This window comes from Lissotriton helveticus, chromosome 12 (assembly GCF_964261635.1).
Source record: "Lissotriton helveticus chromosome 12, aLisHel1.1, whole genome shotgun sequence".
Taxonomy (NCBI): domain Eukaryota; kingdom Metazoa; phylum Chordata; class Amphibia; order Caudata; family Salamandridae; genus Lissotriton; species Lissotriton helveticus.
In genome coordinates this window covers 748,470,933-748,543,021 of record NC_136073.1, presented here as the reverse complement: position 1 = coordinate 748,543,021, position 72,089 = coordinate 748,470,933, and positions in this window count along the sequence as shown.

Below are 72,089 nucleotides of genomic sequence, written 5' to 3'. Positions count from 1 at the left end.
AATATCCACAAGTGAATGTGTTCCTGGGTTTTTCCCAAACATTCATGATAAACAATGCGTCATCCCATCTCTTATGTGGGATATGATCTGACTGTATATTACATTGTTGTGGTGTAATATTATGCATGAGTAAAATGACTTCTGATTGCAATATCATTCATTCATGATTTCCTTGCTGTTGAAATGCAAACAATTTGAGATTGTAAGTTTCTCTTATCGTAGCGTTAGTTGTTAACTAGTCCTATGTCATTTGGCCCACCTTTAACATGCCTGTATTTTTCTGGTAAAACTACTATGCATAATGGAACTAGTACATCCATAGTTAAAATATACATATTTATTCAGGTGGTTTTTGAAAATCCCTGCTTGTTATGTTACACCCGCATCACGGCATCGAATGTACAGAAAATAAGAACATTTGCTGAGCTCAGGGTCATTCCTACAGCTGAATAACTGAGCTGTCCTGCTTTCAGATGTGTCCAGACCACAGATATTTTAATTCTGTTCTCTGGTCTGGCACAATTGTGGTCTAGACTCATAGCAATCGACCATGGAGGATCATTGTTGGATCATGTGAGACATGGTCCATCAGAGATTCCCAGAGGGTTGAATACTGAGAATGACAGTTGTTGATACCCAAAAACACCGGTGGAGCTGAGGTTGAACATGAAATAGTGTGTCTTAACCTTTATACTAAACTAAATCATGAGTCATTGGAGAACTTTCACATGGTCATATTTCTGCAGGATCAAATTTCAGATAATTTCAAATCAGAGTTTGCTGGGCTTGGCAAAGTATTAACCCATCAGCGTGTAGCGAAAGGGGTGGTAGGTTTCAGACCCTCTTCAAAATCAGTACTCTGAGCACTCCAGTCATTTCCAAATCTGGTGAGCACTGGGCTTTACCAGGAACCTGGTGGACACTTCCTGTTGAGATTAACAGCATCTGTGGCTAAAGGGTGCTGAACACAAATTCTGCATCTACAGTCTTCCAGACTTCCCGAATGTCGGTGCCCTTTGGGCTGATAGGATTGGCAACTCCCGTGCAAGGCCTGACCAAAGACCTGGTGCTCCACCCTGTGCCTGCTAAACATGGCTGAAGGTTATGGCCCTTGGTATTTGCAAGTAGGGGTGCAAAGTTTATTATCCAGGACATCGCTAAATTCCACACCATGATCTAACTGGACAAAGTAGGCACTTTCCTTTGCACCCAAACCTGATGCTCACCATGAGGATTCCCATGGAGTAGGAACCCCCTACTCTTTCCACGTATCCCACCTTCTTATCTCCAACAGCGTGAACTTGTGTGGGCTTCATACCACCATCTGTTTTCCTGTTATTGACCACCACTTAGTGGGGATCGGCCGATCATCCAAGGAAGTAATTGAAAGCCGTCAAGAAAATTTCCGTTGAAGCCAGTGGACCCACTAGCACGCCAGCTGAGCTTTAAACGGGACACTGAACTTGTTTAGTTCCCATGAAAGATGGCTTCAAATGCCACCGTGCTTCAAAGGAAAGTCAAATCTGTTGGTCATTTCCAAAAGCCCAATGGGATTTTGAAAAGACATGGGGAGTCAAATATGATCACTGGTTGGAAGCTGTATATTGTCTATTTTTTCTTCCCATTGAGAAGTATGCTGCTACTCATTGTGGTCATCGCTCCCTGCATGCCGCTTTCTGTCACTGTGAAGATATTTTCTTCCCCTGCTCAAACTCATCAACATTCTCGGGAAGATCCATTACTCAAAGCCAACCTTGCACTGTTATAGACCAGAGAGCTGTGGGGCTGGAAAAGCTCCAAACATTCACAGTCCTCGTGCTTTATTCATGAGGATTGAAAACTACATTGGTTTAAAGATTACCCAATAAGATTTGATCTTTAAATCTAATCAATTGAGGATTTTTTGAAAAAATTACTGATTGGTTGAGTCTCATTCTTCTCAGTTACCGAGAAGGAATGCAGATTGTCCAATTACAATAGTTACAGATTTCAACAAGCACTGGTGAAGCCAATAGGTCTCGCCTTTGAGACCTTATGGATTTGCCATTGGTGTTTAGCCCTACTCCAAAGCATCCCAGATGCTGTGCAGCATGGCTAAAAAAAAGCCTTTAAAGAGGCCGCCCGATGTTCGTGCCTACAAGATGGCACACATGCTTTTTTCTGTTTAGTTACCAATCCAAGCTGGTGTGACAAGAACAAAGCTCCATTAGAGGGATCAAGATTGACAAGCCAGGGAATGAAAAAGAAGCAGGAAAACGAGAATGACATGAAAGCCAACCAATGGTAAGGAGTGGGCCGCCTCTGTATGTTCTTGGTGAGCCCCCAATATATCATGAACAGGCAATGCACACACAGTCTTGTAGACGAGAGCTTCAAAGTTGCACCTTTTAAATTATGTTCATTGTATCTTGTAGGTCGCACTGTCACAATTTTTATGGTCTCTACTAGTATCGTTTTGGGAGAAATTAATTCAACTTATCTCACCTAGACTAATTTCTTTCTAAAACCCTGAACACGAATATGATGGATCGGTTACCTCAGGGGATGGTGTGGGCAGATATCACTTCGGTCACAGTTGGCGGGTGTACCCGCGCCAACATTTTCTGAGAATGTGAAAACCTGACCCACCTCTACTGGCCAGAAAATATGGTTAGAAAATATCCTGGAATAAGCAGAAAGAGCGGCAGGAAGAATAGTAGCCCTGTCCTACTAAACCACTGCAATGGCAGAGGGGAAGCATGGGTGGATCTCCTTGCGGGCTCAACGCTCCAAGCCTACTGGCGTCCTCTTCAACACGTGTATACAGTATTCAAGAGCACCCATAATTCAAAAGTCCAGTAATATGTTTATCCACAATACAACATATTTGTTATTTTCTTTTTTCTTATTTGTATTCGATTCCAAGTAATTCTTCACATATAAGTATGTTCTTAGATGTAGCCTTCACACATAGATGTACACTCAGATGTATCCAACACGTGTTTCTTCGATGTGGCTGATTTTGCCACCGACTTCCTCAATGCTCACTCACCGTCTAGTGGTCCTAGTCTCTCTCCCAATTTGACAAGTAGGTAGATCCAGTACTTTCTGGCCGTATTCACGGTGTCCACAGAGTGATGAAATGAAAGGAAGTAAACCGTACAAGTCACCTTCAGGCGCAAGGGAGAGTACAACAACGCCTCCAGCCCCGGACAGCGTCCGCGGCAGGGTATCTCTTCAATGCCTGACCTGCACCACTACCCCGCTCTGCTTTAACACATGTTCAAAGCTGCTGCTAAATAAGCACGTTCGTCCACTTGGACTTGGGCATTCTGTGCTTAATTTGACTATGGGAAAAAAGTGTTTGCATGGTTATTCCTCATTCCATGGAGATTAACTCATAACTGAATGGCACTAGGAGGGTGTTCCGCTTGGTACTGGTGATTACGGGTGCAAGTTCAAACCTGCCAGTGCTGTGCAATGAGGGCCTTAAAGGTTTCCAATTTAAAACAGGCGCGATTGTGAATTCAAAGGAGTTTAAAAAGGTGCATCTACCAGGATCCTAGCTCAGAGTGTTCATGTATTGAGGGAAAGAACATGTGAAGTGCTGCATTAGGCGTATGAAAAGGATGAGGAGCTCCAAAATGGGTCTGCTCTAAGAGGTGTATCTACGAGGCCTCAGCAGCCATGTGGCTTACGTAACTTATGGTGTAGAAAATAGATCAACAGATAAAATCAATTTTTAACAAGGGCAGACACTTTCGGGTCCTGTGCTCAAATTGGAATTCAATAAAATATAGATGGTCTTGACTTTTTTCAGAAGGAAATCAGGTAAGTTGTTACAAATTTTTTGGGAGATCATGACTGAGTGAGCTTTGGTAATGGATTAGGGAAAAATGTATAATGATCGTGAAGACTTTGAGAAAGGAGTTAGAGCTCTTGCGGATTCGCTCAGCAAGGTAACTACATCTAGTGTGGCATATATGCTGATGATAGTTATCAGGACAGCTTTATATTACCCTCTACCTGACTCAGCCCAAGTGTGTCTCTAGGTATGTGCTATCACTTTACCGTAGTGTTTGAGTACCCTTAAATCATCATTGACCATTTGGCTGATGGACGCTTGTGTAGGCATCGCTGGGTTTCAGGAGGACGAGTGTCTATGGATGCGATTATCCAATTCCTTAAAGAGTCAACTCAAGTACGTTGGTAATATTAGTGGTAAGCAAAGCAAAAGCGTGAATCTTGCTAGCGTAGCTTCCAAAATGAGACAAAAAATGTGTTTGCAAGATCTCAAACTGCTAGCGAACTCAGGTGTAATGATGTGTGTTGGAAGTATTTATTGTTAAAGAAATTTAGAGGTTCAACAGAAAGTGATCATACCAGATGACTGGAGTGGAGTATTGTTCTGAATTTTGGAAAAGATGGGATCTAGGATGTGGCCCACTGAAAGAGTGGAGTCAGAGGCTAAGTTGTAGGAGCTCTAGGTAGAGAGGTCGTCTTAAGAGTGTTCTGATAGCGGATTTTCTGTCCAATCTAAAATTAAAGTCACATAGCACTATGGTTTGGTAATTGAGAGGAAACGCGGTTAGCCGTGCCATGAGTTTTGTTCAAGTTGTTTTTGGGGCTGGAGAGCCTGTATGTAGGGCTCCAGTGATGTCAGCTATATTTATGAGTCCTAGCTTAAAAAATGCGTATTTGATCGAATCGGCGTTATCTGATGCCAAAAGGGACATGGGTTGGTTTTTGCATAGATCATTTTGACTCCACCTCTTATTTGGATTGTAGGGTTATATATGTACAGATCATTGACAGAGTCAGAGATTCACGTGGGCCCACGTCTAAATGATGTTTCTGATTTCTATGCCTATGATTTTGAGTTGCAGGATACTGGTGGGGCACAAATGCCCCACCCGTAATGACTGAAGCAGTGCAGTAAAACCCCACCAATGCCATTCAATTGCAATTTAGGCTGCCGTGGAATTAGGAATAATTGGATGGGAATTAATTACTGCGCTAAATTCCGCATAGTGTTCCCCTATTCAGGTGTTTAAAATTCCCATTTAGCACTGGGTTCTCAGCAAGGTGGGAGTGGAATGGCGGAGAAGGGATGGTGTGGGTGGTAAGGAAGTAACATTGCAGGGATCTCCTTCACCTTAGAAAGCGATCTGTTGAAAATGGGGTATGGGCCGGCCGACTGTTGCAGCCCAAGCCTCAAATGATTTTACTGGCCAGACTTTTAGGAAGGTAAAACTGTGTCCAGCATTACCGCACCAGGGTACACCTGGTGCAGAAGCACTAGTCTGGTTGTGATTGGTCTGAGTGGAACTCCACGCAGGAATTCAGGTCTGTGCGACTCGTCATCAGAGCAAATGCAACTGAAATTGGTCATTGGTCCATACAGGAGACACATGATTCATTCAGTTGCACATTCACTCAGTCATCTTCTAGCAGTCAACAGTTTATTGACATTGGAAAAGCCCCTCTAACTCCAGCTCCTTCATCACACATCCTCAAAAACGTATATGATGCATGCCTGAATTCCCATTAGAACGCCAAGATTTCATCACCTCAACATCTCTGTGCAAGTCAGTTGTTTCTCACACGCAGGAAATGTCCCAGAATTTGAATAAAAATAAAAATGCAACAAGGTGTAGGACAAGGGACTCTTTGATCGATATAAGAAACAGACACGGTCATCAGATCCAGCAGTCAAGCCTTCTCCTACATCACTCCTCAAGCGTGGACCGGCCTGCCGCTACACATAAGAGCCTCCTCGCTTCTTGAATTATGCAAGAAACTGAACACCTGGTTTTTCAAGTAGTCCCACTAGACCCTAGTTTTGGCTAGACTCACACCTGCTCAGTGCCAGGATACCCTTAGGGTCACAATGTGCTCTACAAATCTGTATAATATAGCATTTTAGCTCCATCTGTTAGCTGCATTACTTGCTTGGCAGCAGCCAGAAGTAAAGGCATTTTGAAGATCAGCTGTACCTCACTGAGGAGCCGGTGCTCAAAACGCCGAGTCGTTGATTTTCAGTGCTATGATTTTTGCCTCCAGTGTTGACCTTGCTTATTCCAATACTCTAACGGCCAGATGTATCAAGCGTTTTCCCGTTCGCAAATGGGCCGATTCACAGAATCAGTCCTTTTGCGAACTGTTAAATAACCTTTTGGGATGTATCATCCCAAAAGGCAATAGCAAAATAGGAAATTGCAATTTTTGCGATTACCTATTTTGCGAATGCATTTAGAGAATCGCAATTGCGATTCTCTAAATGCAATGCAGGAAGCACTTTTTAAATTGCGACCCTGCTTTAAGGAATCACAATTTACCACCAAATTCAAGTTGGTGGTAAATTGCATATCCTTAGAAAAATGCACTTATTTGCATTTTTCTAGGTGCCCTGTGGTGTACATACATGCCCTTAGTGCATACATGGGCGCCACATGTGAACACATGCATATTTCAGGAGTGCAACAGGATTTCCATTTGGCCCCCTTGCTCCCTTGAAATTGCATGTGCCATTTGCGAGGTACCTATTGGGTACTCGCAAATGGCGCATGCAATTCCCAGGCCCATAGAAATGAATAGGAAGGCATAAATTGCCTCTTAAACTCGAAGCAATGTCCCCCTGTGAAATCCGTTATCCCTCCCCCCCTCTATGTGGTGCCTGTAGACCAGTCCAGTACTGTGCATCCCCCTGAAATAAACTGAAGCCAGGACGGTAGGAGTCGCACTTGTCTGGGCCTACCGGAAAAGGCGCAGGGCCACAGGTTCGCGCCAGCACGAGCGCCCTGTCCGTCAAAATGGTTTATAGATTTTTTAGTTATGTTGGGACGCATATTTTGTCTCCCCTGCCAGGTAGTATGAACATAAATCACAAAAATGTAATCGGTCCGGTATGCGCGCCGTTCATTTATGATGTATCGCCTCAGCAGGACGGGAACGGCAGCATTCCTCCCAAGGGGGGGCGGGGGCGTCAGAGAAGGCCCTCCCTCGACCGGTGGGCCCAGCAGCAGCTGCCTGGTGAAGCAGGTGAGACCGTGTGAGTGTGGGGCCGAGGAGTGACTTACGAGAAAAGCTCAGGGGGCTCCCCTGGAAGAGGCGGCAGAACATTCCAGGCCGGGTCTGCAGAACATTCCAGGCCGGGGCCTGCAGATTTATGGGTCGGATTGTATTCATTGGTAGGTTCCTGAAGGTGCAACCTGCACACAGTGTCTCCAGGAACCGAGGCTGCAGCTCCAGGACTGGGGGAGGGGGCTCCTTTCCATTCAGGGAAGTATCTACCAGAGCCGAGCATATTTTCAGATCCCTTGGGTTCCTATTTAGGGCTATGCAGGCCATATGCTGGATTAAAATTCCTAAATAGAAGAAGTAATGTGAGAGGTTTCTTCCAAATGATGTTCTTGGAGGCAGGAGACAAGATAATAGGGGCTTAGTTATCAATAGTGCAGCAGGTACAGCGACACCGGAGCTTAGGCGTTTGAGGGGCTCTCCATTTATTGTATTATATTGTATTGTAATTGCATTTATATAGCGCTAACTACCCCCGAGGAGGCGTCACGCGCTTTTTTCGGCGAGTAGCACGCTACTCCGGAACCCATAAAGGATTCATGTTGGGTTAGTATAGTGAAATATGAAAGTAATTTGAGTGGTGGATAGGACTATTTATGACTTTTTAATACCAAACCTTGATGCTGGCGGGGACATTTTTGTTTCGTGCAATAGGACCAATGGCCCTACTGCTACACCACTGGAACATGGGTTGCTATGAGTATCCTTCTGAGACACTGCTGAGAGAGATTAGCGCGTGCCAAGACATGCAGACACACTGTGTTGTGCATCACAATATTGGTCATCGGGTGGCCATTTTTAAGCACTCAAACACTGAACTCTTCCGATCCCCAAGTAGTTAAAAAAGTGTCTAGTCTAGTGTAAAGAGCATAATTACCTAAGGTACAAATATTCAGCAACATACAAAGAATTTTGCACAAAATATTTTGATTACACTAATTTCCCCCGGAGACATAAATATTTTTTTTTTCCTTTTATCCAAATATTGTTAACAGGTATTTATGAATTTTTCTGTTTTTTATCTTTAATGCCAATTGGATTTCTGTAGTAATAATAATCCCTAAATAGTAGAGATGTTTTGTTTGCCAAAAAAGTTTACAAGTATTCACTTTTATTCACCATTTTAGAGATGAGTATGATATCAATCAATCAAATCCTTTATTCGATCTTACACATAAGATCATAAAAACGTCAGACAAATAGTACATTATCACATTTTAGTAAAAAAGACATTATAAAAATTGCTTAAAACCCAAGTCTTAAAATTGTGCTACCATACAGTTTATATAAAATTTCATTTCATCTATATACATAATGCCGTAAAAATTATGAAAGTCATTTTTAAGTTGCCTTATGAGCCAACCTGCTTCCTCTTTTTAATGCATGCCCATAAGAATGACGCTAGCGAGAAGCACACAAAAGAATTTAGCAAAGATTTGATAAAAACAGTGCTACACAACAATATTTAACATTTTAGCGCTTGCAAATTGGTACAATAAAATTGTGCCTTTCCTGATGGTAGAAACCACAAAAAAATAAAACATGAAGATCATCCTATGTAGATAAGTTGTCACACGGACATAGGGAAAGTTCTGAATGTTTATATTTCTTCCCTGGATATCCCACCATCATAGGAATCAGATTTAAACTAAATCTAAGCAGGATATATTTGTACTATGGGAAAGTAACATTGGCCAGATAATAATAGCTATTCTCCTCCACTGCTGTGGTTAGAATAGATCATACAGTCGTGCCGACTAAGTATGGAAGTTTTTTTCCCTTATTAAATATTGGACTCTCTTGATAAAAGTCTCAGATACTTTCTGCTTGGATAGGGATTTACTGGTAGAAGGATCATTGAAAAGGCGACTTAAACCAAGTGCAGATAGTTCTGACTCCACATATTTTATCCACCTAATCCTACTGTGGTTATCTGACTTTAGGATAGTTGTTATTAGATTTTGCGTAAGGGGGACTGTGTCTCTCCTCCATATCGAATGCCACAGTAGGAGTGGTGCCATTTAACAGTCCATGATATAGGTAAGGCCAGTACCATATGAAGCACATAATTCGAACATGACTGAGGTAGCGAGGTAAAAGCTTAAAAAATGTATTCTTTATTACTTGTAAAGAGTTGCAGGAGTCTGTTCCCCAAACTTCTGCCCTGTACACCGCTGCTGCCTTGGTTTTAGCATGATAGATTTTTTTCAAAGGAATTTGCGTTTTGGCTCCCAGCTTTTTAGAGAATGAGTTCAGCACAGCTAGGGTTCTCTGCATGCCCATTACTCTGCGCTATAACAGTTTGGACCAGGATTGTTTATTATCAAATAGGACCCCGAAATAGGGGAACAAATGTACCACCTCAATTTTAACAGAATCCATAGTAAAACAGGGTGTTCTCTCGCATCTCCCAGCCCCTGCTATAATTATGAAGGATTAAGATTGATTGACCCTTAAGTCCAATGAATTCATAAAAACCGCATAGGCCGCTATAAGGCGCTGAAGCTCCATTGCAGTTCGGGCCATTAGGACAGTGTCATCAGCATATGTCAAAATCTGTAATTGCTGATGGTCAGAGAGCAAGGGGACATCCAAGGCTGCGCCCTCAAGATGTTTTCCCACACCGTTGGTATAGATGGAAAATAAAAACGGTGCCAGGACGCAGCCCTGCCTGACCCCTCTTAAGAACTAAAGGCATTTTGAAGATCAGCTGTACCTCACTGAGGAGCCGGTGCTCAAAACGCCGAGTTGTTGATTTTCAGTGCTATGATTTTTGCCACCATTTTGGAACTTGCTTACTCCAACACTCTAACGGCCAGATGTATCAAGCGTTTTCCTGTTCGCAAATGGGCCAATTCACAGAATCAGCCCTTTTGCGAACTGGAAAAAGCCTTTTGCCAAGGGGAAAACCAAGGCTGCGCCCTCAAGATGTTTTCCCACACCGTTGGTATAGATGGAAAACAAAAACGGTGCCAGGACGCAGCCCTGCCTGACCCCTCTTAAGATCTTAAATATTCGGGGACATTCCCCATTCTTCCCATAGCGGACCAATGAAGATGCATCAAAATACAGCTGTCTGATGAAGTCAACCAATTCCTGATAGATTCCCATCTCCTCCATTATCTGCCACAGTCTAGGGTGGGACACACAGTCAAAGGCTGCAGGCAAGTCCTTAAAGGCAAGATAGATCTTCCCACCCTTGGCTCTGACATATCTGTCCATAATAAGTGAGAGGTTTAGGCATTGGTCTACCGTGCCCTTTTGCCTCCTGGAAACCATATTGGGACTCCATTAAAATATTCCTACTCCTCACCCACGCCACCAATCTTGTCAGAAGAAGGAGACCCATAAGTTTGGCCGTCGTATCAATTAACAATATTGTTCGGTAATTTTTTGGATTGCTTTTATCTCCCTTTCTATACATTGGGATGATTATACTAGTTTTCCACGACATGGGGGGACCAGCTATAGCGATTTTGTTAAAAACATTGGTTAAAAGGGGAACCCAAATGTCCGTATACTCAAAGAAGAAGTCCATTGGGACGCCATCAGGGCCCCTGGCTTTCTCAGCACTACAGGCCTTAATTCCATTCCTAACTTCCTCAGTACTGAAAGAAAGAGAGAGCCCAGAGATGGTACAGACCGGGGGTCTCAAATAAGCTGTTGGGGAAAAAATACCTTCAAAATGAGCCACCCACTCCTCCGCCCCTACGTTAAGTTCGAGTGCACTACCATTTGATGTTTTAAAGGCTGGGCCATTTATTACACCCCAGAACTCCTATGAGTTGCCTGAAGCCGCAGCCTGTTCTAATTTAGCCCAAGATTCTTCTTTTAGCGCCTTTTCCCTATTTTTTCACGCCATTTTGTATTTCCTACGCTAAATGGCAATTTCGGAAGGATTCCTAGGGATACAGCTTAGAGCTTTAGTTAGGGCTTTCTTTGTTTTAGTACAGGAAGAATCAAACCATCTCTTGATCTTTTTTTGGTTGTTCATATTTTTCCTAGTGTATGAGTTCCTTATGTGTACTAAAAGTTCTATAAAGGAAGACACCAAAAGTTGGGGTTGCGTCTCAGTTTCCAAACAGTTATTTATATTATTTATGGCATTGCTAATTTTGATAGGTATCACCTCCAATTTGTCAATTTTGGACCACTTCAGTTTGTATTTATTACGCCTAGCAAGTATAGGCAGACCAATTTCTTGCAGTATGATCGGAGCCCTCTGCATAGTTTGAATCTCGCAGCACAAAATCGCATGGTCACTAAAGGAGTTGAATTGGTTGATAAGTTTGCTACACCTGATGTTTAGAGGGTTAGTGACCAATATGAAATCAATTGTTGATTTCCGGCGATCCTGATGGAAAGTTGGGGACAATTTATCACTATCAGTATCTAAGTTATTAACAATAAGCATATTTCTCGACGATATATGATATCAATTTTGACCATTTTGTTTTAGCAGCCAACGATTCACCCAAATAGTTTCACTATCTTAAGTAATACAGGAATAGATGTTTAAGAGAGCACAATGTTGCAACCCATCGTGTTCAAAGAGGAGATATTGAAACTCCTTATTAACAACTGTAATGCCTAATATAATTTTATTTGATCTAATGGAAACTGCCATGGAGTTCACCGCTACACTGAATGAGAAGGGGATAATAGAAATCATTTAATCGTACGTCTATGCAAATTAATAGTTCTACTTATCAGTCCACAGACATTGTACAGCAAGATTTGTTTCATTATGTATTACTTTGCATACATTTGTACCAGAGTTCATATTACAGTATAGCTGAACTGGGAAGAAATTATCTTCTTGACAGAAAGATTCAATTTCTAGACTGAAAAATATTTTTGTTGTGTTAATGATTTATCCTTTGTACTGAATGATTTATCTTTGCATCTAATTAAATCCTCTCCCAGTAGAAGATCTTCTAATCTGAAGGCTCCAACTTTGCACACATTGAATGATGTCTTTGGAATAAACTCTCAAATCTCCTTGAATTAAGAATATATAACGTATTCATCTTATATACAGAATAAAGGTTCATCGCCATACCGGAGGATTCCTTTCCTTTATTAAGGATTGATCACAAACACTGAATTAATAGTTAATTATTCACTCTAAGGCTTTCTCTCCTTCACAAATGGAGCCAGATTCTTTATTGATTATAGATTCCTCCGGGGGGCTTGTGAGCCTCAATGGAATTATGCATGATCAGCGAGGATCCCATAGGTACATAGATAATTCATTACATAGCTATCTTAGTTCTGTGTATCAGTATTCTTTATATGGCAAGAACACAAAGAACTTCATGGCGAACCTGTGCTTTACAAATACTTCTGTTATAATGACAGATTTATTTTTAGGATCAAAGGATGTCCAACTAAAAATAGGTCCCCCTTAAGCACTAACGGATCTATCTGGTTGTATGACTGAGGCACGCATGGCTAAAGCATGAATGCCTCTACCACACAGAATGCGTCTTAACCACGCATTCCTTTATCACGCATGCCTTTACCATGAAATTTCATTGTAAAGGCATGAATGTTAAGGGAGTCTGCATGGTTAAGATTGCCACTACCGCGACCTCCATGCCCTAAGCCTTAATATTGTAACCTCCTACCGCGCACGCCTCACCCTGAGGCCGAAAACCTGCCCTGCTCTTAAAACTACCCTTTCCCTCCCCCTGAGGCCTAAAACACTGCCCATACCATAAACCACCCCAACCCCGCCCCCTGCCTTGAGTCCTAAAACGTACCCCGTGCGGTCCATAAAGCTAACCCAACCCCTTCAACTTCCCTGAGGCGTAAAACCCTGCCCCCTATTAAAAACAATCCCCCAATCCCCCACAACCTGAGCCCTAAAACTGCCCCTACTCCTAAAAACTCCCCCAAACCCAGCCCTTAAAAAAAACCTGAACTCCTCCCCTTGCCCCTTGCCCTAAAAACCTACCCCTTCCCAAAAGCAACCCAACCCCCTGCCTTGAGCCTTAAAAGTGAGCCCCACCTGTTGGGTAATAAATCCATTAAGTTGGGTAATAAATCCTCCAACCCTCCTCAGAGCCACACAAAGCAAACAGACCCCAGCTGCCACAAAACACAGGAAATGTTCTTGCACCTTTGTCTGTTTATTGGCATGCCAAGGAAGAATGCAGACGCAGTGTCATGTCTTGGAACAAGCTTCTTCTGCCCCTCATGGATAGTCGCAGAAGAATATATAGGGCAGAAAGTGCAGTCACCAGTAAAATCATAAGATGTGGCCAAGGCCAAATACGGTTGTACATATACAAATAGAAGTGTCATGCAGGCCCAGGACAGAGAACAATATAAGGGCACAAGGGACCAAAAAGCAAGTTTAAGCCAACCTGCAAGATTCAGAGGCTTTTCACAGCTGTAAACCCATGACGTGTCAAAGAAGGCAATACAGGGCATGGGGTCAAGCTTTAATAGATCTGTAAGGGGAGGGGTGTTCAGGAGCACAGAGCAAGCAGCTTGGTCAGAGCGGTTATCTCAGTAGGTCTGAGATAGTGTGGAGGAGAATATGGGATTAATTCACTTATTTGGCTGATGCAAACATATAGATATATATTTTTCCCCACATCACCCCTAAAAACTACCCCCTCACACCTAGCTCCAGCCCCACTTACCTGTCTGCATCCGAAGCTTCCTGTTCTGGCACTTCCTCCACTTCTCCCCACCCAACCTGAACACTAGAGCGCTATCTGCTTTAACCACGCATATGTGGGGTTAAGGCAGATGTGTTGTTCAGGCAAGTGTGGTTGTGCTTGCGTTGATTGGGCAGTGTTGGGGCTGCCCGCGGTGTTCCTGCCATTCCCCATCCATATCTATGAATATAGAAAATATCTTCTCGAGTGACACTTCCTCTTGAGGACCCAAAGATGTATCTCTAGCACTATAGATTTAGTTCAAGTGCAGAGCTATTTGTCTCTAGAAAGGAAGGAGCCTCTGATCAACACTGCTTCAGGATTATTTTAAACTTAAGGTTCAATTTGTGTGCTGTTGAGTCCTTTTCCGGGGTGACAGTTTCCATACCCTGGTAGAGAATTCATATTCTGCCTGATTATCCCTCTCCAGGGCTTCAGCCTCTGGTTGAAGTTGAATGAACCATCTTCCGGACAAGAGATTCTGTTTAGTACTTTAGGATTCATCTGGCTGTAGGTTTGTTCCCCTTTCATACTGAAGGATTCTCCAAGGTTTAGGGGTTGACAAAAGTGCTAAAGAAATCATCACTTGAGCAAAAGTAATCTTATACAGGACTAAAGGTTCCTCCTTCCATCCACTATGATGAAAAGTCTCTTTCGGGATTTAAAGTTTAACTTTGGTGGACCTAGAAATGAAGTATCTGGATTGTGAGATTTATTTCGCCAATAAAAAGTTTAATCACGATGCCTAAATGATAAATTTAACATGCTTCATCTCCTACACTATAAGAATAGTAATGAGTGTTGGGATCTCAAACAAGGGGATTCATTTCCAAGGTTGAGAGATTCATTTTGTGCAGAATGCAATTGCCAATTACCTGAAATCCATTTCTGATCAGAATCTTTATCCATTTTCTTGTCCATCTATAAGACAATTCATCTTTTTGATTTTATGGTTCCTCTTCTGGCAGGGTCACTTTAAAAGTGACTTTATAACACACAGACACACACACATACCCCTCACGCACACACCCCTCATCTTGATGTGAGAATGAGGTCTTCAACAGGGCATGGAGAGGATTTTCAGAAACACCAGTGGGGCATATTGCTGTGTAGGGCATGCAGGCAATGTTTAAAGGCTTCTTTAGTCACACTGGCCTATTACAGCTATGTGTTTATTAAGCGATTTACGATATCACTGGCCCTCAAGGCATGGACATTGCCACATTCAATCCTCACAAGTTAGTTCTTATTCACTTGACTGGAGCTTGGTCTAATACATTCACTCTGGACAATCATGTTTAATTTAAGAATATTCAATGACATAGTACTCCAGTGACTTCTCGCAGTGTCACAAGTCACGCATTAATCATAACCACATCCCTGGCCTCAGGCGCTTCGGCCATTGTCACACATTCCCTGGTCAGCGGATTCACGCATTCCTAATTTGTTCCAAGCATGAGTGGTCTTAGAATCTGGAAATGGGATTAATCCGTCCTTGAATCACGTCCCTGGAGTCCCATTAATTTCACCCATCCCTGACCACGTGCACTTCTACAGAAGGATGCATATTTATTTGATGTCTATTAGATCTTGTAGAAAGTATTCGTCTCATCAGAAATAGGTTCTAACCAGCCCGCAGATTGGCCTACATGGGTTCACAAATTACATATTTAGTTATCAGCACTTTGTTAATCCTTGATTATAGAGCCATTATTTTTTTTAATATTATGATTACCAGTAGTTATAGCATGTTTTATTATAGTATTTAGATATTGTGATTATATTGACCACTTGCACTTATCTTATTTCAAACATTATTACATTTGTTTTAAAAAAGCAGTCAATGCTAGGAGAGAAACACCTCTGTGTTGGGGCAATAACCTCCACAGGCATCTTCTACTGTTGCCTTCAAGCCAAGGGCAGCCTTCTTTTCGCCTCTGTCAGAAGGAATGAATCAATGAAAACATTCTGCGGCCGAGCAGCCTACTCGCTTGCCCTGCACATTAGTACTAGGTTTCTTGGACAAGAATTTGCATTCGTATGAAAAATGTGCCAAGACCACAGGAGAAACCAGGAAGAGAGTGACCAAGAAATAAAAATGCCAGGAAGGAACGAAATGATTGGAACGGTTATGATATGGCTTCTTACTTTTCCTAGTAGCTAATTGGTAAATTGTACGCCTTAATTCTGAAATTCATCCTTTTCTGAAGGCAGGAGGTCGGTGGTTAGGACATGCCTTGGCACAGCCACGTTTGGAAATGATGTACTTTAGAAGAGCTGTGCGTGCTCTTTTGTTTTAAACAAGTCAATGTTCTTTTAAAGACTGCACATTTTGAAAGGAAGTGTGTGCTATGGTTTTGTTTCAATATCTCAGCTGTTCCAAGATAGGGGGTGCATTTTTTTCTGTTTTGCGATGTTCAAAGTTGTTGCCTTTTTTACAAAGTTTGCTAAGTTCTCGGTTTACCTTCGCAGACCGGCCAATTGGTGAAAACGTTTCAGTATGAGAAGGGGGCGGGGATTTGTGTGTAACACATCCTGGTGCACTTCAACTTACCGCCACGCCCTCTCCCACACCAAAAAACAAATGGGCATATTAGCAAGAACCTCGTTAAAATGATCGCTGTTGTAGCGGCAGGGAACTGCCGCTCAAACGCAGATAATGGGCTTGCTAATATGCGTTACAGAATTCCAGTAGAAGCCCAGGTTAGATGTGCAGGACATCTAACCTGGGCTTCTATTGGAATTCTATAACGCATATTAGCAAGCCCATTGTCGCTGTTTTAGCGGCAGTTTCCTGCCGCTACAACGGCGATAATTTTAACAAGGTTCTTGCTAATATGCCCCAAAGCTTTTAAATCATGGAGAAGTTTTACACCTTGTAATGAACAGCAGCAGCTCAAAGTCTCCAATTAACTGGCACCCTGCTCTTTATATTGGGGCCTCCGCTTAAATGTGTGCACAGGAGTGGATTTGGCCCCTCACTTGGTGACTGTGTGAAGGGAGATGATATTGAGTGTCCCAGGGTGTCACTGTGTGAGTTCAAAAGTTTGACTTCACTCAAATGAAGCATTTTTTCCACTTTGTGAGATAATTTTCTCTGTAATTGATCCCAATGGAAAAAATATATGCATATATTTTACTCTTCAACTACACCTTTTAAAAAGCTTCCCTACCCACAAAACATGCAGATCACAAAGGGAGGGTAATATTGACAGGGCAGCGAGATTACCGTTTTTTGTCAGAGACTGCCTCGGTCGGTTGCAGTAAAGGTTTCAGGTGGGTGCAAACCGATTGACAGGGAGCAAATAACTACGCGCAGACTTCAAAATATAGAGTAGATCATATGTGTTTTCCCCAGGGGTGGCTGGTGACATTTGAAAGTGGTGTAGCGTAAACTGATTTGCATACTGCACCTTAGCGAGCGAGCGCAGCGAGCGAACCCGAAACCCATAAGGGGGTTCGGGGGGGTTGAAAAGATAACAATTTATTTTTGAAACACTAGGGTAATCAAACAAAGACTGGGGGGAAAAAAACATAACACTCCAATTTTTTCCTTGCAGTTTGCATGCAGCTCTTAGATGACCGTTATTAGCTCGCAGTTGTATGTTAGGATTTTTTTATTTTTTTTATTTCAACAATCTTTTATTAGCAAGTTTTATATATATATATAGTACAGACACCCGGCCAGGCAGAGCCATAGAGCCCAAGAGTAGAACACCCTATCAAACCTATGCACAAAGCTCCATCTTAAAGATCCCTGGAGACTACAACACCCAGACGCAAGAGAATACACATTCTACTCGCACCCCCACAATTCATACAGCAGAATAGACTACATATTCATGTCAGCGTCACACACACACCTCATCGACTACACAGAGATAGCGCCCGTAAGTTAGGATTTTAACTTACAAACTGCAAGTAACAAAAGGATCTCTCTGACAAAAGCAGTGACTCACTGACCTATTTACATCATATGCATGTTGTGATCTGCATCAGGTACATGTTCTTTGCAGCAGGCACATTAACCTTCTGCGCTGCCGCCTGCTGCCCTGTTCACTACTGGGACCACAAACATAGGCTAGCTCTGCCAGACTGCCAACGCACCTCCATATATAGGCCGACAACTGATTTTTCTAATTTTTGTTTTATATAGCGAACTAGACCCGAGACATCAGGTATCAGAGCGCTTTACATGAGCACCAGTTTCGTCACATTACCTAAATAAATAAACCTAAATAAACCTCACTTTACATGAATGTGTCTTATAAAGAGTCTTGGATAAATAGGTGAATGAGCACAACACATAAGCGGCAACTTGCTTATTCATCTCAACCCCTTGGAACCCTACATGCCTTGCCATTCCTTCCACCCTGCCGTCCATGCTGCAGCAACAAATGTCATTGAACCACTGCCACATTGTCAACTTTGAATTACAAAATATGTTAGACTTTTTGATGTAACATTCTCAACAAGCAAGGCATTGTAAGCAGCTTGAAAAAAGGGATACTGCAAACAAGCTTTTAGCATTTTGAGCAGAAAAACCAAGGCGAATCAGCGACACATTTGGTTATTAATGACAGCATGAAATTAATATGCACTGCAATTTGGGAACAGTGGGCATTTTTCAAAGATCCTTCAAACGGGGGATGCTTGACAAAGCCGCCAAATAGGATATTATTTGTAATAAGGCTTCAGCAAAACGAGTTGTGTGTAATTGTACTTCAGGGGTGTAAATGCTATCTACGTTCATGCTTTATGTATTTTATAAATGTCTCTGCTTTCAAGCAAAACAGGGAGTTCTTAATTATGAGCGCGATTCTCCCATGCATTCAACGTGCAAATATTCATATTAGCTAAGTAGGATCCCAAAAGCAATGAGCTCGTAAATCACGCTGGAGTTAAAGAATAATATTTGACAGTGTGGGTAAAATAAGATGTATCCACGTCACCTGGTGGAATGGCCATACATAATGCCTGACTGTAGGGTATGCAGATTTCACGAGACATGGGGGAGATGCTCCTGTACTCAAAGCCACAAATGGACCAGGTATTCGGAATTGAATATTCATGTGATATCTTGCGAATAGCATGGATCTAAATTGGATATTTTGCATATTCACTGGTCATCTGTTCTTAGCATGCCTGGAGGGGTGGTACAGCTCCTCGAGTGCCAGCCCTACTAAAACACCTTTTACATTTTAGTAGTTTTCGACTTGGTGCTGGCTCACACTGTGTCACTAGGATTTCATTTGTCAGGGTATTACATGTTTTTTGAGGCACGAAACCGAAACAGAGAGTGCCATGACTATGCAAAGTAGTGAAGGCAAACTAGCCTTCTGCTCTTCAGGTTAAGAAGAAATCAAGTTTCAAGTCAGTGTAAAAGGGTGATTCGAAAGCAGCCGAAGCTGGCCGCTGTCCTCGGCAGTAATGATAATAATTTCGAGCTGCATCTTGAGGAGTGCCAAGAGTGACATATGCAACAGATTGTTTTTGATTGGCTACGACAATCCATTCATTGCATTTTCATTTGTCCTGGTGCTATGTCACACCTGGGGTGGCGAGCAGCCCACGGCGTCTTTTGTTTTGAAACTGCACAGTGTCCTTCTTGTGGTCTCAGCAGGGCCCTTTTTTGCGTGATCAAAGACACCCATGAGCACTGGCTTGTGGGGGGGCTGAAAGAGGCTGTGTCCTGCTCTCCGCTGCTGCATGTACTGCTGTGAGGACAGAATAACAAGTCCAGACTCTTATTCTGTCCTTGATTTGTGGGGCCCACAAGTCGAGGGCCTCTTTGTATATTTAGCAATAAGTACAAATGCAGCAGTGAACTACAAATACGGTTTTCTACAAGGAGTGGGTTAGAAAGGAAACCAGATGGAGGGGCATAGCCTATATATTCCCGTTTCAAGGTCCCCCCCCCTGTAGGTTTAATGTAATGTAATGTAAGTTTTTTTTTATATAGCGCAGACTATCACTCCAAGGAGCATCTTGGCGCTTCGAGATGACTATGCAGGGATGGGGTAGCACTGAGATCAGCTGTATATCAGGTCGAGCAATTTACTTCATGCTAAACTTTTGCATAGTTTATCGGTAGGCTATATATCCAGGTTTTTAGGGTCTTTCTGAAGACTACTTCGGATGTGATTTGCCGAAGAGGCAGGGGCAATTTGTTCCAGGCCTTTGAGCCCAGGACCGCCAATGCCTTTCCTCCCTTAGTCTTTAATCTAAAGGTGGGGATGGTAAGGAGGTTAGCTTCTGAGGATCTCAGATGTTGTGAGGGTTTGTATCGCTCAAACATGTCCTGGATGTAACTGGGCCCTCTTCCGTGGTAGGCCCTGAAAGTGATTAGAAGGATTTTGAAGAGCACCCTCTTGTGTATCGGCATGTGGTACTACCTGTAGTAAGCATCAGAGAATAGGCCGCATTTTAATGACCCCCCCCTGCAGTTGTTACTGTGTTCTCTGACTTGTGCTAGCATTCAGAACGCCTCCTGCTTGTCAAAAAGTGCTGTAAAGACTGGATTTCAGTCACACCAGGCACTAGGATGCCAGTGACCAAACCACAGTGAAAGAAGGCACCCATGATGAAGATCACATCTTTGAGGCTGGCATAGGAAGGCTTTGACAGGAGTGCAAAATGTGATACATTTTATGTACAAGACATTTTTACGTCTGCCAGAACGTTTAGTACAGCCCAACTACCACCACCAACATAAAGAATGTGCTGCCCAAGATCAAACGTTTCAGCAGGGTAGCCCGGAGTTAGGTGTGTTACTGCATGTCTTGTGTCTGGACCCGGTCTGTCAAGAAGCTTTCCCTGTGCTACTTGCCAGACAGCAGGCAGTCGACAAAGAAGTGCTGTCCTGTAAAGCGACGAGTCTGAAATGTCCCCAATCCCGAACGCACAACCATTCAGCCAGCAGACCCCTTCCTCCCAGTCAGAAGGATCCTCGCTCAATTTATAATAATAAACTGCTGGTGGTCAAGAAACAAACATCTCTCTATTGCGTTGTGTCTTGTAGTTGCTGCAAAGATAATTTATTTCTCCTGTCTAATGCTGATAGCCCCCTCGGGCCTTTAGCAACAGGCAAAATTACATAATGATGACAGCAGAGTGCAGAGCTAAAGTTCCAACCATGTTTACATGTTTAATTCCAGCTTAACTTAAAATGGTGTACTTTGCTGTCAAGCAATGAAAGCAATTTTATAAAAAAAAAAAAGAGAACTCTCAGAACCCAGCAGTTACTTTGGCTCTGAAGGCCACCCCTTCGTCGGAGTTTTGTCATATGCACACAACGGGCGTAAATATGACACCAGTGTTTCTAAAATTAAAACGCCCCCTCCCTTTTCCGATGTTTTCCTCCCCTGCCTCCACACATATTTCGAATGGCTTATCAGGCCTTACAAATTTAGCGACGCTTTTGTTTTCCAGAAAATGTCTCTTACCCCAGGTGGTGACAGGGTAGACAAACGACTGGAGTGAAGTGCTGTGTCAGACGCCAACGGACGTCTGCTGCTGCCTGCGCGCACGTGGCGACAACTAGAGCCCCTACACACTAGAAAGTACAAGTACAGTAGAAAACTAACTACTGAAGAACGTCACGGCGTGCGTCCTGAATGGCCAATCACTGCATGGCTTCACCTGCTGAAGTCACACAGTGATTGGCCATGATATGCAGTGCTGAGGCTGAGGCAGTGTGCCACCACCCACGCGCGACATCCAATAATGGATTGCCTGCCCTTCTGCGTGGTGGACCAGCCAATCCTGGCGCTGCATGCAGCGCCAAGATTGGCTAGGGGGGCACACTGACTGCTCGCCCTGGCGCCTTTGAAACCCCAGGGCCCGGCTAAAGCAGCACCTTCGGTCCCTCTCTAATGTGAACTTCACACTGTCAGCCACTAACGCGCATGCTCGGGCTAGATACAGCCCAAAAATCCTCATGCGCAGACAGTACTGTACTGCTGCAGACAGCCAGCCCCACTCCCTGTGCACTCCGCATTTCATCAGGTGTGTCCCGGAATTGAGTGCTGCGCTGCGGTGCTTTATTATTTGTGAATTATAATTGCAGGCAGCAATTATGCTCTTGTCACGGTGCATCCAGGCTTAGTGGGACTACGCCCCTACGCCCCAATGGACACAACCGCGGCTGGTTTTCCCCCTGACTTTCATTATTCTAATGGTCCACACCAGCGTCGGAGTACCACCACCAGAGGATGTGTCCGTCGGCTTAAACGCCCGACGCTGGTCCTGGAAACCAGGGTTCGAGCCTCGAGGTCTCATCCACATCCTGTGATTCTGGGTAAATCACTTAATCTCCCCGTGCCTGAATTGTAATGTAAATAGGGTGCTCATGTAAAGCGCCCCAATACCTTCGGGTCGAGTTCACGCTATATAAAATATGCACAAAAAAAACAAAGGGGAGGGGATCATCTTTGGACACCTTCTAAATTCCCGCTGCAGCACATCCAATTTAATCGCCACGCTTCAGTCCCAAGCATAAATTCATGATTCCTAGCAGCGCAGAAATATGCTGGCGAAACCGGGAAAGATGCTCTCTAAGGCACTAACATCTAGCGTGATGATGTTTTTCATTTCTGGAGAACTGAGGAGCTAAGCCCAAAAAATCTAATAGCAGGCCCTAATTTCGTATTAATCATGTGTCCTGTTGACAGGATGTATGTGGCGTGGACATTACTGCAAGTGCACTCAGAATACACAACCCCTTCGGAGTGGGGAACTAATTAGTAGATGTAAGTCACAAGTACACCACAAGGGCAATGGCACAATGGGTCAGAAAGCGGGGCAAGGTGACAGGAAGCAATACATAATAGGCGCCAATGAGTTCTATACTGGAAATAAAAAAATGACAAAAAGACACTTCCAAGAGTGTTGCAAGGAAAATATTCTAAAAAGAGTGCAGCGCACAGGGGGGCGCTTACGAAGCCTAAGCTAGCAAATTGTGAAGGAGAATGTTTGATAGAGGGCAAGGATTTACAGTAACCCTAATAAGAATATGCAAAGGTTATATACTCAGCCCCTCCCCCCCCCCCCCCGGGCAGGGCCAGCCCGTTACTTCTCCTGCCCACAGAAGGAAATAATGACAGTGCAGTGGGCGGGAGTCAAAGGAAATCAATAAGCAATTACACAAATATCAATTAACAGGAATCTGCCCGCTGTAAGGCAGCTGGGGCCCAGGTAAAGCGACATGACACCTGCGGGTGAAAGGAGCAATCATGTTATAGACAGCAAATAAGGAGTAGAATATGCACTGCCAATGAAGATATAGGTATTCATGAAAAGACGGATTGGAAGGTGCGCAGTGTCCTATATGAAAGTGCCACAACAAAATGCACAGTTAGGTGGCAATATAATTTGACAGTGATAATGTGATACTAATTAGGGTAGAGGTCATGTAAGTAACATATGTTGTATCATGCCTCCACAAGCGGCATCTGACTGTGTCCCAAGGAGGCAGTGCTGTAAGACTCCAAACAGGACACAAGTGTGCCACGCAGAATGACACTGGACCTTATAGGGAGGAGTGCACGCAGTGGTGGGCAGTGACCTCTGACCCTCTGGGCCGGTCACACCACCTCGCACCGCGCACACTCCCTGTGGGTGTGCCCAGGCTGCCCGATCCCGCCGCTGCCCGCAGCTGAGCTCCTGACCTCTGGTGTGCCACGATCCCGCCGCTGCCCGCAGCTGAGCTCCTGACCTCTGGTGTGGTCTCAGACTCCGGAGCGCTGCGCCGCCTCTCCTGCTGACTGCTGTCTCTCCCCTGGTGCCCGCTCCGTGACCTGTCTCCTTGTTTTCTGCTTTGTGTCCCCCTGTTCATCGCTGTATCCTCTGTTGCCCCTCTGTGCCTTCTTGCCCTGTAACTGTTGGCCGCTGTTCTCCCTTGCTGTGACCCCGCCGCGTTTCCCGCCACCTCCCTGCTGTCCCCCTGCGGCCCGCCCCCTTACACCTGAGAGCCTTCCCATTCGCCAGCCCCGCTCCCGCCTCCCAGCGGCTCCTCCCTCGCTCCGCCCCCCCACTCTCCTCATATGGCAGAGTGGCAAACGCGCAGCGTTGACGCGCAGCGTTGACGCGCAGCGGGCGCGCCGATTGTGCGCCGAAGGCGCGCCAAAGGTAAGCCCGTCCGCGCCTGGACCGCGCCCAGTGCCAGGACCCCTGGCCCCCACCGACGGAAGCCGACCCGACGAATCTAAGACGCCACTGAACTCATCGCACTCAACACCGGCAGGACCCCGGGTTGCTACCGAGCCACACCGAGACGCACCCACGGACCCTTCAGCTGCCACTCCTGCAAGTTCTCCTGCAACCGGACCCAAGCCACACCAGCACCCACCAAGCCGAACACCAACAGCACCCACCTGAAGTGCATCCTGCTCAACACCCGCTCCGTCCACAGACACGCCGTAGAACTCTGTAACCTGCTCGACACCACAGCCCTAGACGTCGCCTTCCTCACGGAAACCTGGATGAACGCCTCCTCAGCGCCCGACATCGCCATCGCCATCCCGGTCGGCTACAAGATCATCCGGAGGGACCGCGTCAACCAGACAGGAGGAGGCATCGCCATCATCCACAGGAACAGCATCCGCATCACGACCAACGCCGACGACACCCTCGCACCCGCCGAACACCTGCACTTCCAGATCCACATCAACCCCAAGACAACCCTCAGAGGCACCCTCATCTACTGACCCCCGGGACCACGCACACAATTCAATGAAGACATCGCCGACTTCATCAGCCCGCACGCCCTCCTCTCCGCTGACTACATCCTCCTCGGGGACCTCAACTTCCACCTGGAGAACAACAACGACCGCAACACCACCACCATGCTGGACAACCTCGCCAACCTCGGACTCAAGCAACTGGTGACCTCCCCCACCCACTACGCCGGTCACACACTCGACCCGATCTTCTCCTCCAGCAAGGACATCGCCTTCAGCCACGCCACGGGACTCCACTGGACGGACCACAGCTGCGTCCACTTCAGCTTCAAAAGGACCACGCTCCACCATCACCAGCAACAGGTCCCCCGCAGAAGCTGGAACAAGATCACAGCCGACCAGCTCACGTCTTCCCTGAGCAAGAAGCCTCCCACCAGCACAACGAACCCCAGCCAAGCGGCCACCAACCTCACGAAATGGATCAGCGACTGCGCAGACGACCTCGCCCCTCTGAAGACCCCACCGAGCAGACCCGGCAGCAAGAAAGCCCCATGGTTTAACGACGAACTCAAGAGCTCCAAGAAGAACTGCAGAGCACTCGAGAAAACCTGGCGCAGAGACTCAACACCGGACAACATGACTGCCCTCAAGCTCGCCACCCGAAAACACCACCAACTGATCCACGCCACCAAGAAAACCGCATTCAAGGAACGACTGGACAACAACGCACACAACAGCAAGGAACTCTTCAACATCGTGAAAGAGCTCTCCAACCCCAACGCCGAAAACAACGACATCACCCCTTCGCAAGACCTCTGCAACTCCCTCGCCTCCTACTTCCACAACAAGATCGCGGACATCCACAACAGCTTCAGCACTCAACCGACGCACGCCACGACCGAACCACCGCCCCCCACCACCACCCTCCGCGCCTGGACTCCGATCAGCACCAAAGACACCATCCGCACGATGAACTCCATCCACTCCGGATCTCCGACAGACCCCTGCCCTCACCACGTCTTCAACAAGGCCGACACTGTCATCGCACCCCACCTGCGGGACATCATCAACACCTCCTTCGACACCGCCACCTTCCCGGAGAGCTGGAAGCACGCCGAACTCAGCGCTCTACTCAAGAAACCATCAGCCGACCCCACCGACCTCAAGAACTACCGCCCCATCTCGCTGCTCCCGTTTCCGGCTAAAGTAATCGAGAAGACTGTCAACAAGCAACTGGCCACCTTCCTCGAGACGAACGGCTCCCTCGACCTCTCGCAGTCTGGCTTCCGGGCCAACCACAGCACCGATACCGCCCTGATCGCAGCTACCGATGACATCCGAGCCCTGCTCGACAACGGAGAAACGGCGGCCCTCATCCTCCTGGACCTCTCCGCGGCCTTCTACACCGTCTGCCACCGTACCCTAGTACAGCGCCTCAGCAACGTCGGAATCCAGGAGAAGGCACTGGAGTGGATCATCTCCTTCCTCGCCGGAAGGACACAGAGAGTCCGCCTCCCCCCGTTCAGATCGGAGGCCACCGAAGTCATCTGCGGCGTTCCTCAAGGCTCCTCGCTCAGCCCAACACTCTTCAACGTCTACATGAGCCCCCTCGCAGCCATCGCACGCCAGCACAACCTCAACATCATCTCCTACGCCGACGACACCCAGCTGATCCTCTCCCTCACCAACGACCCCACCACCGCCAGAGCCAACCTGCACGAAGGGATGACAGACGTGGCCAAATGGATGTCGAACAGCCGCCTGAAACTGAACTCAGACAAGACGGAAGTCCGCATCCTAGGATCTTCACCCTCCGCCTGGGACGACTCCTGGTGGCCCCCCGCCCTGGGCAGCGCACCCAAACCAACAGACCACGCACGCAACCTGGGCTTCATCCTGGACTCCTCCCTCTCCATGACCAGACAAGTCAACGCCGTCTCCTCGTCGTGCTTCAACATCCTGCGCATGCTACGCAAGATCTTCCGATGGATCCCCTCCGAGACCAGGAAGACGGTCACCCAGGCCCTCGTCACCAGCCGTCTGGACTACGGCAACTCCCTCTACGCCGGAACTACCGCCAAACTCCAGAAGAGACTCCAGCGGATCCAGAACACCTCAGCACGACTCATCCTGGACATCCCCCGCCGCAGCCACATCTCCGGACACCTGAGAGACCTGCACTGGCTCCCGGTCAACAAGAGAATCACCTTCCGGCTCCTCACCCACGCACACAAAGCCCTACACAACCAAGGCCCAAGATACCTCAACCAGCCGCCTCAACTTCTACGCTCCTAAACTCCAGCTTCGATCGACCAGCCACGCCCTCGCCGCCGTCCCCCGCATCCGAAGAACCACCACAGGAGGAAGGTCCTTTTCCTACCTGGCCGCCAAGACTTGGAACTCCCTTCCGACCCGCCTCCGCCTGACCCAAGACCACCTCTCCTTCAGGAAGCAGCTCAAGACCTGGCTGTTCGAGCAGTAGCGGACCCCCCCCCCCCCAGCGCCTTGAGACCCTCCGGGTGAGTAGCGCGCTATATAAATGCTTTGATTGATTGATTGATTGACAAGGACGGAGCAGAGCACACCATGGCGTTTGTGGGGAAGGTTGCCATCTGAGCTTACCAGACGTCAGCCTCCAGAGATACAGCTAGAGGTGGGTACCCTAGCACTCGAGGGGTACACAGCATGGGCAGTCCCACAGAAAGAGCAACGGAGGCACGAGGAGATGACACATGGTAGGGGGAGCCGCAGGAAGACGGAAGCCTCCGTGGCGGTGTGGCAGAAAAAAAAGGTTATTGGTTTGGTTATGGAGACACACCGACAGGGCGGTGTGGAGAAGGAGGGCCACTCACTCTCGGATGCCTCACGGCTGGGTGAGTACGCCTGACGAAAAAACGGGGTAGCAAACGGAGACGGCACTCGCAGCCCAGCCCCGGCAGACGGCAGGGTGCAGGAGCTGTTATAGTGTATGTCTTCAGAATTGTTCCATGCAGGTTTACCTTTTACACATCTTTTTTATGTACTATGTCAATAGTTTGTTCAAATGTCCACTGTAATTTCAACTTTGCTGAAAGTTGCAGAGCAGAACACTAAGGGCACAGTTCTGTGTAGTGTGTTAGTTATGGGGGAAAACACAGCATTGTTTAAATATTGTGAGCACACGGTATTGGTTAAAACTTTGCACCAGATCTTTACTTATGGCGTACATAATGATGAATAACATGCAAAACTATTTTCCCAGAATTAGTTGCTGAAGTTTAAATTGGCACTATTTATTATTAAGACAGCCTGTCATGATACTGACCTACCCAGAAATCTGGATTTTTGTGTAGTTTTTGTCTGCTCCCTGATCCACTGTGATGCCTTGGGAAGCTCTGCTAGGAGTATTTTTTCTTTCTTAGTACTGTATTTGCCCCAGTGTTTAACTAATGCCCTAAATGGATTTTGAAGCATGTACTCTAAGTTTCAGGCCATGTCACTGTGGCCTGCTTTAGCCAAGGATACATTACCCCAGCCAAGTAACCCTTAAATCTGATACATCCAAACATTTGCCTGGGCTGGCAAATTTGAAGGGGGCAAAAGGTGTGGGTACACTTGTGTATATGAGTCCTTGAGCATACTCCATGTTTGAAAAATGGATGGATTTGGGGGATGATTTATTTAGCATAATTGTTATTGGCGTAGACTTTTCGGGGCTAAATTAACATGACTTTTTCAGCTTCATTAGTGAGCTAATAGATTATTTGCATTTGGAAATGTATCACATATTTTGCTTACTTTGCATTAGCTGAAATGGAATTTTCCATGATCTTGGTGACTGCAGTCTGCTGTAAGGCTGACCTTTCGGCGTGTCATGGTGGCGGAATTCAAGAGATACAAGAACTGTGGCTTTCAGGCGCTTCTTAGTAAAGTAATCAAGCATTATTTCAGTTCTTTGTTGAAAAATGAAGGAACCTACTCAAGGTGCTTCCCACTTGCTCCATAAGGTCCTTACGGTTAATGACGATCCAAAGAATCCGGTAATTGGGATCATCAAGGGGTTGCTGGGAAGAAGCAATCAAAAGGTGCCCCGTTTGAAGTTGTGGTATGCAGGAACGCGAGAAGTTTTAAATGACTCAGTAAGCAGCAGTGGTAGCTGGTTATCTTTGAAAGTAGCTGGGCTTAAAACTTGTTAAGAGTTCACCCCATTTTTTTACCTAAATTTCCCTTGAGATGTTCCCAAATGTCAAGAATTACCTTCATTGTGCAAATTCCAGTATTTTTTATGGGTACCCCCTTATGCCCAGAATTACATACAGTATTCCTGTACCAGATTTTTGCTATTGATGCTGTGGATATTCTTGGAAAGTCGATGAAATTGTGGATTAAATAAAGCGATCTTTATTTAGATTACGGGAAAGGCCCCCGGTCAGCAACTTCTCCCATCAGTCACTGACGCTCACTAATTCTAGAATGCCACACGGGTTCTCGAAGTGGAGGCAAGCAGCGTGTCAGGAGTATAACTTGTGCAGTCAATTAAAAGGTTACAAACACAACATAACAGAAATATCATGGGTGGCCTATGTCAAAAATGACCTCCAGTATTTCAGAACCAGCATTTTACCATGGTTTATTTTCCCTAGGAAGCCACATCAGCACCAGCATTTCGCCATAGGTTTCCCCTTATGAGCAGTATTACTGTAGTATTTCAGGGTATCAGATTTGCCTTGGGTGCCCGCCCATGAATTATGTTCAATGCCTCAGCAGCAGCACTTTGCCACGGGTGCCCCATGCCAAGAATTTCCTCTGGTATGCAAACACCAAAATGTATCTATGTGGGGCCCTTGCCAAGAATTACTCCTAGTATGTAAGGCCTTCATTTTGCCATGGTCCCCTTCCACAGGACAAGAATAATCTCCAGTATGCCAATGGCAGCATGTGGCCTTGGGTACCACAATAAGCCTGAAATTATATAGTAATTAACGTCATACTCACAATCATGAAACACACAACCAAAAACTCTTACTTAGTCACACTCTCTCACTCATACCCACTCCTTCTCACATTCAAATTCGTCGCCAAAGTTACTCTAACACACACTTTCTCCTACTTCTTCTCACTCATACTCCTTTTCACTCTTGCTCACATAGAAACGTATTGCTTCTCACTTGCTTACAAACACACTTACACACACACTCACCCTTACACACTGACTGTGTGCTCTGGTGCACCTACACCTGCTGCACCAGTTGATCATTTTACCTCAGACTCACTTCCACCCCCTCTCACAATCTCTCATCACTAATTTCATCTATTCCACTCACACTGCTTCCTTCTCTCCCTCGCACTCACTCACTTTCTCTTATTCTTACATTAGTGTACTAATTCATACACTCTCTCAGGCATAGATGCTCCCTCATTGTCATTCTCAATGGTGCTCTCAAACACACACACATTCCCTCACTCATTTAATTCACTTCCAATCAGTAACAGACAAACACATATTAACATAAGCACGGAAAAGCAACATACATTCTAGATTACGCAGAAAGAGTAAAACCTTTATACCTTGCTTTATTTCATTTGCTGGCTACTCTGTGGGCCGTAGCAGCAGCAGAGCATAAATCTGGCACTGGACATTGGAACCAGCAAGCCATGATTTCCAACCAGGAGCCAGACAGAGTAACAAGGCCAAGTTTGGAATGTGGGAGGCTCACCTCAGTTCCCCTCCCAGCTTCCTTAAACGACCGGAAGCGCAGCCCTATAATAAGCAAAGAACGAGCTGAGGGTCCGGCCCCTGCTGCTCTTTGTGGCTTCTCATTGACCTCAGAAATGCACTAATGTGGGCCCTGACAGCCACATTTAGTAGATATACTGTGATGCCTGAGGCATGTGTAGTGTCTCGGCTAAATAAAAAGGATTGTACCAGTGTGAGGGGGTCGTGGCTGAACTACGCCCCTCTGACAGGAGCATCTTAAGGATTTTGGGGGCCCTGGCCAAGCATAATTTGGGGCCTCGCTGCTCAGAACAACTCTGAACTTATTATCTATTTCAGGCTCACTCACGCTCTTGATTGCTATGGTTGGATCATTGACAACTCTCTTCCTTGGCCAGCCAACATCTGAGCCCAACCCTGGAGGAAACAGTCTCTGTCAGCACTAGAGAAGCAGAAAGAGTAGCGGCTGAACAAGCCCGCTGCATGTGGGGCAGCGGAGTGGTGTTTCAACGTTTGGGCCTGTGCCCATGAAGGGAGCTTCTATCTTCACTGCACATTAGTTGCTGCTGCTTGTGAAACAGGCACTCAGGTGGCACTAGGCTGTGATCGCACCAGCCCAGCAGCTTCTTCGCATGGACAGTGCAGTCAAGAAGGAAGCAAATAATGCTGTCCTGCACTGCACAGCTGCACGTGGCCTCCCTGCCAGAAAAGCAGAAAGACTTGTGTCCTGACCAAGCCTTCTAACCACAATGTGTGTTGTAGCTGGTCTGTCCTTACTATTTTGAGATATGGTGCTGATAAGTACTTTTGTCTACAGAACTGCTGTTCTGCGTGCTTGGACTCAGGAGGCAGCAGATTGTGATTGCACATGCAGGCAGCAGCTCCACAAGGATGACACACTCACAGAGTGAGCACACAGTGCCTTCCTTTTCTTTACATAAGTGGCACATGCTGAATAAAGGTAAAGTGTGCTGGGCCTATGCACTTTAAAAGGTTAGAGCACTTGTGAATCTAACTTGATTAAACAGGCTATTTTAAAGCCCCAGGCAGTCTGGGACTGTCCCTAAATTTTAAGTGATGGAGTCCCTTGAAGGGAAACATCCATTACAACGCACTACCTTTACAACGCAACTGTTACAAAGCAACTGCCTTTACATTGCATGCTATTACAACGCATGTCATTACAACGCATGTCACTACAACCATGCCATTACAACGCAAACCATTACAAAGCATTCCATTACAACGCATTAAAAGGTAAGTACTGGAGATATTTTAGTTTTAGGGTGGGTATGGGTTTGGGGGTACATGGTAATAGTAATTTTTACCCCTACACTATCCAACACTTTCCCTACTGCTGCACTCACTGGAGTGGGAATTGTAATTTTTACCCCTACACTATCCAACACTTACCCTATGCTTGCGCTAAAAGTATTATGCGTTGTAATGCTAAGCATTGTAATGGAATGCGTCGTAATGGAATGCGTTGTAATGGTAGTTTTAAATAATGCGTTGTAATTGATTGCGTTGTAAAGCCATATACTCCCCCTTGAAAGGTGAAATCTGTGGGCCAGAGCCCACTTTGCCAATGCTTTTAACGTCGCTGCCATCAGACTTGCACAATGCAGACACCCACCTACAGAGAGCTGTATTTTCAAAGAGCACTCTGGCTGAATCTTGCCTCTGCCCCCTTACACCACTCCTCCTGTCATCAGAAGTATGAACAGAGAGGCTGACCTGGGCACTGGCAGTATTCATTCATGAGAACACTAGAGTATTGTTATCGTGAACACTGTTCAGTGAAATATTTAGCAGTTCTAGCAAATGGCATTAAGCGGCTGTGCCCTAAAGCCTGGGATAAGGAGCCGCCACTGGTTTTTAGACTAGTAAGTTAAGGGTTTCAGATCAATTGTGTTTGGGGTGTATTTAGTTTTCACTCCCATCTTATTGTTTACATCAGTGTGATTTTAATGATTATGATGGTTATCCCAGGGGCGGCCTTAGGCATGGGCAAGCTCTGCACCTGCACAGGACCGCCAAACCCCAGGGGCTGCCACCCCAATATATATCCTTAATATAATAATTCTCTGAGGATGGATACATATTTGCGTGGCTGCCCCTGGCAGGGATTTGGCGGCCTCCGGCTCAGTTCCACTTCAACTTTTTATTAAAACACCTTCCTGAGCTCCGGGGGGGCTCTGCCCCGCCCGGACCGCCTCTTCCGGAGCCCCCTACCTACGGTCCCTGCCCAGGGCCGCCATGAGCCTAGAGCCGCCCCTGGTTATCCTCCTTCATATAATTTGCACATAAGTCGCACATAATACATTTGAATGCCCTATTAAATAGCAATGTTTGTTTGTACGCTGATTTGGGGCATTTATGGCGGGGCTTCGTTATATCACCTTCCTGTGCATGAGATTCCTTTATAGGTATGTCTTTTTATGTTTGAAAGCTTTATTGAAATAAAGAATTAGCAATACAATAAGGTGACAACAGCAGAGTCAAACAATAATGGCAAGCATATAAGAATAAAATTAAGTCAGCTGATGGCACCATGAGGGAACAAAGCATTTTAGGATTTTTAAGGGAGGGAAAGGAGGGGAGGGGAAGGGAAAGATTAGAACAATGTATAATACAGTTAAGGTTACAATATAAAAGAAGCAAATAAGAAATGGCCGCTAAAAACAGTAAATGCACAAATAACTAATAAATGTACGAATTCAAGATATCAGTAAGACATGAAAAAAAAAAAAAAGGAAAGGGATCATTTACATTAGTGAAAGACTGAAGTATAAACTTCTAGGCAGAAGTATCAACGCTCAGGGAGGTTTAAAATTGTCAGGGGTCAATGGGGTATATGTTAGTTTGGCAGAATGGTCTAAGTATAAAGTGAGAGGTAACCAGTAAAGTTCAACATTTCGAGGGGGTCTGCAGGATGAGGCAAAGGCAACATCCAATCTATGAGACTGACATAGTAAATTCCACCAGGAGATTACGGAAAGCTTGTTCAAGGATTTCCAATTGGATGCAATATGTTGGAGAGCAAGTGCCAAAAAAAGGTCAAAGAGACCACATGAATGTGGGGGGAGGTCTAAAACCTCTGAAAGGCTACCTAGAAACACCAGAGAGGTAGAGAAGGAGATAGAGAGATGAAAGATACGAGAAATGCGGGACCAGACTTGAGTCCAGAAACAACGGACAGAAGGACAAAGAAAGAAAAGATGATAGAGATCAGCCTCGGGAGCATCACAGGTCCAACAGTTGGATGGAGAAGAAGAGAGAAAACGGGAAAGAGAAAGAGGAGAGAGATAGAGTCTGTGATAGAAGAAAAATATGGATTGAGTAAGAGAGGCAGTGCGAGAGGTCTTCAAGGCTTTAGTCCACAGTTTGTCCCAAAGAGAGATCGACCATGAGCAATTGAAATCTTTTTCCCAAGAAAGTTCCAATTTTGATTTAGGGCGAGCAGGGTCGGGAGCCGAAAAATATCGATAAATAAGGGAGGCTTTAGGGATAGTAGAGAGAATGGTAAGTAAAGAGGAAGGAGAGGTGGGTATGTCATCCGAGGGTAGAGAGTAATAACGATCAAGAACGATGTCCATGAGAATGCAGTATTTCTTTGCAAACGACGCAGGACAACGGAATTGGGCCTGAAATTGGGGAAAGGAACGAGGAGAGGAACCGTCAAAAAGATGATGAACCCATATGATGCCTTTTGATCTCCACGCAGCCCAAGCTATGGGTCTATTCCGTATGAGAATGTATTAATTATACCAAATGGGAGACGCTAAAAAGGAATCACGGGAGACAGAGGGTGCGGAAAGCAAGGGTCGCAAAAGAGAGGAGGTATGTTTGAATAATGGGGGGTTGAGACCAGGGGCCTTGGCAGTAAAGGGTATCGTATCTTGAAAGGAATAGGGAAGCAGCAATTCACGTTCAACCGATAACCATAAAGGGGCAAGAGGGGTCACGTCTTGCGATAACCAACGTGAGGCTTGGCGAAGAGAGAAGGATTTGTGGTAAAGACGGAAATTTGGAAAATTAATCCCGCCATTGGACTTAGGTTTGCGAAGCGCTGAAAGAGATATACGAGCTTTCTTCTGTTTCCAGAGGAATTTGGATAAAAGAGAATCAATACGACGGAAGTAGAGGGCAGGAATATGGACAGGGAGCATGGAAAGCAAATATATCAGAATCGGGGCTACCATCATTTTAATCGAATCGAGACGACCCCACCAGGAGAGGTATAAAGGATTCCAGGAAGAGAGAAGCGAATCAATCCTAGCAATGACTGCAGTCATGTTAAGACGGATAGAAGAAAGAATAGAATTAGAAAAGAGGACGCCAAGGTATTTTATTTTCGTACTGTTCCAGGCAAAACCGGTGGATTCAAAGAAATGTGGAAGGCAGAATTTAGTTATAGGAAGGATCTCCGTTTTATCCGAGTTAATTTTGTACCCTGAGGCCAGGGAAAAGTTCTCAAATTCTTGTAATAGAGCTCGGACAGAGGTATGTGGATCTGAAATAAATAGAAGGATATCATCCGCGTAAGCCGATAACTTAAGTTGATGCTTACCATATGGGAAGCCAGAAATGGAAGGGTTGTGACGAATCGAAGAAATAAAGGGTTCAAGAGCTAAAATAAAAAGAAGAGGGGATAGAGGACAACCCTGACGGACGCCTCGTTTAAGGGTAAAGGGGGAGGTAAGTTGGCCATTAACAAGAACAGATGCTTTGGGCATAGTATATATCAAGGACACGTAGGAAATGAATTTCGGACCAAAGCCATGCCATTTCAAAGAAGCCATCAGAAAGGACCAATCTACTCGGTCGAAGGCTTTTTCTGCATCAACCGAGATAGCCGCGAGGGGGATAGAAAGAGAGGAAGCCTTGTTGAGAACATTGAGGAGAAGCCTAGAATTGTCTGAAGTGAGGCGGCCCTTAACAAAACCACATTGTTCCTTCCCAATAAGGTGAGGCATAAAAAGATCGAGACGAAGGGCCAACAATTTTGCATAGATTTTATAGTCCACATTGACTAGGGATATTGGGCGATAATTCTTACAGAATTTTGGGTCACGGCCTTCTTTAGGGATGAGGCATATGGTAGCATCCTGAAAGGAGCCTTGAGCTAAACCTGTGGAGCAAAAAGATTGAAACAGAGAAAGAAGTTTGGGTAAGAGGAGATCAGAAAAGTGTAAGTAGAATTCAACGGGAAAGCCATCCGGCCCTGGAGTTTTGCCTTTGGTTAGAGAAGAAAGCGCTGTGGACACTTCAGAAAGGGTAAAGTCCGTTTCAATATCCGAAAAATTAAGTACAGAAGTGTCTGATTTAGGCAGGCCATCAAAATATGATTGTAAGAGATCTGGAGTAGGGGGATTCTCAGGAGAATATAAAGATTCATAAAAGGATTGAAACTGTTGTAAAATGTCTTTATCTGTGTGCAAGAGGACATTGGAAGGGGAATAGATAGCGTCTATGAGAGTTCTTTCCTTACGTGATTTCAAATAATTAGCAAGCAATTTGCCTGATTTGTTACGCCCCCCCATAATACTTTGTACTACCACGAAGGAGAAAGGAGGAAGCCGAATCTGTAGTAAGTTTGTTAAATGCAATTTTAGCTTGAAGAAGTTGAGAAGGAATTTGAGTTGGAGAGGAGGTGTAAAATTGATGTTCAAGCGATTTGATATGAGCAAGAGCAACTTTACGCTTTTGGAGAAACTTTTTCTTCTTTTTGGATACGAAATCAATATTAAATCCGCGTGCTGTGGCTTTGTAAGAGTCCCAAAGAACATGAGGAGAGATATCGGGAGCAGAGTTAAGGTGAAAGAATTCAGAGGTGAAAGAGCGAAAAGAGGAAGAAAAAAGAGGGTCTGTAAGTAGGGAAGAGTTAAATCGCCAACAAGAAGATTTAGGAGGTGAAGGAGAGAGATCAAAGTCAGTGACAATAGGGGAATGGTCAGAGATGACAATAGGTTCAATAGAGGAGGATATAAGATTTTGAGATAATGAAGAAGAAAGAAAAATATAGTCTAGACGGGAAAAAGAAGCATGTGGTGGAGAGAAAAAGGAGAAATCTATAGTGTCTGGGTGTGTAAGTCTCCATGAGTCTATAAGGTGAACCTGTGTGATAGTATCGAGAAACTGTTTATGGGGTTTGTGGGGGGTGAATCGTACAGAGGATTTGCGGTCTAAAAAGGGGTCAACAATTTGATTACAATCCCCACCTAAAAGGAAGGAATCATCTTTATGTTGGATACATTTTGCAGTAATTACGGGCCAAAACGAAGAATCAAAACCTGTAGGACCATAAACATTGAATAAAGTAAGAGGAATATTATTAATAAGCAATTTAACAAGAATCCAACGTCCCTCATCATCTTTGTCTTCAAGGAGCACTTTACATTTGTGACGTTTGTGGATTAAAATAGCAACACCATTCTTTTTATGAGAGGCCGGAGAAAATAAAACATTGCCAACCCACAATCTTTTAAGTTTCAAGGATTCAACATCTGAAAGATGGGTTTCTTGAAGGAGAACAATATCGGGATTATAAGAGGAGAGGTGGGAGAGTACTTTCTGTCGCTTAATAGGGTGGTTAAATCCTTTCACATTCCATGAGATAACCTTGAAAATCACAACTTAATAAACTGTTTAAAATTGAAAGGTGCAAAAACATACTGCACAGGCAATAAAGCAAACAGTAACAGAATAAAAAATAAGGTAACCAATAAAACAGTAGAAGGAAGAGTAAAGAGAAGTAGGAGAGAAGGAGGAAGAAGGAAGAGGGATAGGAAAAGAGGGAGAGGAAGTAGCGGAGGAAAAGAGATAGGGACTGAGAAAGGTAGAAAGGAAAAAAGAGATAGAATGCATAGAAGACAGTACAAATCCATACGGATGACTGAAGTTCACATACCTGAAGGGAGGAGTATACGAAAGGAAGTGGGGAGGTGGTGATGCAGAACAAGACGGGGAAACCAGGATGAAGAACACAGCCGCGCCGAAACCTCACAGGAATACAAAGGGTGATACAAGGTGAAGGGGAAACTGAGACACATCTGTATAGGGAAGGAAAGAGAAAAAACAATGAGATCAGGAACGCATTACATATAGTCTAAAAAAGAAGATAGAGAGCTGAGATAAGCAGGTATCCACTATAACGGAGTGAATCAAAAACTGATCAATGTGATTGAAAGAGCCAAACAACAGCAACTAACAACAAATGCACAAGGAACATAAGAGTATCCATCAGCCACTAGTAGAAGGTGAGGATTCCATTCCATCATTGTTGTGCAGAAGAAGGAAGTTACGGAGTTCTCCAGGTTCCTGAAAGGACCAAGACTTATTCTGGTGGGTGACTCTGAAAGTACATGGGTGGAATAGGCCATAACGGGCCCCTAGAGAACGCAGAGATGGTCGGAGAGCCAGGAATTCTTTGCGTCTAGATGCAGTGGCAGTAGAGACATCTTGAGATATGTAGATACGTTGACCTTGCCAGGCTAACTGCCGCTTGGCTCTGGCAGCAGAGAGGATGGATAATAAGTCAGTGAATTTCAAGAATAAGATGATAACACCACGAGGCTTAGTAGAGGTGGATGAACGTGCTCCAAGTCTGTGGGCTCTTTGAATGCTGATGGAAGTGGATGGTGGCATATCCAACAACTTCGGGAGGAAAGAGGTGAAGAAGGTGACTGGATCATCCCCTTCAAGAGTTTCCTGCAAACCATAAAGGCGTAGGTTGTTTCTCCTATTACGATTTTCCAAATCCTCTGTGTGTCTTTGCAAAGAGAGGACAGTCTTCTCCAGGGATTCAATACGTTGCGTGTTGGAGCTGACCGCAGGAAGCTGGTGTTCTATGGAAGAAATCCGAGTGTCCATTACGTCCCACTTGTCCTTCAGAAGTTGCATATCCCTGCTGGTCTCCTCAATGAAGGGACACAACGCACGGATCTCCTCCAAAATCAAGTCCATAGACGATGGAGGAGAAGAGTCAGGTGTAGGAGAGTTCTGCTTCAACCTTTTTATTGACGTGGCGGAGGGTGAAGACTTATTTGACGTAGGATTGCCTGAAGGAGAGCGTTGAGTGGTAGAATTCGACATTCTAACAGAGTGTGAGGAGGCGTCCAAGTTGGAAGAACTCACCAGACTCCGCTCAGAGGAATTAAACACAAACTTGGATTTGCGCAACCTTACCAAAGATGAAGTTGAGGAAATAATAACACGCCTGGCATAGGAATGCAGAAAAACTCCGTACAGTGAACAACTGAGTACCCTATGCCACCTGAATGTCAAGAACAGAAGCGTTAACACATCGAAGCATTGAAATGTACATCCAGAATGAGGCAGACAAAGCCGCAAGCAATTAGCACATAGCAAGTCAATTGAAGATAGCGTTTAGTATTACAGTGTCAAAGGCTCAGGCACATCCATTTGGTATAGGAAACTGATACCCAAGAACAAATGATATACTGCGTAGGACCAGGCGGAATGGCATTTAGCTGTGATTTGTAGACGAGGCAGGTCGAGGTTCAACTGTAAATTATAAATCCATGAAAAGATTGAAGAAGAAGCATGAGTTCCTCAAAGAAAAGAGCGTGCGCATCGCACAGCAGCTAAGAATACATGGATAGTCATGTAACAGCGACCTCAGACCGTTGCGTAGCAGAACATCGTTGTGAAGTAGGAAATAACAGAAATATTAGTAGAGGAGGCGTGTGAGAGGGTGGAGGTAATTCGCCAAAAAGAGAGGAACCGCGACATTTAACTCAGTCACGGTAACCCTAAAATGGCGGCCGCTATACCTCAAGGAGAAAGAAGCGCTCGAACCCAGCAAGGGCGGCGAGAGCCACGAAAGAACCTCCAACGCTCACCTCAAAGGGCTGTCGGTGTAATGCAGGTCCCGAGCTGATGAATGTAGTCTCAGGAGACGGAAGAGCAGAAGTCCGTCAGAGGAACAGCTGACGCTGAGGCAAGTCACAAAATGGCGGCTCTCGGGATCGTATTCCGAATTCCGATCATAAAAACCTCAGGAAAGGTCCGAAAAGGACACCAAAAGGCACAAACTGCTCACGGCATGTTCCGATGGAGAAGTCCGACGGACATTGAGAGAAATATCCCACGTCACCGCCAGGAAGCCAGGAAGAGGTAATACGGCACGGAGGAGCTCCTCACCTAGCCGTCCATCCTGCGCGGCACCCAAGCCATGCCCCCCTTTATAGGTATGTCTGATTCCAAGAAGTCGTACTCCATATGAGCATAACTCAGTGAAAAGGATGGAAAGCATCTGTTTGTGTTCCTTTTTTCTGCGAAGTTCGCCGTCTTCTTTGGGGTTTGAGAAATCTACTGGGTGTCATCTCCATAATTATTGGTGTTCTCAATATAAAATTCACCTTTAATCCAAGCAGCCATGGTAACAGAATATCACCAAGAAAGAGTCTACATTGAGGATTGTCAGACCACAGAACAAAAGGCTCACTTGACCTCACAAAGTGAGTGAATTACAATTGAGCTTCTCACTAGTGCCGGGACACTCCTTGGAGTAGGCGTGCGCTCTATAAATGCTGTTTCATTCATTTATTTATATAAAGTTTAGTGTTCTTACCTCTGCTGCCCAGGCACACAACTGCCTGCCATATTTATAGATTTCTACCTGTCTGGCGGAGATCTCTAGGCCACCAGAGGGGCCACCGCCACTCTAGACCCTCTGAAGGGACTGAAAATTTGCTAAGTGGTCAGATGATGCACAGTAGTGAGGTCAGTGTTCACGCAGCATAATGGAAGGGAACAGAAAGAACAGTGATTTACACTGGGTCGCTCGCGTGAACGGAAGCGGAGAAGAAGGCTATGATAGGAATAAGTAACCTGGATGCAGGACTGAACACATTGGTTTCAAATGTCCCTAGTTGGAAAACTATATGGGAAAATCCTGTGTTCTACATTCAATATAATGAGTTTTTGAGAAATTGTTCCTCTGAAGAACTGCCATTGTGAAGGCAAAATGCATCGGGACCATTGAGGCAATCAGTTGAGCACAAGAGAATCTTTTTTGGTGTGATCATTTTAAAGATCATAGCTACAACGATTTAATGAAAATTAAACAGCAGGACTACAAATTATAGAAATCTTTTTTATTTGAATAAGGGCATTCTCATTTTCAGGGAAATAACTAACTCAGAGTCCAAGTGGGGCGGGAAATATCACCTATTACAAGGAGTATTCTGAGAGTTTACTTATAAATTAGCAATTGTGGGAGGAACTGGAAGGGCTGAAACTGAGTCCACCGGTAACTCCTCATTTTACCCAGACATTTTGGCACAGAATCTTTGGAGTTCCCAATGATCCTGTAATTCCAATGTAATCCCAGTCACTCCTATCACTGGTCCTATCTGAAATACAGGGCCCATCCTCATGATGGCCAATATCTGTGGCTTTCTTCATAGCTTGATTTCTTGTTATCAACTTTTATAAGTTTTGGTCTATCAAAGCTTTGTTTTTCGAAGTCCATTAAATGCAGTCGTTAGGTGTTGATCTCTAGGGCTTATGTTTAGTGGTTTCCGTGGGATTATAAATAAAATAGAGAAGGGGGAGTGTGGCTAGCACAGCCAAAATGGCAGCCACGCTCTAAGTAGCTCCACCAAGAAAACCCCAATTATCTGTCACAATCCTTCTTCCCGCAGCCTCATAACTATTTCATGTGATCTGGCCACTCGCCTGTCTGTGGCCACAAGCCAACTGTGCCAACAGATTGCGAAGAGGCTGCCTGTGGACCCTCCTCGTAGCTGTTGCGCGCCGCTGCTGGCCCGGCACTGACGGAATTGACCTGCCCGTGAATTGTGGCCCAGCGGATGCGGTGCTGGCCCTTATGTGGCGGCTGCGTTTGACGGGTGGATGACGAGAAAGCTGCACTGCAGGTTGGGCATCCACTGGACTGACCGAAGAGTGCCCTGCATGGTGTTAAGGACCCAGCCCGAGCCCTGCTGCTGCCAGCATGATGCCGGCCTGCTGAGATCAAGGGCCTCGCAACTGCCTAGCGGGCCACATTGGCTCAATCACGCCAGAGATCATGCGGGGTGCCCTATGCGGCTGATGCTGCTGCCCAGACACTGACCTGCCTGGGCCGTGGCGGTGACTGTAAATGCTCTGCAGGCCCTGAGGCTGGGAACGGGTCCTGCTCTCGACCGCAACACTGGTGATGCCCCTGCCCCACTATGCCCATCTCATCTGTGGCATTTGCAGGTGTGCCAGCGCAAGGGGGCAATCCACAGCCCTGAAATTCAGCTCTTAAAGACACTGACAGGCCCTATCCCCTAACGCGGCCTTCAGCACACCGGGTCTGCTGCACAGCTGCAATTCTACTGCAGAGGGGGGTGACGGGGAAGCAGGAGGCCTGCTGCTGCAGCCTCACCCAATTGGCATATGGATCTGTAGCTGTACCGCTCATCCAAAGCTAGCACTAGGTGCTGCAGCGCAGCACCCATCGGAACCAGACATCCACCTCCCAGGTGAGCCATTGATGATACTGCACCCACTGGATTGCCCTGCCTCCTGAAGCATGTGTGGCCCTAAACTCGGGAGGCACACTAGCATGGCATCATCACTGGCACTCCTCACCACCTTGGGACCCCTCTTGCTTGAACTGAGCTGGAAACAACTTCCGCACGTTGAGACCGTAACCCCTGAACGCCATTACAGCCATATTATGTGAGGTTCCTGGGGCCATATCCGGGAATTACACACTTCTGCTTTACCATTCATAGGGCCAGAGGCACTGGGGCGGTGAGGCGGTGAGGCGGTGAGCCTGGACTGCCTATAGTCCTCCCACTCTGTGTGTCATCTCAATGTACCATCGTGACCTGGCCCAACCTTGCACCTGCTGCCTGTTCCTCGGGCTGTCAGTGAGGTAGGGGCCATCCACGTGCGGTGAACATGTCTGGTCTGCTCGTGCTGCAGCGCTTGGATTGACCCCCAAGGCACTAGCAAGCGGCCTAATCTGACTGTGCTGGTTCTATTGGGACACTGCCACAGGATAGGCTGCCTCCGGTCGAGCACCTACTCCGTGCCCGCGAAGACATCCAGCAGGGGCATGGCAGTGGCTGGCTACTACGAGACTGTGGGCCCCATGATCACCCTGTCGCTGAAGGACAAGCTGGATGTGGTGCTGGACGCCATGAAGAGGACCCGCACGTCCCTGGAAAACACCTGTGTGTCTTTAAAGAACAAGATTGACAGCATAGCAACAGACCTTAATCTGCTACACGTTGACCATTGTAAACTAGCAGACAAAGTGCACATTGCAGTGCAAACCATAGCCGAATTTAAGCTGACGTCCAAAGAAGTGGTATCCTCTGTTTGGCCACTGATGGATTGTGTCCACACCCTTGAAACCAGGGCGGAAGAGGCAGAGGGCCACTCACTCAGAAACAAAGTGCATGTGGTGGGCCTTCCAGAAGGCGTTGAGGGCATTAACACTAAAGAATAATTGGACAGCTGGCTGTGGGACCTGCTCCTGACTGAGTCCCTATCGCAATTCTTGTTGATAGAGCTGACTCACCACTTCCCAAACCGGAGGCTCCCACCTGGTTACAACCCCAGGCTGATGCTGATTCGTTTACTGCATTACCATGACAGGGACACCATCTTACATGAAACCAGAAAATTGGAAGATATTGTGGTTAAGCACAGGCGCAAAATCTGTTCCGCTCGCGGAATTTGCGAATTTCAGCAATTTCGCGATCCGCAATTCTCGCTAAATTGCCGAAAAATTAGCAAATTCGCTCGGGCGGATTTTTGCACATGCCCTAGTTGAAGCTCAAATAATCAGCCCAAACAACTTGTGAGCACGGTCTAGGCTAGGACGGTGTGCTTCCTCCCTATATCTACCGCCTACAATTAGATGTAATCCTTGATGGAGGTCTTTGCATCCACGAGTTTCTCGAGCGCAATCCCCGTGTACTTACTGTGACCAGGAGGCTGCTTTCTTCTCATCTGCTGCTCTGATTGGTCTCTGACCCTTTATAAACAAGAGGCATGTGAACTCGCATAGAAGCCCCGCCCGTTTGGCCCCGCCACACACACACTAGGGTATGCAACTTCTTCCTGCCCTTTCCTCACTACGATGGACAGCTCACTCGAGGGACCTCGGCGCCTTTCGGCGCGGTGGCAAATTTACAGACTTACGTGTCACATTATTTGTGCAAATGGGAAAAAATCCGCGAACTCGCGGATTTTTTTGCCATTTTGCGTGAATTCGCAGACCACGAATCCGCAAAATTCGCCCATACTTAATTTGTGGTAGACAATGCCTGCATTATGTTCTTTCTGGATTACATAGTAGCAGTATAGCAGCATAGGGCCTCCTTCCTGGCTGTCAAACGCCATCTTTGCGACCTTGAATTTAAATACTCACTGCTTTTCCCAGCGAAACAGCATGTCATGATAGATGGCAAAGCATGCTTCTTTGACTCTTCTGAGGGTGCCTGAGAATGCCTGGAGACATCAGAGCTTGCATCGCCTCGCCAGGCCACGAGGACAGAACCTGCTACTGATGGAGCCACCGGCTTGTGCCGCCATAGGTGCCAACATGCAAAGTGGGGCCCTCCTGGACCTGCGGCGGTACTGGAGCTGGAACAGGTCCTACAAGAAGGAAGCCGGGCCCTCCAGTCTGTGGTGGCAATAAGCAATGCCCGACCTGACACCATCCTTGATAAACAATCTGCACAGTCTTCGTGCGACGATGGCTCCTCCACCGTTTGGCCTACAGACGTAGAAGCCTTGGCCCCACCAGATGTTACTCCGCAAACAGCGGATAATATTATTAGAACTGCTCCTACCCATGCATGTTACTCTCCTTGTTTTCGCTCTTGGCAGATCATTCACTATTATGTATGGTTGTTTTTTCTTTCTGGCATTTAGCTCCTCCACAATTGATCTCCTAATGCATCACCAGCTCCCGCACTATGCACATGGGCAACACATGGCCATCTTGTTCTACATCGAACACCGGCTGGAAGACATACACTTACACTACATGGGGTACTCCACCCTTGGCCGCTGCACCTCCCAAAAGCATGAACCCCCTGTTATAGGTTTTACTGCTCTATCTTGCGTAAGTATTTCAACAGTTTGGGTGGAAAAACCACTGTTCCTATGCCCTATTAACATTTAATGATTGGATCTCATCTGTCCTCCTGGTTTGGCTCTGCCTCTATGCCCTATGAAGCCCCTATCCGGTGATCGCCCCTATGCTTCACTACTGCCGTCACAAGTCTGGTCCCTTGCACCATTCATGACAATTGCCTCCCTCCAAAACACAAACTGCTGACCTGACACATTCTACTTTCTTTACCTGAAATGTGCTGGCATGCATACCCCCTCCGGCGGATGCGCCGTTTATGCCTATTTCAAGCACTACTCCACACAGATGGCCATACTCCAGGAAACACACTTAATATTTCCTGAAGTGAACAAACTCCAGCGTCGATGGCTTGGCTAGGTCTACACTACCAACTTCTCCTCCTTTGCAAGAAGGTATTACTTTGGATTAGGCCTGGGGTCACCGTCTCCACTGAAGAAGCGGTAGCTGACACTGAGGGCCGCTACGTATTTGTCAATGGTCATTTAGATGGCTGACACATCCCTATTGGCAGTATATAATCACCTAACACTAAGCAACCTCTGTTCCTCTGACAGTTACCCGATGGGCTCGCTCGCTGGGGTGGAATTCCAGGGCTACTAGGTGGGGACTTTAATTGTGTTCTAAGCATTGACTTTGACAGATCTTTCCTTCACTGCCTAGCAACCTGGCCACCTCTAACACGTAGGCCTTATGCGACTGGCTTCAGCACTGGCACAAGGTAGACATTTGGTGACAGCGAAATGCTGATACGCCTTCTTTTCCTCACCACACCACCTACACATTAGGCTTGACACACCCATTCTGACCATAACCCACAGAGCCTTCAGCTCGCATGGGACATTGGCCGCCAACCGTCTCCACATGGCGCCTGCAGCCAGCGGCACTTGAGGACCCCCTATTTCGAGTCTCACTACACACAGCCATCGAAGACTATTTCACATATAATCACGGGATGGGAACATCTAGACTGATTGAGTGGGATGCCTTTAAGGTGGCGACCAGGGAGCCACTGCACAGGTATGACTTGGAATATCCACTGACTTCTTGGCATAGAGCGTACAGCCCTGCAACATGAAACTGACACAGCATGGAATCCAGGGGACAATCAGTGCCTACTGGTGGCAAAAATGTCTCCCTCCTGGAATGCCTGCATTTCCTGAACTATGTGGCCCACTTGGCACGTACACATACCACTGCTGACAAATCTATCACACTATTGGCATGGCTAATACAATCGGAGCAGCCCGGCACCCAATCATGGTGCTAAGATCTGCTACTGAAGACCGACTATGCCCTCAACATGAGATACAGCTAGAACTAACCACCACTATGCCTCGCTGTACCAATCTAAGCTCATTGCTCTCCCACCAGGCACTGAAGACGTCTTTTCCACATTTCCATCCCTGCCTCACACCTGACCAAAAAGCGGAGCTACGTGTCCCAATCACACTTTCTGAAATACAGGAAGCGATCTGGGATCTGGCCACAGGCAAATCCTCCAGCCCAGATTGGCTTGCCTGTTGAATTTTATAAGGCATATGCAGTGGCCTGGCGAAAATTTACTGGCAACCTCATGCCTTCCTACCTCCCTACGTGAAGTGCTACTTATATCCCTCCCTATGATGCAGAAATACCCCACTGATCTAGGCTCCTACCAGCCCCTGGCACTGCTCAACACAGACTACAAGGTACTCACAAAGATACTGGCTACTCGGTAGGCACCTATGGTAGCAATGATTGTACATCCTGACCATAATGGATTTGTGCCATCTCGCAGTACATCGTTAAACCTGAGATGCTTTTTCCGTGTCTTGATGTATGTGCTAGAATAGGCTGTCTAGAACTGGATTTTGCCAAGGCTTTTGATTCACTGGAATGGGACTTTCTATTCGAAACCTTAGCGCGCTATGGTATTTGGGCCAGCTATCTGCGGCTGGTCAAGCTTCTCTACACTTGCCCACTGGTCAGGGTCAAAACTGGCCCCCTGGTATCGGGATCATTCTGGATTGACAAGGGTATTCGCCTAGGCTGCCTGCTCTTGCCCCTGCTTTTCTCACTAGCCATAGAACCATTGGTGCTTTACTTCCATGCTGCAGAGTGCAGTGTTCCACTGGGAGATGGCCTGCACTTCGTTGCTCTCTCAGTGGATGATCTACTCATATACTTTAGAGACCTACACTCCACCTCAGATGTGGTCGCCCTAACGCTTGATCAATACGCTCATCTTTCTAGCCTTAAGGTCTACTGGACTAAATCGTTCTTGTTTCCTTTCACCCATTAGCTGGTGGATCCCCACCTCGTACTCAACCAGACGCAAGTGCTCTGGAAGCCCTCCATGTTCCGCCACCTGGGTATCAGGGTGTACCATGCGGCTGAGGACTTATATGATGGCAATTTACAAAGGGCTGTTATCTCATTGAGAGCGCAGATGACTTTCTGCGGATGTATAGTGATTTTTAAGATGGTCGCCCTCTCCGCCTCCTTTATAACTTTCCAATCTCCTCCTCTATATTCCTACTCTTTTCTTTTGCTCCCTGGAAAAAGCAAAGCGGGAATTCATATAGAACAATTCTTGCTGCTGGGTTGCATTATCAAAATGATATCTGCCCACAGACCAGGGTGGCCTTGCTCTGTCTCATTTTGACCTCTTTTATCTTGCATCTCAACTTCAATGGGTGTCCAAATGGATGTCAAGCCTACAACTTGCAGACACAGCAACAGCTGCACCGGTGTGCATTTTGCTGGACGCATGACACACATTTCACCCCTGCACACGTATGCTAATACCTAACTCCTTGTTGTTGGCGGAGACATACCGCTGTTACCACTTAGTTGTTTATCTTACAAGCATGGTGACTCCTTATGCCCTGGCGATACCTCTGCTTGGCACGCCCAGATGGCACACCAATACGTCGTCAGCAGAACTAACTGCCTGGCATACAGCTGACATCGGTTACAACAAGGGGTTCCTGGACTGTTCCTAAACGTGACTGAGGGAAAGACTAGCTGGCGTGACCAAAGGTGTAAATGTGACACCCAAGGGCATCCATTGTGTTGGATGGATTTGCCTCACACACCCCGAAGGATGTCATGCTTCATCATCGGCGGTTGCTCCTCGTCGGGGAGGCGGTGCAATCCCCGACGGGCTCACCTCAAAGAGGGGCTCTTTGGCGGAGATCTTTTTCCAACTGCCTTATGGTGAGGTGTGGGTGTGTGGGCAGGGTGGTAAGTGATAGTGAGAAAGGGATATTAAAATGTAGCTAAGGGTACCGGAATGAACTTTATTCTGGGGGTCCCTAGCTGCAGTTAAAAACAAGGGGCTAGCTCACTAGGAGTCAACGAGTAAGTTCAGGTGAACCTAGATAGGGCTAGTGGTGCAAACGGTCGACATGTTTCTCGCAGTGGGCAATAGTTACCCGCGATTCATCAGGACCTATAAAACGTGATTAACCACATGCTGGTGTCATGTGTGGGTTTGTGTGTGTAGTACCTCTGTGAGAGTTGTCCTATGCCTAAACATGGAAAGGAGATAAAACAACAATGGTTAAAACAATTTGCAAAATGCAAAGTCGGTCACGCCAATGGGGAAGAACTGTGAAAAGCGTGGCATGCTATAGGTGTACTTGTGGTTCAAGTAACAATCAACACATGCCTGAGTGATTAAGTATGCCGAATGTCTGAAGTATGGCATACACAACAATCACTAAGTAGGTGAAGTGGGTAGTTCTGTGAAGTGTAAGGAGGTTTTTAAAAGGTTAAAAAAGGATTAACATGCAGTAGCTAAGCAAGTTCAATTGTGCAACTGGGTTCACCCAAGATTGATCATTTCCAAGAGACTAGGGAATTGAAGTCGTTCTTCAGAAAAGTCAGGTTAAAAGCCTTTTTTGAAGGCAAACCCAGCGAACAGATAGATGACTCTGGACTACATAATCCATCTACGTTCACACCGCACAATGGAATGGTTCCCTCTGAGGTGCTCACATTCGAACAAGCGGTGTTGAAAGACATCTCTAAATTGAACAGACACACACCACACTGCAACATCTCCAGGGATGAGATGACAGTCCTGAGATCACTGGCTGATGATCCTCTGATCACTATAAAACAAGCGGACAAAGGTGGCGCCACTGTTCTCATGAACACCAAAGACTATGAGACAGAATGCAATAGACAACTAGGCAACCAAAAGTACTATACCCCCATCACTAACGATCCAACCCAGCGCTTACTAACTACCATCACGAGCTTAGTCACAAGCGCAGAATGTGACCAATGGATCACGAGAAAGGAGGCAGATTTCCTCATCAAAAAGGACCCGAGGGTCCCCTATTTTTACATCTTACCAAAGATTCATAAAGCAACCAGACCGGTACCAGGGAGACCAATCGTCTCAGGGATAGACTCTGTCCTGGAGCCACTTTCACGATTTTGTGACCACTTTCTGCAACCCCTTGTCAAAGACATCCCCTCCTACATCCAGGACACCACAGACGTGTTACGCATCCTGGACAGTGTCCAGCACGCTGAGGAGATTGATCTATTGATCACCCTGGACGTAGAGGCCCTCTACACAAACATTCCTCAGAGGGCCACTCTGGAGGTAATTGAGGAGAGACTTAGCCAGGTGTATTGGACTTCAGACACTCCGCAATCATTTGTCATGGAATGCGCCACTCTAGCGCTTACAGAAAATTATTTCGAATTTAAGGGCAAATTCTACCACCAGACCCAAGGCACCTCTATGGGCAGTACCTTTGCTCCCTCGGTAGCCTGTCTGTACATGGCCAAGTTCGAAAATACACACATAGACCATGAGTCCAATCCTTTCCGCAATAACATTAAAATGTGGAAACGTTTTATTGACGACATCCTGATCTTGTGGAAAGGGCCTGCAACCTCCCAGGAAGCTTTTCTAGAGTGGGTCAATGCATTAAACCCGCATTTGAAATTCACCATGACCTCATCACCCAAGGAGATCGCTTTCCTGGACCTAACAATCAGACTAGACGAGGGGTCAATAAGCACTACCATGTATCGGAAACCCACCGACCGCAACAGTCTCTTACACTATAAAAGTCACCATCCGAAGGCCTTGCGCACCAATTTGCCCTTTGGGCAATTCTTGCGGATTAGGCGCAATTGCAGTGATGTGCATGATTATAAAAAGGAATCTACAATCTTGTCCAGGAACCTTCTTGACAGGGGTTATCCTAAAAGCGATGTTCTGAGAGCCAAGAAACGGGCAAGGAACAACAATCGCGAGGCACTGCTTGAGCACCGGGAAAAGGTCCTTACTGAGAACTAACCCATCACATGTGTGACAACGTTCACCCCTAGGTCTAACCAAATCAGGAAGACTATCAAACACCATTGGGGAATATTGAGCACGGGTGACATGACCATGGAAGACCCCAGGTTTGCCTTCAAGAGGTCACAGAACCTAAAGGATATTCTAATCAGCACCCGACCTAAGAAGGCGATAAAAGACACCCAACAGACACTGTGGCATCTTCCCCCAGTTACGGGCCACTATCCCTGCGGTATGTGTGGAGTCTGCCGGTACACCATGACAGCTAAAACTATACAGCTCTCTGAGACCTTTACATGGGAGCTTAGGCACCATACCAATTGCAACACCTCACACTGCGTATACCTCCTCACGTGCCCTTGCGGTTTGCAATATGTCGGAATGACAACTCGCCCTATCAAAACTAGGATCATTGAACATCGGAGCAACTTCCGCTGCAAAAGGACACACACAAAGATGTGTAAACATTATGTAGACCAAGGCCATGATGAGGACTCTGTCAAATGGGTAGTAATCGAGTCTAGCCCCAATTGCCCCAAGAATGTCCTTTTTAGGAAGGAACAGAGATGGGTCCACCGTCTATCCTCTGACAGACTGGGGCTCAATGAAGACATCCCGTGGCATTCGCTATGAGCTATTGCAACCCCATCTTTGAATACTGTTGCCAACCATTCCATGCAGCCCCACATCCAGCCTTGGGCTGCTATCTGTAATGATAACCTACCCCCCTTCTTTCCCCCAATGGGTCCATATCGCCTAGTATACTTGAACTAACACTCTAATAAGGGCTTCTACCCCCAACATTGTCCACATCACGAACGAAACTAATGCCACAGCACCACAGGGGCTTGATATTTGGCTGATACATTTTGCATTAACGACCCTGCATATTAACCAACCTAATGTGATAGACCCACTAGCTTAAGATGGCCGCCCCGCCAACAGGCGGAAACCACGTGACTCACTCAGGGGCTTAGGCGCTGTGACACCATTCAATCATGGCCGCCGACACACTTACTTATATCACGAGGTCACCCCTACACATTGTTAACAAATAAGCAAGGTCTAACTTTTTTGTAATCGAGCTCCCACGCGCTCCAACACCAGGAGCAAAGGGCTCCTTACGCACTGTACACAGTTTTAAGGCGCGCGGATACACACCATAGTCCACCAAACGCCATAGACCCACTAGCTTAAGATGGCCGCCCCACAAACGGCGGTAACCACGTGACCCGCAGAGAGGCGGGGACGCTCGCTCCGTGGTGATTCGCTGTCAGTAATGTAAATAACCCTTCCCGCCGAGCTCCCACATCTACTCGAGCTCGGCGGAGAAGGGTAGGTCAAGCAGCCAGGGCGCAAGAGATCAGAGGTGAGTGCTCCAGCGGGACAAGAGGGCTCTAGACTGGGAGCCACTTGAAGTAGTAGATACTGCTATTTCATTAATGTTCGCCTGGTTGTTTTGTTTTGTTTTGTTTAATCCCAACCCCAGTCTTGACTTTATGACTCATCCTTGATGCCTCATCCCGTCGACCCCTCATGTGGCAGTTAGTTCTTGATAAATAGGTGAGTGGATAATGGGAGTTTTGTTAGAACTGAGGCTCCCTGAAGTCAGAGTGTATGTGCAAATTGCTCACGTTATAATCATCATGTTTTAATGGGTGTCTCCCCCTGTTACTTACTGATACCTTCACAGGGTATGAACCCAGTTGCACAATTGAACTTGCTTAGCTACTGCATGTTAATCCTTTTTTAACCTTTTAAAAACCTCCTTACACTTCACAGAACTACCCACTTCACCTACTTAGTGATTGTTGTGTATGCCATACTTCAGACATTCGGCATACTTAATCACTCAGGCATGTGTTGATTGTTACTTGAACCACAAGTACACCTATAGCATGCCACGCTTTTCACAGTTCTTCCCCATTGGCGTGACCGACTTTGCATTTTGCAAATTGTTTTAACCATTGTTGTTTTATCTCCTTTCCATGTTTAGGCATAGGACAACTCTCACAGAGGTAATACACACACAAACCCACACATGACACCAGCATGTGGTTAATCACCTTTTATAGGTCCTGATGAATCGCGGGTAACTATTGCCCACTGCGAGAAACATGTCGACCGTTTGCACCACTAGCCCTATCTAGGTTCACCTGAACTTACTCGTTGACTCCTAGTGAGCTAGCCCCTTGTTTTTAACTGCAGCTAGGGACCCCCAGAATAAAGTTCATTCCGGTACCCTTAGCTACATTTTAATATCCCTTTCTCACTATCACTTACCACCCTGCCCACACACCCACACCTCACCATAAGGCAGTTGGAAAAAGATCTCCGCCAAAGAGCCCCTCTTTGAGGTGAGCCCGTCGGGGATTGCACCGCCTCCCCGACGAGGAGCAACCGCCGATGATGAAGCATGACATCCTTCGGGGTGTGTGAGGCAAATCCATCCAACACAATGGATGCCCTTGGGTGTCACATTTACACCTTTGGTCACGCCAGCTAGTCTTTCCCTCAGTCACGTTTAGGAACAGTCCAGGAACCCCTTGTTGTAACCGTTGATACGGGCACACACTGTGACTGGACCTTCCACTCCCTTGAGTGGTAAACGGTGCCCGGTGATCAAGTGATCTCCTTCCTCCCTTCTTTTGAAAATACAGCTGACATCCACACAATAAGAGACCTTTACCAGGATATTAATCTCCTGACCTACAAATTGCTGATGGAGGAATACGGCCTCCCACCAGGCCACTTCCTCCTATACAATTCACTAGTGACCGCCATGGGAAGTAGATGGGGTGACATGGCACTGGAACTCCAGACACACCTCACTATGCAATACCTGCAGGTAATGGGACCGAGCAGGCATCAGATTTGCTTGTTTGCAGATTTACTGTACTCCCATGTCAAACCACACCTCCCACCCCTCTGGGGAAGGAGGGAGGAAGAACTGGCTAGTCCCTCCACCGACAAGGAATGGGAAACACTTCTGCAAGGTCTGTTGCATATCACTCACAACACCAGATTCTGGCTTATACAATACTATACAATACACAAAAGAGCAGACCAGGTCTGGGGATACTGTGTGGTTATACCAGTCGCTGCGGTGACATAGAGTGCATGTGTGGGTGAAGGTACTGTCAACATATAATTGATAACACATTTAACCTAGATTGGTAAACATAATCCTAAGCAATTCCTATCAGACCACCCTTTATGGTGGAGTTCACGTCATGTGGGGATTGCTAAAACATTCCATCCGACCATATAGTGCCGGTGTTGGAATGGATACCAGTGATGTAGTCATAATAAACATCGTAGTGTGACATTAGTGACAGGGTGCAGTGCTGGGGTGACGGTAATAGGTAAAAAATGGCTACGCAGACTTAGAGGAAGGTTTTAACAAAAGTCCATGTGCCAAGAGTTAAAAATGCGCCACGTAGTAAGGTTGCCTACTGGCACAGTGCAAGGCGGTCGACATGTTTCAGCCATATGGGTGATTACCCCGGCTTTCTTCAGGACCTATAAACATGGAGTGGCTACTGCACTATATTTAACAAAAAAGATGTACTACAACACAATACATTAGTTATTCATCTACCAGGAACTTCAATACTTAAGTGTCCACTGGAGGGAGATCAAAGTGTGTTCTTCCTATCAAGAAATATGAAAGCATACGGTCAGACAACGCTTTACTCCACACAAACAGCTACATATGTCCACAGACACTGAGCAACCACACTTGCAAGAACAATTTGCATTCTGCATTATTTTAAAACAAGCATACTAGCTTCATCACCCTGAGGCATTTCCTCACGATGATACTCACCCAGCTTTGTGTGGGTGAAGACCTCACCTCACCCGGCGACCGCTCGGGAGTATGAGGCCCCGCTCTATAGTGTAGAAAAAAGGGTTACAGTGAGCACACTCCTTCACTCTACCCAGTCCAATGACTCTACACTTATATCCCCACAAACGTGTATATCATGCACAGGACATATCTCACTCCTGCTCCGCCTGCCCTCATTGTTATCTGTAGATGCTGACCTCCTGCCCATCCTTTGGAGATGCTCGTGCCTGCAGCGTCCCTGGTGGGAGTCACCACCCAGCTGTCCACCTGCACTGGACGCTTGGAGCTACACACCTGGGAGGTGTGCATCCTAGGTCACTGTCACAGGACTAAGAAAAAAAGGTTACATCTTGTTTCCTTGACCTAGGGCTTATAAGGGCCAAGCGCTTCATTACTCGGGGATGGAAGGCGCGTGAGCCTCCGGTGCTAGCGGCTTGGATGCAGTCTCTTATGACTTGGGCTCAGGCAGAAAGTGTTGCCATGCATAGGAAAGACAGTTTAGGGCTACGCAAATACCCCATAGCAACCAACTGGGGAGATATCTTGGTTGACCTGCAAGCTGCCATCCAGTCAGCTCCAGGCACTGAGACTAACTCGCTGCCACAACTGACAGAAGACATCAGGGCCGGCTTTAGAGCAAAGCGACTGGTGCTGCCGCATTGGGCGCTGACCTGTGGAGGGGGCGCTGACCTCAAGGGTTGGGGCTGTATTTAGCAATAACTTATGATTGGAGAGATGAGGGGCACTTTAGTCCGTGGTAGTGAGAGAATTTAAGGAGGCAGCCGTAGGGTGTGGAGGAGCACCAAAAATGATTGTCAGTCCGGGCACCACCAGCGCTAAAGCCGGCCCTGGAAGACATAGGGGCATATTATCAAGGGATTTATCTCCGCTTTTTTGGCTTTAAAAGCTAAGAAAGCGGAGATAAAATTATCTCCCTATTACCTAGCTGTCGCTAACACCAGTTAGCGACAGCTAGTAGGAGATAGCGACCATCTTGGGCCCCGCTTTGCATGTCAGAGAAATTTATCACTAATGACATGCAAAGTGGGCGTGCCAAGATGTTAGCGACTGGAAACAGTTGCTAACATCGCTATCTCCTATTACCAACTTTTGGAGATATTCGCGCTAAGCGCGAATATCTCCAAAAGCTAACACCTGCACACAGATTGCCTGGACTAGTAAACTGCCACTTGACATCTTTATAAGCGTTTTTACCTGTACATCTCCTTTGATACAGCTAACAACTGGTTAGTGTAACGCATTGTTCACCATGGGCCTCATTTACTATATTTTGACGCACTGCAGAGCAGCAAGCCTTCCTGCGGTGCTGATGCACGTCAACATAAAAAGGCAAGAATGCGCGGTACCTACATTCCTGTCCTTCCCCCTGCGCACAAAGAGCAGCCGTGTGCCAAGGCAGACATCCTCGCACCATGGTGCAAGGGGGCCTCCGTGGCAGGGAGGATTGTTGTTGTGCAGGAAGGCACACCTTCCTGCACAAAAACACTCATTAATGCGTGAAAGGGGCCCATATTTACAAGGCCATGAAAAGTCACGCATGGTGACTTTACGTGGCCGTGTAAATATGTGCAGGCAAACTGCGCCGCTGGCGTGTTTAAGAAAGTGGTGCACCTGCAGCACAATGGCCTTGTATTTGAGGCCCCATGTGCCTAAGTCTTGTAACGCTGCACTAATGTATACTATCCAGATTGTTATACCAGACGTGCAAACTGCATATAATAATTGTAAAACAAATTCAATAAACAAATTCAAACAAAACAATTATGAATAAAATAATGAATAATAAGATAGGAAATGACCTTCGCTTTTATCCCACACCTATTGTTGGCGCATGCAAAATCTACCACCAGTCTTTGCCCATCTAAGTTTAATGGGGTTTGCTTTTTCAGCATCTTGAATTGAAAGAATCAGGTAGATTTGAAGCACACACTGCAGTCTGTATGAGATGTTTCAGCTCCAATCAAGTCAGCCCCTGCTCACTTGTCCACATCACTCTTGCTGGCTCCAGTAACAGCCTTGGAATCTCCTTGACCCCAGTGTGGCTGTTCAAGGTCGCTACCTACTCAAGCAGTGAATCCCACGGGGAGGACGACGTTTTGCTTTCTCAGCCTCCCATGCCTCCATCCCCCCCAGGATTGTGGAAGAAATGAGAAACTGGACAGGGTCGCACCGCGGTGATGGCCAAGTAGACGTCGACGGAGTGAAACCAGCACAGGTGTAGAATGAGCTCACACCGGCTGCAACAACTCTGAGATTTTGCAGGATCCGCCAGCTTTCGAAGTGGACATTTTTCAGTGCTGAGCCAAAGGTGAGGACACATGCCATGTGGTCCATGTGTGGTGAGCAGAGGCGTGGAGGACGCCAAGAGCCGGTAGATCATCGCTGTGGTCTGAGATGATTCACACCGCCGAGCACGTGTGGGAGAAACATCTGCAGCAGGAGGGTTTGATGACTCCCATGAAAAGTGCCTGACTCTGGGATGGAGGGAAAAACTAGAGGAGAAGGAGGTCAAAGCACCCATCAGCGTCAGTCTATAGAGCACGGGCATGGATTCACCAACACGCCACTGGTCGCTGATCCCACCTTTTGCCCCATGTGGCTTCGGAGAATTTTATTTCATTTGGTATTTAAAGAGTTTTGCATAGCGCACACAAGACCACAGGGGGTATCAGAGCTCTTTACCGATTGGTAGTTATGAAGGTACAAGAAATGTCTACTATAGCACAGACCGGACCTGAAAAGGTCAAAAACGATCTTAACAATCATAACATTTCAATAAAGGCAAGAGTAAGATATTGACCTCGCTTGCCGCCCTTAGACACTCCTAGTTCCTGGTGAGGGGCTGGAGGAAGGGCAAGAGATGGAAGGGAGTGAATGAGGGCATGACCATACTGAGCAGGGTGAGCAAGGACAATGTCTGGTGGTAACTACTCATAAGGGGCATTTTATGGGTTGATTTCAAGGTCTCGGAAATTCCTGATGGTGGCCGGTAAATTTTGGGAATTACATGGTCTGTGGTAATTCCAAGGAGCGATGCCTTTTACCCAGGGACTCCGGCTGCTCAAAGCTGCTGAACTCTCCGGGTGAAACTACACTGGGAAATGAGGAATTACTTGGAGAATCGGGCTTGGGATTACTGATTCCAGTGGTAATTCGTCCTTTCTAGGAGCATGTGTGGATTCCACTTGTAATCCCCATGAGCTCCACCCTCTTAAACCATATGCAAAATCTAAACCATGTGAATTGCGGTGTAGTGCCCCACATTTTTGGCGGCATTGGGAAGGCATGTGAAATATGGGCGGAGAAACTCTTTCCACCATAACCTTTGCTACACGGCACATTACAGACCTACTCTTTACTTGGAGTCTAGATTTAATCTGCTTAACACAGGATTTGCATGAGCTACTTCACACATTGTTCTCATCCACCATTGTGCAAAAAACGATTCTACTAGCAATGTGTTACTTTTAGCAGACACATGGGCCTGGTTCGGGTTTGGCAGTCACGGTACTCAGCCACAACCGTGATTGTGTGTCCTGTTCATCCAACTGACGGCATCTGCTCTTTTTCGAGGAGGAGACCGACATGTTTTCGGATGGTGAGCCCCGCTGGTTCCACCAGCAGAAACCCTACACCCAAGGCCCAGCTGACCCTATACGGAAGGCCTGGGCCGGACTGGCCGTAGCGGGTACTGGGCATTTCCCCAGTGGGCCGCCAGGGTGGGGGGCTGATTTTGGACACCTGGGGGGCGTTTTTAGGTTTTGCCTCGCCAAAAAGATGCGCTCTGCGCATCTTTTTCGCGCAGGCGAAAACCTGATGAGAATTGTAGTGTGCTTTGGGTCGGCCCTCCTCATTCATTGGCTGGCTCCGTAAATGGAGCCTTGCCATTGGACGAGGGGCCTGTCCGTCAATGCCGGACCAGACACGGGGGCGTTCCCGACATTCTTTGGCTTTTGCCGACGTCACGCGACGCCGGGAACGCCCCCGATTCTGTTCCGGCATTGCCGGCACCTCCCTTGCTCCCCCTCCCGCTTGTTTCCTGGTGCCCGCCTTCGTGCTCCGGCCGGCCGTCGTCAGCGTCTCTCCTCCCCCTTTCCCGCCCCCTCCCGCTTGTTTTGGTGCCCGTCTTCTGCTCCGGCCGGCCGTCGTCAGCTCTCTCCTCCCCCTTTCCCGCCCCCTCCCGCTTCTCTCTGATGCCCGCCTTCCGGTGAGACACTGTGATGAATGCCACTGAAAACCCTGGATGGACTGGGCTGGGTCCGGGTCAGTCTGCTCGGTAGTGGGCTGACTAAAGCGTGAACGCTTGAAAACAGCTTGAAACATTGAAAGAACATATTTGAACCAGCCTTTGACAATAAATTATGACGTAATGCAGCTAACACAAATGTAACGTGTGAAACTGCAGACTGTTATGTTCAGCCAGAGTGGAGCTTCAGAGTGGAGCTTCAGAGTGCAGAGTGGAGCTTCAGAGTGCAGAGTGGAGCTTCAGAGTGGAGCTTCAGAGTGCAGAGTGGAGCTTCAGAGTGGAGCTTCAGAGTGGAGCTTCAGAGTGGAGCTTCAGAGTGCAGAGTGGAGCTTCAGAGTGGAGCTTCAGAGTGCAGAGTGGAGCTTCAGAGTGGAGCTTCAGAGTGCAGAGTGGAGCTTCAGAGTGCAGAGTGGAGCTTCAGAGTGCAGAGTGGAGCTTCAGAGTGCAGAGTGGAGCTTCAGAGTGGAGCTTCAGAGTGCAGAGTGGAGCTTCAGAGTGGAGCTTCAGAGTGCAGAGTGGAGCTTCAGAGTGGAGCTTCAGAGTGCAGAGTGGAGCTTCAGAGTGCAGAGTGGAGCTTCAGAGTGCAGCTTCAGAGTGCAGAGTGGAGCTTCAGAGTGGAGCTTCAGAGTGCAGAGTGGAGCTTCAGAGTGGAGCTTCAGAGTGCAGAGTGGAGCTTCAGAGTGGAGCTTCAGAGTGGAGCTTCAGAGTGGAGCTTCAGAGTGCAGAGTGGAGCTTCAGAGTGGAGCTTCAGAGTGCAGAGTGGAGCTTCAGAGTGGAGCTTCAGAGTGCAGAGTGGAGCTTCAGAGTGGAGCTTCAGAGTGCAGAGTGGAGCTTCAGAGTGCAGAGTGGAGCTTCAGAGTGCAGCTTCAGAGTGCAGAGTGGAGCTTCAGAGTGCAGAGTGGAGCTTCAGAGTGGAGCTTCAGAGTGCAGAGTGGAGCTTCAGAGTGGAGCTTCAGAGTGCAGAGTGGAGCTTCAGAGTGGAGCTTCAGAGTGCAGAGTGGAGCTTCAGAGTGGAGCTTCAGAGTGCAGAGTGGAGCTTCAGAGTGGAGCTTCAGAGTGCAGAGTGGAGCTTCAGAGTGCAGAGTGGAGCTTCAGAGTGCAGAGTGGAGCTTCAGAGTGGAGCTTCAGAGTGCAGAGTGGAGCTTCAGAGTGCAGAGTGGAGCTTCAGAGTGCAGAGTGGAGCTTCAGAGTGGAGCTTCAGAGTGGAGCTTCAGAGTGGAGCTTCAGAGTGGAGCTTCAGAGTGGAGCTTCAGAGTGGAGCTTCAGAGTGCAGAGTGGAGCTTCAGAGTGCAGAGTGGAGCTGCAGATTCAGAGTGGAGCTGCAGATTCAGAGTGGAGCTGCAGATTCAGAGTGGAGCTGCAGATTCAGAGTGGAGCTGCAGAGTGGAGCTGCAGAGTGGCGCTTCAGAGTGGAGCTTCAGAGTGGAGCTTCAGAGTGGAGCTTCAGAGTGGAGCTTCAGAGTGGAGCTTCAGAGTGCAGAGTGGAGCTTCAGAGTGGAGCTTCAGAGTGCAGAGTGGAGCTTCAGAGTGGAGCTTCAGAGTGCAGAGTGGAGCTTCAGAGTGGAGCTTCAGAGTGCAGAGTGGAGCTTCAGAGTGCAGAGTGGAGCTGCAGAGTGCAGAGTGGAGCTTCAGAGTGCAGAGTGGAGCTTCAGAGTGCAGCTTCAGAGTGCAGCTTCAGAGTGGAGCTTCAGAGTGGAGCTTCAGAGTGGAGCTTCAGAGTGGAGCTGCAGATTCAGAGTGGAGCTGCAGATTCAGAGTGGAGCTGCAGATTCAGAGTGGAGCTGCAGATTCAGAGTGGAGCTGCAGATTCAGAGTGGAGCTGCAGATTCAGAGTGGAGCTGCAGATTCAGAGTGGAGCTGCAGATTCAGAGTGGAGCTGCAGATTCAGAGTGGAGCTGCAGATTCAGAGTGGAGCTTCAGAGTGGAGCTTCAGAGTGGAGCTTCAGAGTGGAGCTTCAGAGTGGAGCTTCAGAGTGCAGAGTGGAGCTTCAGAGTGGAGCTTCAGAGTGCAGAGTGGAGCTTCATAGTGGAGCTTCAGAGTGCAGAGTGGAGCTTCAGAGTGGAGCTTCAGAGTGCAGAGTGGAGCTTCAGAGTGGAGCTTCAGAGTGCAGAGTGGAGCTTCAGAGTGGAGCTTCAGAGTGCAGAGTGGAGCTTCAGAGTGCAGAGTGGAGCTTCAGAGTGGAGCTTCAGAGTGCAGAGTGGAGCTTCAGAGTGGAGCTTCAGAGTGCAGAGTGGAGCTTCAGAGTGGAGCTTCAGAGTGCAGAGTGGAGCTTCAGAGTGCAGCTTCAGAGTGCAGAGTGGAGCTTCAGAGTGCAGAGTGGAGCTTCAGAGTGGAGCTTCAGAGTGCAGAGTGGAGCTTCAGAGTGGAGCTTCAGAGTGCAGAGTGGAGCTTCAGAGTGGAGCTTCAGAGTGCAGAGTGGAGCTTCAGAGTGGAGCTTCAGAGTGCAGAGTGGAGCTTCAGAGTGGAGCTTCAGAGTGCAGAGTGGAGCTTCAGAGTGCAGAGTGGAGCTTCAGAGTGCAGAGTGGAGCTTCAGAGTGGAGCTTCAGAGTGCAGAGTGGAGCTTCAGAGTGCAGAGTGGAGCTTCAGAGTGCAGAGTGGAGCTTCAGAGTGGAGCTTCAGAGTGGAGCTTCAGAGTGGAGCTTCAGAGTGGAGCTTCAGAGTGGAGCTTCAGAGTGGAGCTTCAGAGTGCAGAGTGGAGCTTCAGAGTGCAGAGTGGAGCTGCAGATTCAGAGTGGAGCTGCAGATTCAGAGTGGAGCTGCAGATTCAGAGTGGAGCTGCAGATTCAGAGTGGAGCTGCAGAGTGGAGCTGCAGAGTGGCGCTTCAGAGTGGAGCTTCAGAGTGGAGCTTCAGAGTGGAGCTTCAGAGTGGAGCTTCAGAGTGGAGCTTCAGAGTGCAGAGTGGAGCTTCAGAGTGGAGCTTCAGAGTGCAGAGTGGAGCTTCAGAGTGGAGCTTCAGAGTGCAGAGTGGAGCTTCAGAGTGGAGCTTCAGAGTGCAGAGTGGAGCTTCAGAGTGGAGCTTCAGAGTGCAGAGTGGAGCTTCAGAGTGGAGCTTCAGAGTGCAGAGTGGAGCTTCAGAGTGCAGAGTGGAGCTGCAGAGTGCAGAGTGGAGCTTCAGAGTGCAGAGTGGAGCTTCAGAGTGCAGCTTCAGAGTGCAGCTTCAGAGTGGAGCTTCAGAGTGGAGCTTCAGAGTGGAGCTTCAGAGTGGAGCTGCAGATTCAGAGTGGAGCTGCAGATTCAGAGTGGAGCTGCAGATTCAGAGTGGAGCTGCAGATTCAGAGTGGAGCTTCAGAGTGGAGCTTCAGAGTGGAGCTTCAGAGTGGAGCTTCAGAGTGGAGCTTCAGAGTGGAGCTTCAGAGTGGAGCTTCAGAGTGCAGAGTGGAGCTTCAGAGTGGAGCTTCAGAGTGCAGAGTGGAGCTTCAGAGTGGAGCTTCAGAGTGCAGAGTGGAGCTTCAGAGTGGAGCTTCAGAGTGCAGAGTGGAGCTTCAGAGTGGAGCTTCAGAGTGCAGAGTGGAGCTTCAGAGTGCAGAGTGGAGCTTCAGAGTGCAGCTTCAGAGTGGAGCTTCAGAGTGGAGCTTCAGAGTGGAGCTTCAGAGTGGAGCTTCAGAGTGGAGCTTCAGAGTGGAGCTTCAGAGTGCAGAGTGGAGCTTCAGAGTGGAGCTTCAGAGTGCAGAGTGGAGCTTCAGAGTGGAGCTTCAGAGTGCAGAGTGGAGCTTCAGAGTGCAGAGTGGAGCTTCAGAGTGCAGAGTGGAGCTTCAGAGTGCAGAGTGGAGCTTCAGAGTGGAGCTTCAGAGTGCAGAGTGGAGCTTCAGAGTGGAGCTTCAGAGTGCAGAGTGGAGCTTCAGAGTGGAGCTTCAGAGTGCAGAGTGGAGCTTCAGAGTGCAGAGTGGAGCTTCAGAGTGCAGCTTCAGAGTGCAGAGTGGAGCTTCAGAGTGGAGCTTCAGAGTGCAGAGTGGAGCTTCAGAGTGGAGCTTCAGAGTGCAGAGTGGAGCTTCAGAGTGGAGCTTCAGAGTGGAGCTTCAGAGTGGAGCTTCAGAGTGCAGAGTGGAGCTTCAGAGTGGAGCTTCAGAGTGCAGAGTGGAGCTTCAGAGTGGAGCTTCAGAGTGCAGAGTGGAGCTTCAGAGTGGAGCTTCAGAGTGCAGAGTGGAGCTTCAGAGTGCAGAGTGGAGCTTCAGAGTGCAGCTTCAGAGTGCAGAGTGGAGCTTCAGAGTGCAGAGTGGAGCTTCAGAGTGGAGCTTCAGAGTGCAGAGTGGAGCTTCAGAGTGGAGCTTCAGAGTGCAGAGTGGAGCTTCAGAGTGGAGCTTCAGAGTGCAGAGTGGAGCTTCAGAGTGGAGCTTCAGAGTGCAGAGTGGAGCTTCAGAGTGGAGCTTCAGAGTGCAGAGTGGAGCTTCAGAGTGCAGAGTGGAGCTTCAGAGTGCAGAGTGGAGCTTCAGAGTGGAGCTTCAGAGTGCAGAGTGGAGCTTCAGAGTGCAGAGTGGAGCTTCAGAGTGCAGAGTGGAGCTTCAGAGTGGAGCTTCAGAGTGGAGCTTCAGAGTGGAGCTTCAGAGTGGAGCTTCAGAGTGGAGCTTCAGAGTGGAGCTTCAGAGTGCAGAGTGGAGCTTCAGAGTGCAGAGTGGAGCTGCAGATTCAGAGTGGAGCTGCAGATTCAGAGTGGAGCTGCAGATTCAGAGTGGAGCTGCAGATTCAGAGTGGAGCTGCAGAGTGGAGCTGCAGAGTGGCGCTTCAGAGTGGAGCTTCAGAGTGGAGCTTCAGAGTGGAGCTTCAGAGTGGAGCTTCAGAGTGGAGCTTCAGAGTGGAGCTTCAGAGTGCAGAGTGGAGCTTCAGAGTGCAGAGTGGAGCTTCAGAGTGGAGCTTCAGAGTGCAGAGTGGAGCTTCAGAGTGGAGCTTCAGAGTGCAGAGTGGAGCTTCAGAGTGGAGCTTCAGAGTGCAGAGTGGAGCTTCAGAGTGCAGAGTGGAGCTGCAGAGTGCAGAGTGGAGCTTCAGAGTGCAGAGTGGAGCTTCAGAGTGCAGCTTCAGAGTGCAGCTTCAGAGTGGAGCTTCAGAGTGGAGCTTCAGAGTGGAGCTTCAGAGTGGAGCTTCAGAGTGTAGCTGCAGATTCAGAGTGGAGCTGCAGATTCAGAGTGGAGCTGCAGATTCAGAGTGGAGCTGCAGATTCAGAGTGGAGCTGCAGATTCAGAGTGGAGCTGCAGATTCAGAGTGGAGCTGCAGATTCAGAGTGGAGCTTCAGAGTGGAGCTTCAGAGTGGAGCTTCAGAGTGGAGCTTCAGAGTGGAGGTTCAGAGTGGAGCTTCAGAGTGGAGCTTCAGAGTGCAGAGTGGAGCTTCAGAGTGGAGCTTCAGAGTGCAGAGTGGAGCTTCATAGTGGAGCTTCAGAGTGCAGAGTGGAGCTTCAGAGTGGAGCTTCAGAGTGCAGAGTGGAGCTTCAGAGTGGAGCTTCAGAGTGCAGAGTGGAGCTTCAGAGTGGAGCTTCAGAGTGCAGAGTGGAGCTTCAGAGTGCAGAGTGGAGCTTCAGAGTGGAGCTTCAGAGTGCAGAGTGGAACTTCAGAGTGGAGCTTCAGAGTGCAGAGTGGAGCTTCAGAGTGGAGCTTCAGAGTGCAGAGTGGAGCTTCAGAGTGCAGCTTCAGAGTGCAGAGTGGAGCTTCAGAGTGCAGAGTGGAGCTTCAGAGTGGAGCTTCAGAGTGCAGAGTGGAGCTTCAGAGTGGAGCTTCAGAGTGCAGAGTGGAGCTTCAGAGTGGAGCTTCAGAGTGCAGAGTGGAGCTTCAGAGTGGAGCTTCAGAGTGCAGAGTGGAGCTTCAGAGTGGAGCTTCAGAGTGCAGAGTGGAGCTTCAGAGTGGAGCTTCAGAGTGCAGAGTGGAGCTTCAGAGTGCAGAGTGGAGCTTCAGAGTGCAGAGTGGAGCTTCAGAGTGGAGCTTCAGAGTGGAGCTTCAGAGTGGAGCTTCAGAGTGGAGCTTCAGAGTGGAGCTTCAGAGTGGAGCTTCAGAGTGGAGCTTCAGAGTGCAGAGTGGAGCTTCAGAGTGCAGAGTGGAGCTGCAGATTCAGAGTGGAGCTGCAGATTCAGAGTGGAGCTGCAGATTCAGAGTGGAGCTGCAGATTCAGAGTGGAGCTGCAGAGTGGAGCTGCAGAGTGGCGCTTCAGAGTGGAGCTTCAGAGTGGAGCTTCAGAGTGGAGCTTCAGAGTGGAGCTTCAGAGTGCAGAGTGGAGCTTCAGAGTGGAGCTTCAGAGTGCAGAGTGGAGCTTCAGAGTGGAGCTTCAGAGTGCAGAGTGGAGCTTCAGAGTGGAGCTTCAGAGTGCAGAGTGGAGCTTCAGAGTGGAGCTTCAGAGTGCAGAGTGGAGCTTCAGAGTGGAGCTTCAGAGTGCAGAGTGGAGCTTCAGAGTGCAGAGTGGAGCTGCAGAGTGCAGAGTGGAGCTTCAGAGTGCAGAGTGGAGCTTCAGAGTGCAGCTTCAGAGTGCAGCTTCAGAGTGGAGCTTCAGAGTGGAGCTTCAGAGTGGAGCTTCAGAGTGGAGCTTCAGAGTGGAGCTGCAGATTCAGAGTGGAGCTGCAGATTCAGAGTGGAGCTGCAGATTCAGAGTGGAGCTGCAGATTCAGAGTGGAGCTGCAGATTCAGAGTGGAGCTGCAGATTCAGAGTGGAGCTTCAGAGTGGAGCTTCAGAGTGGAGCTTCAGAGTGGAGCTTCAGAGTGGAGCTTCAGAGTGGAGCTTCAGAGTGGAGCTTCAGAGTGGAGCTTCAGAGTGCAGAGTGGAGCTTCAGAGTGGAGCTTCAGAGTGCAGAGTGGAGCTTCAGAGTGGAGCTTCAGAGTGCAGAGTGGAGCTTCAGAGTGGAGCTTCAGAGTGCAGAGTGGAGCTTCAGAGTGGAGCTTCAGAGTGCAGAGTGGAGCTTCAGAGTGGAGCTTCAGAGTGCAGAGTGGAGCTTCAGAGTGCAGAGTGGAGCTTCAGAGTGGAGCTTCAGAGTGCAGAGTGGAGCTTCAGAGTGGAGCTTCAGAGTGCAGAGTGGAGCTTCAGAGTGGAGCTTCAGAGTGCAGAGTGGAGCTTCAGAGTGCAGAGTGGAGCTTCAGAGTGCAGCTTCAGAGTGCAGAGTGGAGCTTCAGAGTGGAGCTTCAGAGTGCAGAGTGGAGCTTCAGAGTGGAGCTTCAGAGTGCAGAGTGGAGCTTCAGAGTGGAGCTTCAGAGTGGAGCTTCAGAGTGGAGCTTCAGAGTGCAGAGTGGAGCTTCAGAGTGGAGCTTCAGAGTGCAGAGTGGAGCTTCAGAGTGGAGCTTCAGAGTGCAGAGTGGAGCTTCAGAGTGGAGCTTCAGAGTGCAGAGTGGAGCTTCAGAGTGCAGAGTGGAGCTTCAGAGTGCAGCTTCAGAGTGCAGAGTGGAGCTTCAGAGTGCAGAGTGGAGCTTCAGAGTGGAGCTTCAGAGTGCAGAGTGGAGCTTCAGAGTGGAGCTTCAGAGTGCAGAGTGGAGCTTCAGAGTGGAGCTTCAGAGTGCAGAGTGGAGCTTCAGAGTGGAGCTTCAGAGTGCAGAGTGGAGCTTCAGAGTGGAGCTTCAGAGTGCGGAGTGGAGCTTCAGAGTGGAGCTTCAGAGTGCAGAGTGGAGCTTCAGAGTGCAGAGTGGAGCTTCAGAGTGCAGAGTGGAGCTTCAGAGTGGAGCTTCAGAGTGCAGAGTGGAGCTTCAGAGTGCAGAGTGGAGCTTCAGAGTGCAGAGTGGAGCTTCAGAGTGGAGCTTCAGAGTGGAGCTTCAGAGTGGAGCTTCAGAGTGGAGCTTCAGAGTGGAGCTTCAGAGTGCAGAGTGGAGCTTCAGAGTGCAGAGTGGAGCTGCAGATTCAGAGTGGAGCTGCAGATTCAGAGTGGAGCTGCAGATTCAGAGTGGAGCTGCAGATTCAGAGTGGAGCTGCAGAGTGGAGCTGCAGAGTGGCGCTTCAGAGTGGAGCTTCAGAGTGGAGCTTCAGAGTGGAGCTTCAGAGTGGAGCTTCAGAGTGCAGAGTGGAGCTTCAGAGTGGAGCTTCAGAGTGCAGAGTGGAGCTTCAGAGTGGAGCTTCAGAGTGCAGAGTGGAGCTTCAGAGTGGAGCTTCAGAGTGCAGAGTGGAGCTTCAGAGTGGAGCTTCAGAGTGCAGAGTGGAGCTTCAGAGTGGAGCTTCAGAGTGCAGAGTGGAGCTTCAGAGTGGAGCTTCAGAGTGCAGAGTGGAGCTTCAGAGTGCAGAGTGGAGCTGCAGAGTGCAGAGTGGAGCTTCAGAGTGCAGAGTGGAGCTTCAGAGTGCAGCTTCAGAGTGCAGCTTCAGAGTGGAGCTTCAGAGTGGAGCTTCAGAGTGGAGCTTCAGAGTGGAGCTTCAGAGTGGAGCTGCAGATTCAGAGTGGAGCTGCAGATTCAGAGTGGAGCTGCAGATTCAGAGTGGAGCTGCAGATTCAGAGTGGAGCTGCAGATTCAGAGTGGAGCTGCAGATTCAGAGTGGAGCTTCAGAGTGGAGCTTTAGAGTGGAGCTTCAGAGTGGAGCTTCAGAGTGGAGCTTCAGAGTGCAGAGTGGAGCTTCAGAGTGGAGCTTCAGAGTGCAGAGTGGAGCTTCAGAGTGGCGCTTCAGAGTGCAGAGTGGAGCTTCAGAGTGGCGCTTCAGAGTGCAGAGTGGAGCTTCAGAGTGGAGCTTCAGAGTGCAGAGTGGAGCTTCAGAGTGGAGCTTCAGAGTGCAGAGTGGAGCTTCAGAGTGGAGCTTCAGAGTGCAGAGTGGAGCTTCAGAGTGGAGCTTCAGAGTGGAGCTTCAGAGTGCAGAGTGGAGCTTCAGAGTGGAGCTTCAGAGTGCAGAGTGGAGCTTCAGAGTGGAGCTTCAGAGTGCAGAGTGGAGCTTCAGAGTGGAGCTTCAGAGTGCAGAGTGGAGCTTCAGAGTGGAGCTTCAGAGTGCAGAGTGGAGCTTCAGAGTGGAGCTTCAGAGTGCAGAGTGGAGCTTCAGAGTGCAGAGTGGAGCTTCAGAGTGCAGAGTGGAGCTTCAGAGTGCAGAGTGGAGCTTCAGAGTGGAGCTTCAGAGTGGAGCTTCAGAGTGGAGCTTCAGAGTGGAGCTTCAGAGTGGAGCTTCAGAGTGGAGCTTCAGAGTGAAGCTTCAGAGTGGAGCTTCAGAGTAGAGCTTCAGAGTGCAGAGTGGAGCTGCAGATTCAGAGTGGAGCTGCAGATTCAGAGTGGAGCTGCAGAGTGGAGCTTCAGAGTGGAGCTTCAGAGTGGAGCTTCAGAGTGGAGCTTCAGAGTGCAGAGTGGAGCTTCAGAGTGGAGCTTCAGAGTGCAGAGTGGAGCTTCAGAGTGGAGCTTCAGAGTGCAGAGTGGAGCTTCAGAGTGGAGCTTCAGAGTGCAGAGTGGAGCTTCAGAGTGGAGCTTCAGAGTGCAGAGTGGAGCTTCAGAGTGCAGAGTGGAGCTTCAGAGTGCAGAGTGGAGCTTCAGAGTGCAGAGTGGAGCTTCAGAGTGCAGAGTGGAGCTTCAGAGTGCAGAGTGGAGCTTCAGAGTGCAGCTTCAGAGTGCAGAGTGGAGCTTCAGAGTGCAGCTTCAGAGTGCAGAGTGGAGCTTCAGAGTGGAGCTTCAGAGTGCAGAGTGGAGCTTCAGAGTGGATTTCAGAGTGCAGAGTGGAGCTTCAGAGTGGAGCTTCAGAGTGCAGAGTGGAGCTTCAGAGTGGAGCTTCAGAGTGCAGAGTGGAGCTTCAGAGTGGAGCTTCAGAGTGCAGAGTGGAGCTTCAGAGTGGAGCTTCAGAGTGCAGAGTGGAGCTTCAGAGTGGAGCTTCAGAGTGCAGAGTGGAGCTTCAGAGTGCAGAGTGGAGCTTCAGAGTGGAGCTTCAGAGTGGAGCTTCAGAGTGGAGCTTCAGAGTGGAGCTTCAGAGTGGAGCTTCAGAGTGGAGCTTCAGAGTGCAGAGTGGAGCTTCAGAGTGGAGCTTCAGAGTGCAGAGTGGAGCTTCAGAGTGGAGCTTCAGAGTGCAGAGTGGAGCTTCAGAGTGGAGCTTCAGAGTGCAGAGTGGAGCTTCAGAGTGGAGCTTCAGAGTGGAGCTTCAGAGTGGAGCTTCAGAGTGCAGAGTGGAGCTTCAGAGTGGAGCTTCAGAGTGGAGCTTCAGAGTGGAGCTTCAGAGTGGAGCTTCAGAGTGGAGCTTCAGAGTGGAGCTTCAGAGTGGAGCTTCAGAGTGCAGAGTGGAGCTTCAGAGTGGAGCTTCAGAGTGCAGAGTGGAGCTTCAGAGTGGAGCTTCAGAGTGGAGCTTCAGAGTGGAGCTTCAGAGTGCAGAGTGGAGCTTCAGAGTGCAGAGTGGAGCTTCAGAGTGCAGAGTGGAGCTTCAGAGTGCAGAGTGGAGCTTCAGAGTGCAGCTTCAGAGTGCAGAGTGGAGCTTCAGAGTGGAGCTTCAGAGTGCAGAGTGGAGCTTCAGAGTGGAGCTTCAGAGTGCAGAGTGGAGCTTCAGAGTGGAGCTTCAGAGTGCAGAGTGGAGCTTCAGAGTGGAGCTTCAGAGTGCAGAGTGGAGCTTCAGAGTGGAGCTTCAGAGTGCAGAGTGGAGCTTCAGAGTGCAGAGTGGAGCTTCAGAGTGCAGAGTGGAGCTTCAGAGTGGAGCTTCAGAGTGGAGCTTCAGAGTGGAGCTTCAGAGTGGAGCTTCAGAGTGGAGCTTCAGAGTGCAGAGTGGAGCTTCAGAGTGGAGCTTCAGAGTGGAGCTTCAGAGTGCAGAGTGGAGCTTCAGAGTGCAGAGTGGAGCTGCAGATTCAGAGTGGAGCTGCAGATTCAGAGTGGAGCTGCAGATTCAGAGTGGAGCTGCAGAGTGGAGCTGCAGAGTGGAGCTTCAGAGTGGCGCTTCAGAGTGGCGCTTCAGAGTGGCGCTTCAGAGTGGCGCTTCAGAGTGGCGCTTCAGAGTGGCGCTTCAGAGTGGAGCTTCAGAGTGGAGCTTCAGAGTGGAGCTTCAGAGTGGAGCTTCAGAGTGCAGAGTGGAGCTTCAGAGTGGAGCTTCAGAGTGCAGAGTGGAGCTTCAGAGTGGAGCTTCAGAGTGCAGAGTGGAGCTTCAGAGTGGAGCTTCAGAGTGCAGAGTGGAGCTTCAGAGTGGAGCTTCAGAGTGCAGAGTGGAGCTGCAGAGTGGAGCTTCAGAGTGGCGCTTCAGAGTGGCGCTTCAGAGTGGCGCTTCAGAGTGGCGCTTCAGAGTGGCGCTTCAGAGTGGCGCTTCAGAGTGGAGCTTCAGAGTGGAGCTTCAGAGTGGAGCTTCAGAGTGGAGATTCAGAGTGGAGCTTCAGAGTGGAGCTTCAGAGTGGAGCTTCAGAGTGGAGCTTCAGAGTGGAGCTTCAGAGTGGAGCTTCAGAGTGTCAAGAGCAATGCCAATAGCTCTAACTTTAACAAAGGCAAAACCATTGCATTGTAAATGCTTGTTGTTATACTCATGTGTATTAAGTGATGTGGCAATGCACACTCCAGACCGAAAAGTATATGAGCAGCTATGACATTCTATAAGTGCCAAGAGGCAGTGGAGTAGCTAGCCCTCTGGCCGCCCGTGGCAGTCCATGATTTTCCCTCCCCGCGGCGGCCAATTGAAGTGTGGGGGGGTGCCCTGAGACTACAGGTAAGAGCGGTGGGAGGCCGCCGCCCCCAATACTCGTGCCGCCCGGGGCGGACCACCTCCCCCGCCTCTCCCCCCGCTACACCACAGCTGCTAAGAGGCAACCTCAATGGCAAGCAGTGCTATACAAATACTCATTTTCTCTGCACGCACCTTCCATAATGTACCTTGGGACGGCACTGCATGGCATGACAGTGGCCACCTCTAAAAACGATACAGAGGGCATCATTTAGTGTTTGGAGGCAGCTAAAATGCCTTTGATGCCTAGAGGACTATACATACGGAGCAGGATCTAGGGGTGTGCAACATTTGTGTAATTTGTTTTTGCAGTTTTTGCTAAATGTACGGGAAATTACACGTAATCAGTATGAAATGCATCCTCGTGTCAATTTTTTGCATTCAGACCCTTTTTACAAATGACCAAAAACAGCAGCTGATGTTTTGGGGTTCTTCTGTGTTTACTGTACATTTTTCCAGCTAACAGCATGTTTCCCAGCGACTTTTACTGCGAATAGCGTGAAACCTCACAAAGTGGTATAATGGTGTAATTTCAGAAATTTTGCGTAACTAGCATAATGCTAAATTCCTGAAATTACAAGAGTTATAACTTATTTAAGTTTTGGCCAGGCCTAGTAGAATCCACCGGTCGAACTCTGTCCACAATTTGAACCCAACGGAGGAGGAAATTCAGTTTGTTGATTTTATTTCAGATTTTGCTATTTAAGGCCTCGTGTAGCAAATAGTTTTGCCTTTATCTGAAGGGATAGATAAGCACCTTTGATCATGAGGTCTTCCTTTCAGCTACCTTGAAGTCATTTTATGTGAATATTCCTTAACACTGTTGTAGTCAAAGTTGTGTTACAGACAAATAAAACACGTTACAACACAAAATTTTACAAAGCAAGCCTTTACAAGGCAATTTTTAGATCGCAACATATGTTACAACACATCATTTTACAATACATGCCATCACAACACAGTTTTAGAAGCTACACTTACAACGCATTCCATTACAACGCATATACTTTTAGGGCAACAGTAGTGTAAGTGTTGGGTAGTGTAGGGGTAAAAAGTACTACTCCCACTCCAGTAAGTGCAACAGTAGGGTAAGTGTTGGATAGTGTAGGGGCAAAAATTACTATTTCCCATTACTTACCTTATAATGCGTTGTAATGGCATGCGTTGTAGTTGCATGCATTGTAATGGCATGCGTTGTAATGGCTGCATTGTAATGGCATGCGATGTAAAGGATGTTGCGTTGTAATGACCGCGTTGGAAAGGTAGTGTGTTGTAATGGCTGTGCTGTACTGGTTGTTTCCCGTTACAGACATTACCCAATCTTGCTCAAAGTATTTATAAAGGTCTCGTTTTTGACTTAGTCTCATTATCAACTATGCTGGTTTTTGTAAATACAGTAACCAAAGTACAGGGAAACCTTTTTTCTACCAGTGTCTCACAGTTTGGTCAAGTGGAAAAGCCGAAATCACTGCTCCAGCCTTTTCGTTCCACACCTGCACGCATTGTTCCTTAAAGCAGCACATAAAACAGTCATCTATGTCAGTAGCGTTTTGTAATTTCACCATCAATGGCTCTCAGGGGCAGTACTGAATCCTTCGAAGTGATTTCAGAGCTGATTTAAACAAAAACGAAAAAAACAAAAAGTGCTGCTGCACAATGGTTTTCTTAGGGACTTGCCTCAGGCACTGTAGAATGCTGGGGTTGCCAAATATCTGGGCTTCCTAGTCTTGATTCGGCCTAATGCCTCTTTCTCTCCCCACCACACACTTCCTGTCACTTTATCTCATTCTTGCAGGTTCTTTTTGAACCCTGTTTTTTAGGTCACACCTGGGCAGGGCTTGCGTTGTATGCATTCTCGCATTCGAGGGGTATTTTTTGCAACAAAGGGCTGGGAGCTCGTCCATTGCTACCACTCGTTGGCTTCATTGTCACTCTTCTTTGCTACCTCCTAATTAGCAAGCGAGTGCCGGGAGTCACTTCCTTTTCTTTCTGTGGAGCATGCACTTAGCGCAAATTGCTTCCTCTTGATTAGTCACCGTCTGCTGATCGTGCTGTGAATGAGGTATGCATTTCAGAAAACATTTCTCGTGTTGCTTTCTCCTTTTGTTCTGTTTTCAGACGCATTTTTCAACATAATTTATTTCCACCTGCATCTTATGGCTTCCTTGTACAACTAAAATAGAATTACATTTCACGTGGGTCGGATTCAGCCATTATAATGTATAACTGCAACCCTAACAACATGTTTACACCTTCATGATGTTTGCAGCCGCACGCCTATTTATATGCATTTCAGCCATTCATCCCCTTTATGCTTCATGCCTTTGTGTTGAATATGAGTTAATTTGTTTGTTAAGCTACTTACACCCACAATTGTACTACTCTACACCACTTTACTCTAGGCTACTCCACTCTATTCTACTCCACTCTAAGCAACCCCGAGCCACTTCACTCTACTCTACGCAACTCCAGGCCACTCCACTCTACTCTACGCCACTCCAAGGCACTTCACTTTACTCTACGCAACTCCAGGCCACTCCACTCAACTCTACGCCACTCCAGGCCACTCCACTCTACTCTACGCCACTACAGGCCACTTCACTCTACTCTACGCCACTCCAGGCCGCTCCACTCTACTCTACGCCACTCCAGGCCACTCCACTCTACTCTACGCCACTACAGGCCACTTCACTCTACTCTACGCCACTCCAGGCCACTCCACTCTACTCTACGCCACTACAGGCCACTCCACTCTACTCTACGCCACTCCAAGGCACTTCACTTTACTCTACGCAACTCCAGGCCACTCCACTCAACTCTACGCCACTCCAGGCCACTCCACTCTACTCTACGCCACTACAGGCCACTTCACTCTACTCTACGCCACTCCAGGC